This window comes from Schistocerca gregaria, chromosome 4 (assembly GCF_023897955.1).
Source record: "Schistocerca gregaria isolate iqSchGreg1 chromosome 4, iqSchGreg1.2, whole genome shotgun sequence".
Lineage (NCBI taxonomy): Eukaryota > Metazoa > Arthropoda > Insecta > Orthoptera > Acrididae > Schistocerca > Schistocerca gregaria.
In genome coordinates this window covers 518,155,298-518,227,386 of record NC_064923.1, presented here as the reverse complement: position 1 = coordinate 518,227,386, position 72,089 = coordinate 518,155,298, and positions in this window count along the sequence as shown.

Here is a 72,089-nt window from a genome sequence, read left to right as displayed (position 1 = left end):
TGGGAACGACTAGCCATTTAGACTTCTACTAATATATCTCAAACTTCATCTTCATAGCCACCGCATGAAGAGTAGGAGGGTGGATTAAAAAGTAACATAAAATCCTATATTTTAACAACAAGCGTTAACGTTCTTAGCAGTGTTTCAATAACGCCGTTATCGGTGATTCAGATGAAACCAACATCCACTACTTTTCTAGGACCACGTTACGTTTTCGGTTTCACAAGTTTAGTAGATAAAGATGAATATCTAGCAGTAATACGAGATTCTTATTTTTTTAACATTCAAGCTGAGATAAAAGGTATAGAAGGACGTTGGAACACCTCATTATTATTATTATTATTATTATTATTATTATTATTATTATTACTGGTAAAACAGCAAAATGTGGTTGTGGAATCAAGGCACATTCCGGAAACCGTTTCAATTTTCGTTAGAGTAAATGCTAGATCGAGTTTATAGTAAGAAATTTTGCCAACACGTTGCAACTTCAGGGATTTTTACTTGATGTAAGAAGAAGCAGTAACAGTGTAATAGCAATTTCTTTTACGTATACTTATCATGCAATTGTACAATTTCTGTGATGCCAATTTACGTGAAACACGTGTCAACTCAGATATTTACAATTATGTAATAGGTGTTACATGCACTGATGAGTTTAAAACGACGATCATATCGAATGTCCCTGTCTGGTGAGTATAACAGAGTGTGTGTGTGAGTTTTATAAGATTTGGAAAAGTGTGATATGAAAGTTCTTGTTAGTCCTGGAAGAATGCACGGATGGCCGAAGGGGTTAGGGAGGCCACTGGCGTAATGCAGGATATCCGGTATCGAGACCCGGTTTAGCTCACATATTTACGTATAATCAATAAAGAGTATTTGTGTATTAAACTTTGTTATTTTATTAATATTGATGGCAACCAGTTTCATGAGACTTACATTCTGCAAATGACAGTGATTATTCCATTGTGGGACGACTGGAAAGAAGTGCACTCTGCCTCTTGGTGCTAGTTGAGGAGCCACGTGACCGAGTAGTAGCGGCTGCTGGTCACGAAGACTGATAATTGCAGAGAGAACGGCGTGTTGATCACAAGTCCCCTTATAGCTCATCAAATGACGACATTGTGGACGATGACACGGCTGTCCTTTGGTGCCGGTGATTCCGCCAGGGCATATGAACGGAGTTTACGTTTACCCAAGTTACAAATTGAGCAGCTGTGTACTGTCGAAATCTAGCCGTTATGGCCTATTCGAAACCCCCGGTTTTATTTCATATTTCGTTTTTTATTTTTCATGACTTAAAAAAGAACCGTCCGGAACAAAGAACTTTTCTCCAGTGTACAGGTCATTCAGGTAAGAAAGCAGCTACTACGACGAACTACTCTGTTCGACAAATATAGTACTTACGGCGTTTTGCCAATGAGCAGATTTCATCCACGAAGGTCGTTTGTGAAGGTCTGTAAGACAACCATTTGTGGGCATCACACCTTTCTCGTTGACCTCAAAATGCTGACCATAATCTTTGCAGCTGATGATATGGTGTTTGGTTTACTGTGGGAACAGATGACAGCCAGAGGATGACAGATCCAGTATTCCAGGATGACAGATCCACTTTCCATAATTTGTGTGAAAACGTACATTGTTCTCAAACAAATGTTTTCTTTTCCTTGTAATTTAGCCGCTTACTCACATATTTTTCACTGAACTTATGCAGAGGATTCCCATAATATTATAAAATAATTACGTTAGCTTACACGAGGAAATGTGTAAGACATTCCGTTTGCTTCACAGAAAATGCTGTTCATAATCTTTGTGGCTGATGATATGGTGTTTGCTTTTTTTTGTACACAACGTAACCTACTTCCAAACACTGTTTTGGTGCCGTTTCGTTTCACGTGTAGGCTGTGTAGGACCTTCACACTGAACTATGACACTTCGAACTCTCATATATCGGGAGATGAAATCCTTGATGCAAACTGCATTCTTACATATGTAAAAAAGGTTACTACTTTGTTCTACAGGACAACATCGTTCAGTTACACAAATATCATGGAAAAATACACTTATGAGCCAAAACATCATTACCATTTGCTTAATAGAGTGTTGGCACACCTTTGGATAATAATACACTTGCGATTCGGCGTGAGATACATTGGACAGGTTATTGGTAGGTATCCAAACATAGATGCCAACAGATGTCTAAGCACAGGTCACGCAATTCCTGTAAATTACGGGCCGGTGATTTGTGGTGACAGAGTTGGTACTCGACATGGTCTCGGGTGTGTTCCTTCGCTTCAGATTATGCAAATTTAATTGCCGAAATATCAAATTGAATTCACCATCGTTAAACCACTGCAGCACGATTCTGGCTTTGTGACGCTGACTGCTGCACTCCTGGAAGATGCCATCTCCGTCGGGAAAGACGTCAAGCCTGAAAGGATGCATGTGGTCCAGAAAGTGTTCACATAGTATATGGTTGTTATGGTGCCTTTGATTACTACCAAAGGTGACATGGAGGTGCAGGCATATAATCCATAGGTTAGAACATAATAATGTAAAAGTATCGAACACCCACTTGATTGGATTACGCCGTTTCTGCACACGTCCTGGTGTAACAAGAAACGCGATTTACTCGACTAGGTGGCAAGTTTCTTTTGACCCATGGTTCAGCATCGATGGCCCTATGGCCATTGTAACTGTATTTGACGATGTCGTTGGTGGATATCAGAACCAGTAAGAGTCAGCTGCTGCAGCACCATTGTTCAATAATGTGCACTAAATGGTATTCAAGAAATACTTGCGTCTGCGGCAGCATTGTACCTTACCTTCGGATCTGCCACATACCACAGACTACCGTGCTTTTCAGAGCGGGTATCTTGTTCCTTGATGAAGCATAGACATCCAACACATTGTCAGCTCAAATTCCCTTTGTCCAAAGTTCTTCCGTTAACACTTCCGTAGACCTATGCAAAAGAGCACAATCTCAATCCAGATGTCTAAGTTACCATTTTTTTGTATATATCAGATATTTTAAGGTAGAAACACAATAGAAACGTACAGAAGTTAAAAGTTAAACATGGGAAAAAACTTTGAGAGGAGAGAATACGGTCAACTGAGTCGGTACCGCCAATGGCTATACTAACTACATGAGTGGATGCTGATCGCTTACTGTGATCCACACTGAACAAGGCAGCCATAGGCAATATGTAAAACATATAACCGTCGTTTAGCGCTGTAGTCATATGGTAAAACGTACCTTGCCGTGATAAAGGAGACAAGTGTCGACAGTGAAAACGCTATTCAAAGTAGTGCCATCTGGTCGATTTACAGGAAATAGAATGAATGTTACTACCTCACTTAACGGTTACAGTTTAACTGATGTAAAGCCAGAAACATATGTCATAAAATAAGTTAAACCGACTGGAACCAGTCATTTTATACATAGTTTTTATATCTGAAGTCAATGTTCAACCTGACATTTTGGCAAACGTTGCCAATAACGCTGGAGCTGCACGAGTAAACGTGTATCGTTTGTACAAAGGATAGTGTTGGACTTATTTTGGATGATGTTCCCATGTAGTATGAAGTTATGTGACGACAGTCCATATTGTGATTTTATATATAGTACTGAATTCCTTAATGTCGTATGCACGATTTTATCTTCATAAATTTGATTTCCTATCATGGTCAGGCTGGAGAAAAGCACTCTGTATAATTATTAAACATTAAAGACTTTTTATACACAAACCTTTTCCGTTGACACTTCTGTAGACATATGCAAAAGAGCACACTGTGAGTCCAGATGTTTAAGTTACCAATTTTTGTACATGTCAGATATTTAAAAGTGTTGTAAACTGGAATTCATACACTAGTGGTATGAGGCGTGTAGCCACCCTCATGCAGAGTTTTATATATTTTGAATATTTTAACACTGAAATTAACGTTTTAACCAATTATAAGTTATTATTATGGCTTAATATTATGAAATATAATTAATATACATTAATAACAGTACTATGCAATTTTATTTGTTAGTTATCAGTCACACACCAGCTACAAATATTGAGTCAAACAACACTAAAAATAAAGTTTTGTGTCCAAAGCTACTGTATTGAAATAATTGAGGTTAAAGTAATTTTTTTACAAAAGGTACCACAAAAGACTAATTATGCAAAAAATTATCATGTTCAAATCTAATTTCTCCTTACTGACACAATCATACGACATTACTACTACGTGGTCCTTACGTCTCTTGCAAATATATTTTGCTTAGGGGCCTTTTCTCGTTGAACGTGTCGAACAACGATTTGATTTTTCAGAACTTTGTTAGGAGGTTGTAGGTGTAACGGTTCTGTTGAGTGTTGTAGGACACTTGCAGCAATTTCTCCTGGGAGATTCATATGTCGTCCGTGGTTCACTTAATCCGTAATAGGCTCTTGAGGCAAATTCTTGAACACCTTCCGATGTATGCATTTGGCTTTAGTTTTAGAGCCATAAATTGTTTAGGCATAAATTTCTATCACATTCATTAGAGTAAAGTTTCCTAACACATCATTTATGGCAGAAAGTTCGTCTTGAACACCACTTCCATATTTTGTAATATCGTGGAAAGTATTTATGGCTACTTTAGCCGTATCGGCTGTGGAATCATCAATGTCAGCATCATGGTGCATTGTTGCCATCAGTAATATCACTTTACTCTTTTTGGGGGCATATGAAACCAAAGTTTTGTCCTCTTGAAATCCGAAAATGCTGGAGCGAACTCTTAGATCTCGTATTACAACTTCAATAATCAGTAATACCACCTCAGTCGTGTTAGGCACATATGAAACTAAAGTTTTCTCCTTATGAAATTCGAAAATACTGGAGTGAACTTTTCGGTGTTGTGTGTTTAGAAATGGTGGTAGAATTTCTGGCTTGTTTCTTTTCGTTGTACCAACCATTGCATGTTTATGTACCTTTAGAAGTTTGAGGCATGGCTGCAACTTGTGAACCACTTATTTGTCGTAATATTCCTAGCAGAATCCGAAATAGGTTTTATAATTCGTATACTTTATCGGTAACTTCGAAACTGCCATCTGGCTGCTGACCTACATGGACATCTCAATTCACGGTGTAATTCCTAATGCTATAAAATAAGACAACCACACTTTGCCAGATTTGTGGGTTGTACATACTGAAGGAGCAGTCCACGACACGCTCCTAATTTCTCGTCTAATTTAATGTATTGACTTCCAGAGAAATGCTTCTTACAGTTACTTACAAACTTGTCAAGATCACATCTAATTGGAATCATTTGCCTAGTTCTTCTCGGGTGATCTAGTACCTTGCTCATCAAATCGAAGCCATCGCTAGAGTAATCGGAATCCTTGGAGGGACGTAGTAGTCCGAAAATCTGTATCCATCAGATGCCCAAAAATCTTCCAAAGTCAGTATACATGCTTTGTGTGTACCTGCTAAATATAAAAGCGTTAGTACTGCTTTCTTGTAGGTTTTTGTATGTTTTTTGTGGATACTTCTCTCTCTGACCCTTTATGTGCTTATTTGTAAACATAATTTCTTTTTCAATAATGTCTTAGATATAAACATACTGAAACACTGTAACGGTGTAGAACATTGTTTGACATTACCAATGACGTCTGTTAGATTGTTAATAACAGTGTGTAACCGTGTTCTATAATTAGGTCTTTTCTCCATTTAGTTTTCCCATCGTCTCTCAGAAAATAACTGTCACTGACCTTATCTCCTCTACAATTTTCAGCTGATTCTCGCTCTGTTATCTCGTGATCGCTTACTATAACAGCTTCCTCTTCATCTCCATCATCGGAAACAATTGGCTCTCATCAAGTACGTCATCAATCAAACGCTCGTACTTGGTCCCTGCTGGCCCATATGTCTTTATCTGTAACAATATTTGCTATTAATTACGCAATCAAATGTCGTATCCTACACAAAATATGCCTTTCTATTGCTAGTTTGATAGTTTCAACCTTGTTTGTCACCGTTTCCTGTCTTCATCGCTGTCACATGTCTCTCGGATGGTTGCTAGTGGCTGATTTGTCCACAAAATGTACGTTAATCCTTCTCCACTAGATACAGGTTTCTTTTAAGTGTCCTTAAAACCTATGTTAAATGTTCTAATCCTTGTCCACTCTTACATATTGAGAATCCAAATATATATCCTTTATATCTGCTCATAAGTCAAAAGAAGGTCGTAATTAGGGGTATACAAAACCCCTATATATCAGTGCCGTGTTAATTGTCCAGATCGCAATATTTTAACAATCATCGATTAGGATCTGGGCTGTTAAAGGATTGTGTATAAAAATCTACAAAGCTTAGCCATCTCATGCTTATTTCACGTTTCATGCTTGTGCAGTATACTTTGCGGGTTTGCAGCAGTTTGTTCATTCCTTGGTTGGAGACCAAAATTGCCGCAACCCATCAACTACATTGACTAGAACCACTTCCTATTGCTAGTTTGATAGTTTCAACGATGTTTGTCAACGTTTACTGTCTTCGTCGCTGTTTTCCCGTCTTCGTCACACTGTTACGTCTCCATTTATCTTCTGCTGCTCGCCGCTGCCACCGTCGCCACCCCCATTTTTCTGCCGACGTCATCGCAGTCTGCTGCTACTGTCGCCGTTCTACTATCCTGTATGTCGCTGCTGTCATCCACCCTCTAACCCCTCGACGACACTTCGTACCTGGAAGCCGGTACCAGTGTGCTACCTCCGTCAAAGTGACATATCCCCATCTAGCTCCCACCCTGAAACGCAACCCCAAAAGTCGTCCTAGAACCTTGATGTAATTGGAAGTGACTAAGTACACATCCCATTCACCAGTCAGAAAGGCTGCCGTGAGTCTATAGACTCCGTATTAGAAGCCAGCCAAAGAAATTGCAAATCCCTGGTGAGATACCTCGTGCTGCTTCCTTCCTTCAGCAGACATTCTTAGTCGTCATATGTAAAACCCGTTTACCCCAGCCGCCACACTTCTTTTACAAGCTGTAATCCTCTTATGTAGCTCTTGTTACTTATACTACTCTTTACTGAAGGCTTGACGTCGATATCGTATAGTCACATACCACCGAAAGTTACAGATACATACCAGAAACTTACTCAACACCAAAGAACGCCGATAATAGACCTAAACATGCATTATATGTAACGCAATACTCCCCTTTAACTCACCCAGGTATTCAAAAGCTTTCTACCCACTCACAGATAGCAATTTCAATCCTCTTTACCTATTCCCTATCTATCCCTAACTAACGCCTTGAGCAAAGCTAATCACTTTGACTGTTATTTCTCACAATTCAGGATGAGAAACATTTCGACTACTCCCTGTTCCCTACAATATACGAAAGTGTAGACACCATTGTCGCACCATTTACCGCTAGCTTCCGTTACTTGGACAACATTCCACTTACAGATCTGAACACACACGTTACACGAGATAAAACTGCAGCCAAAGACTCTGTCCTCTCTTCTCTCCTTTATATTCTTTACGATGGTGATGTGGTGAGACTAACCTCTCCGGTCGACTACCTTCAGTATGCTGATGACACTGCATTCCTAGCCCTCTACCCAACACTACAGAAATTCCAGCGAGCCCTACATCTCGTCGAGTTTTGCTCCTTGTGCAACCACTAAAATATCTTGCATTAACCTTAGACCGGCAACTTACTTGGAAACCTCACCTACTAGTCATCCAGAATAAAGTCTACAGTGCGAGTGGCTCAAAACTACTAAAATACCTAACCGGCGTAAGATGGAGATTGCGGACCGCTACTACATGTCACACCTGTAACACGATACACCTTATCCTCATTTACGACAACGTTGTCTAGGTATCCGCTCCCCCTAAGGGGAGATTTACAATCTTTTGGTTCAAAAAACCGATTTTTTTTTAAACTGAATTTTTGGATCCATAAAAGTATTTAGAATCCATATGTGAAACGGTTTTTCCGAATACGGAACGGAAATGTTTGTTTTTCGCAGTTGAATAAAAAAATGCACCTGCCTGAAACCGGCCTTTTTCACGCACCATTTTTATTCTTTCAGAGGACGAGATATTGTACCGATGGGAGGAAGCACGCAAAATTAAAATGAATGTTTGAACGCGTGTGTTTGGAAGTTAGCCCCCAAACATTTGCATTCTGGTGCGAAGACTGTGGAGACTGCGACTTTCCTTGCAGTGAGTAGCTTCAACGAAGGGTATTCAGCAATTCTGAATACCATGACAACATTGGACGTCGCCCTGCGACTCTATTCGACGCAGTTCGCCAAGCATTCGGACGACCACCGGATTCAAGCGGCCGAAAACCGCTTGTCACCGGCCGTACGAGCGGCTCTGGAGCAGCGCAGGGTGGCTCAGATCGAGCAGAACGCCCTCTGTGAGGAAGAGGAAGGACTAGTTTATCGACCCGGAATAGCAAAATGGTTCAAATGGCTCTGAGCACTATGGGACTTAACTGCTAAGGTCATCAGTCTCCTAGAACTTAGAACTACTTAAACCTAACGAACCTAAGGACATCACACACATCCATACCCGACGCAGGATTCGAACCTGTGACCGTAACGGTCACGCGGTTCAGACTGTAGCGCCTAGAACCGCTCGTCCACTCCGGCCGGCCCGGGATAGCAGACTAAACGCAATTTTCATGATGTTGAGTTTATATGTAGTCAAAACTCCAAAGGAAATTTCTCGAAACGACTCTTTTTTTTATCGCGCGGTATGGTAACTTCAAATCTACTGAACCGATTGGCAGGATTCTTTGTTTCCGACGAAGGTAACTAAATTGTCAAGGAGTTGTACCACTTTTATTCCTATCCATCAACTATAAATATTTTTACTTGGCCGACGAAGTCGAAAATCAATGAAAGAAACCCTATTTTTTTTCGAATGGCCGCCATTTTGTTTCCTATGGTCCAAGTAACTTAAGCGAGGTACAACTCCTAAAGAATCTTATATAACTACGCTAACGTCCACTCAATTTTGATTTTAGATGAGTCGGCTGACCTGTGACATACCGCGCGTGAAGGTCTAGATCGAAATTTTGGTTCGCTCCGACGGCACTTCCGCCTTTGATCCTCGACATTTTCGGTCGAAAAAATTCCAGTTTTTAGAGAAAATATCAATAAACATTTTGACCAAATTTGACATTGATGTCTATAACAAATCCCAAGAAAAAATTCTAAAAGAATATGCTTTTTTCGTGCCAAAGATAGTAAACCTCCGCTTAAGTTCTATCATCGACTCCAAACCCTGAACACCAAACATTCCATCTTGCGTTCCACATCCTTTTACTTTCCACCACGTCCATCTTCTACCGTCTTATCAACTAGCCACTCTTCCCCAACCACAATGATTCATATATCCTACACCTTCTCAAACTAAACTCCAACAACCACATTACCTTCCTTCGAATCACAAATCCTGATGCGCTGCCGTAACGTTACCCACATGTCCCATCGTCCCTACATCTAAACCCCTTTCTAATGCAACTTCAATTGACTCCTCCTTCCACATTATAAAATCTGCACCGATGTTGACTCATCCTATCTATTATAATTCGTTCCCACACATCCCACTCCACGTTACGGTTCCCCGTCTCCTCTTTCCTCTCCATCTTTATCATACCTTTGTCTCACTGTACACTACAGGCTCGATAGCGATACCATACATGACCGTGGATTGCGAAAGTTCTTGTCTCATAGAGTTATTTATCATGATATCTTGACTCTGCTGTCTGTTGACCATTACATTGGTTACAAGCCACTGCCCTACCAAACCATTCAAAAATGTCCGAAGAAACTGGATTACTGTGAGGATGTATGTAGGTAGCTTAGTTGAACCCCTATTGACAACAGGGAGATAGGTCCCTATTGCTTCGGAGAGAGACAAGCTGTCAATTAGTCTCAACAATTATATATAGTATCCATTTGTCTCTTGAATGGTTTCTAGTAATTCATTCGTCCACAAATTGTACGTTAACCCTTCTCTATTCGATACAGGTTACTTTAAGTTCCCTTAAAACCTACCTTAAATTTTCAAGTACTTGTCCTTTCATGTATACTGGGAATCCTAATATATATCCTTTATATCTGGTCATAAGTCAAAACAAATTTACTTCACTACTGAAACGGTTTTACATTTACGAGTACACTACATTACTGATTTTTTCTGTTATTCTTCGTTTCATACTTTACCTACCTGCTTACTTTTTAACATGTTTTGAAACCTCACGCCTCGAAGACAGTTTTTTCCAATTCACATATAGTCACGTTGAACTTGCACACGTAAGATATGTAATTTCGTCCATTACCTACAAAAATTTGTGGCTAGTATGTCGCAACTGTTGAAAAAAAGATTTTTTCGCATGTAGCTGCCTTGTTTTAAAGATTTTGTTGTTTTGACTTCTAGGTAAGCAAAACTTTCTCTTCATTCAAGTACATCTCCGCCACCCCCTTCCCTGACAACCAACGGACTCCCGTTTTTCTTCTAAGTTCTTTTATCAGAGTTATGTAACTTTTAAAACGTGCTGAGCGTAATACACATAAAATGTGATAGTTTTAAGTTATGTCAGCTGCATATTTTTGAAACCGTTTTTCGATGATTCTGTATCAAAAAAGGGCAGCTCGTTTTGTATTATCACGTTATAGGGGAGAGAGTGTGGCAGATATGATACACGAGTTGGGATGGAAGTCATTACAGCATAGACGTTTTTCGTCGCGGCGAGACCTTTTTACGAAATTTCAGTCACCAACTTTCTCTTCCGAATGCGAAAATATTTTGTTGAGCCCAACCTACATAGGTAGGAATGATCATCAAAATAAAATAAGAGAAATCAGAGCTCGAACAGAAAGGTTTAGGTGTTCGTTTTTCCCGCTCGCTGTTCGGGAGTGGAATAGTAGAGAGATAGTATGATTGTGGTTCGATGAACCCTCTGCCAAAGCACTTAAATGTGAATTGCAGAGTAGTCATGTAGATGTAGATGTTCTTAAATGAACCATTAGATAATTTTTAGCAAACGCGAATAAAAGTCGTTTCGGTTTCTGTCTTCAACAAGAAAATACAATAATTTGTGGTAATAACAAGAGCCATTCTATTGAATTTTATGTAATATCAACTCTTTTTGAAAAGGTTACTAGTAAATTTGGGAGCAGTCAATCTCCAGAAAAACATACCTAACCTAACTGCCAAGGTCAATGAATGAAAAATCAGAAAATAAAAGAACAGAAATCTACAAGGAAAAGAATTAATTTGGAGAGATGGAAAATTTGATAAGAATATACTTAGTTAAAGAGACATCCATTGAAGAGGGAAGAACTAGTTTCATTGTTTACTGACAAAGGAGAAAACAAGTTTCATATACATAGGTGTAATATGCTAATACACTAATGGACACGAAAATATGAACAGCCTGAATCAATGGTCCTACATTAAAGAAGGTTCACTGACGCGTTATACCAGATGTACACACAAGCCTTACGATCATAATTAGAGGGTCCAAACGTATCGGTTTGGTCAACCATTTCAGGACCTTCCACAACTCTCCTACAGTAAAGAATGGAAAGCATCAGAGATATCACTTGCCATCGTGACAAGTTCTGTTCCACACAACTTCTATTCATCGGTGCAGACGATCGACGTTTACCACCCAGAATTGTCCAGTTGCCATCGTGTCGTGATCGACTCAAAATGAACAGATATCGCGTCTGGTGATCGTTCTAGCAATAGATATGATGGACAACTTGGAGATATCGTTGGGTAACGCGGAAGGTGTGGGCTCTGGTACAGTCCTGCTCGTAAAGCACGTCCCCCTGATTTTGAAAGAACGGTAACAATGTGACCATGTTCTGGAAGTTATATGTGACCAGAAGGTACTTGGACTGAAAATTATGATTAAATGAAAATGACTACATCGCTGCCACCTTACCTATAGAAGCCAAAGCCGCAAACGATCTTTACGAACAAGAAGAAGAAATTTATCCTCAACACGAAACACTACTTGGCCACCCCCTCGTTACTTCGTTTTGGTCTGTAAGGTAGGTTGGTTGGTTTATTTGGGGGAGAGGACCAAACAGCAAGGTTCAAAAAATGTTCAAAAGTGTGTGAATTCGTAAGGGACAAAACTGTTGACGTCATCGGTCCCTAGACATACACACTACTTAAACTAACGTACGCTAAGAACAACAAACACACCCGCGCCCAAGGCAGGACTCGAAGCTCCGGCGGGAGTGGCCGGGCAATCCGTAACATAGCGCCTCTAACCGCGCGGCCACTCCGCGCGACCACAGCAAGGCCATAGGTCCCATCGGATTAGGGAAGGGTGGGGGTGGAAGTCGGCCGAGCCCTTTCAAGGGAACCACCAAGGAATTTGCCTGGCGCGATTTAGGGAAATCACGGAAAACCTAAATCAGGATGGAGGGACGCGGATTTGAAGCGTCGTCAACCCAAATACGAGTCCAGTGTACTAACCACCGCTCCACCTCGCTCAGTGGGCTGTAAGATGAGGGTTGTACGAGGGTCAACCTGCTGAATGGTATCCTTATTCATCAGTTACCAGATGATTTGTGCACTTCTTTGTGCTGTGGTGTAGTAAACAGACAGATAAGATTAGAGTTTAATGTACATCGATGACGAGGTCATTAGATACGTGCAACAAGCCCATTTAGGGAAGAGATTAGAAAGAAAATCGACCGTTTGCTTTCCAAAAGAATATAACACACAAAAATGTTGGTAGATGTCAGCCTTCATGGTGCAGTTAATACGACGGGACGTCTAACTTTATCTTTGCTTTTCGATATTATAACTTAAAAACTGGTTCGTAAAACTGCCATCATGTGATAATAAACGATAGAAAATTTGGCATTTGCTGACCGTCCTCGTCCAACAGAACACGACCTGACCTCGTGCCAAGGCTGGAATCACTGTGCCTCCCCTGTTGCTCCGTCTTGCGCAGCATGGTACCTCTCCACACTCGGTACTGGAGGTAAATTCAGTTACGACTGATTTGCTAACGAATGTTGTTGTTGTGGTCTTCAGTCCTGAGACTGGTTTGATGCAGCTCTCCATGCTACTCTATCCTGTGCAAGCTTCTTCATCACCTACTGCAGCCTACATCCTTCTGAATCTGCTTAGTGTATTCATCTCTTGGTCTCCCTCTAAGATTTTTACCCTCCACGCTGCCCTCCAGTACTAAATTGGTGATCCCTTGATGCCTGAGAACATGTCCTACCAACCGATCCCTTCTTGTAGCCAAGTTTTGCCACAAACTCCTCTTCTCCCCAATTCTGTTTAATAACTCCTCATTAGTTATGTGATCTACCCATCTAATCTTCAGCATTCTTCTGTAGCAACACATTTCGATAGCTTCTATTCTCTTCTTGTCTACACTATTTTATTGAAAAACGCAACGATATGTATCGAGAAGTATGTGTGTGCTGCTCACTAGAATCACACGGCGCCAGAGTGAGAGTGAGTCCGGCAACGTTTATAGGAGTATTGTTCCAGTTCCTTCAATGATGGTGGCCACTTTGCAATGATCTAAATGTTCTGCCCTGTCTCCTTACATACTCCATTATCTAGGCTGTAACATTTGTGGTGGATATTTTTTGCGTGGTATAACACCTGAAATAGAGAATGAGATTTTCACTCTGCAGGGGAGCGTGCGCTGATATGAAACTTCCTGGCAGATTAAAACTGTGTGTCGGACCGAGACTTGAACTCGGAGGACGGGGTGTGAGTCGTGTTAGGGTAGCTCGGATGGTAGAGCACTTGCCCGCGAAAGGCATCATCCAGCAAATAATTCATTACGTAGGTTGCAAGTTCTCCTCTGAGATGAAGTGGTTGGCACAGGTGAGGAATTTGTGGCGGGCCGTATCCAATCAGTCTGATGACTCACGACTCAAAATGAATAGCAAGGTAGGGCAGAGAGCAGGATGCTGTGAACAGTAGGTGAAAGGACTTTTCTCGTCAGAATCCGATGCAAATGGACGCCAACGACATTAGTTCAGATGCATTTACCGACTTCGCAAGCAGAAGATGAAGAGAAAGATTAAGTGTATTATGTTACTAAACAAGTAAGCCAGGTATGTGAGGGGAGATGGTAATTAATAATTCGGGTGATTTGAATTTAGTAATAATACAAAGAATAGAAGACAGAGAGATACGGGAGAATCTGGGCTTGGTAGCAAGTGTGAGAGAGGAGAAAGATTAATTGTGTTCTGCAATACATTTTAATTAGTAACAGTGAATACAATGTTCTATAATCACAGAAGGAAGACATAAACTTGGAAAAGACAGGTTGAAACGGAAGATTCCAATTGGATTACAGCATGGTGAGAGATTATGAAGTCAGATATTAGATTGTAAGAGTTACCCAGGAGGAGGTACACACTCTGGTTACAACTTAGTGAAGATGAAGAGCAGATTAAAATTCAAAAGAACTGTCCGAAAGAATACCTTCTCTAAGGCTGTAGATAATGGTATAATGAGTACCACAGTAGGCATTTCACTAGAAGAGAGTAGTCACAGAAGTAGGAGAGACGAACTAGATTGAAGGAAGTTAACTGCGAAGTAACATTGAGAAATATAAGAAATACGTCATGTGATCGACTAAATAACAACGTACAACAATGTTCAATGAAGATAGGAACACAGCAATATAAGTTACTAAGGAATGAAATAAACAGCAATTGAATGAAAGCTAAGGTGAAATGTCTTCACAAAAACTGTGATGAAATGGAGAGAGAAATAGTTGTCGGAGAGACAGATTCAACAAAGGTGTCAACATTAAAACTGCAACGGAAATTCCATAGCTAAACGCAGAGAAGAGAGCCAATAGGTGAGAAAAGGCTACCGAAGACCTCTACTAGAGCAAGAGAATGCCTCATGACGTGATTGAAGAAGAAATGGGAGTCGAGATGGAAGACATGGGGACTCAGAATTAGAGCCATAATGCAATAGTGCGATCAAATAAAGTGAAAGGGATTGATAACGTTGCTTCGGAATTTCGAGAATGAGAGCGGAAGTGACAATCAAACGAATATTTGAACTGATGTGTAGAACATAGGAGTGTGGAGAAATCCAGTCATTGTTGTTGAAAAACATCTTCCACGCAATCTCGAAGACACTGAGGGCCAATCACTGTAGCACAACCAACATAGTGACTCAAGAATTCAAGTTACTGACGAAAACAACATTTATAAGAACGTGAAAGAAAGTGAAGACGCCGTTAGATGATGATCATTTGAGTTTAGAAAAGGTTAAATCATCGAAGAGACAGTTATGGCGTTATTCTTGATAATGGCAGCGAGATTTAAGGAACATGAGGTCGAGTTCAGGGTTAATTAACAGGGAAACAACGTTAGACAACTTAAAGTTGAGCAAGATGTTCTAAATGCCGAGAGAAAGAGGAGTAAGCCTTAGGAAAGGACTGATATTATACAATACGTAGAAGAGTCAAGAATAGTAAAAATGAAAGACCAAGGACGAAACACTCAATTAAAAAGGTCGTAGGACAGGGATCTATTTTTTTAGCCGCTACTGTTCAGCTGATACACCGAAGAAGCGATGAAAGAAATAAAATAAGGGTTGAAGAATGCGATTAAAATGCAGTGAGACACAATATCAGTGATAATATTCGTCGACGCCATAGCTATTCTCCGTGACGGTGAATAAGCTTTACATAACTCCTTGAATGGAATAAGCAGTCTACACAACACAGAATATGGACTGTGAGTACAAAGAAGGAAGAAGAAAATAATGAGAAATAATAGAAATGACTTTAGCCCTAAACTTTGAATAAAAAATGATGACTGCCTTGGAAAAAAATAGTACAGACGGACTAAGCAAGAAGGAAATATAAAGCAGATCAGTACACATAAAGAAGGCATACTTTGCGAAAAGGAATCTACCAAGCATAGACCTTAAATTGATAAAAAAATTTCTGAGAGCATACATTTAGAGCTCAGCATTGTATGGTAGTGCATCTTAGACTGTGGTAAAACAGGAAAAAAAGATATGCGAAAGGTGTTGATACTTAGATGCACTTGTAAGATACTGGTTGAGAAAATTTTCCCCAAAATAGGGAAGAAAGCAGTACACGGAAAACACTGACACGAAGACGGAACAGGATGATAGGACATGCGCTAAGACATCTGGGTATAATGTCAGTAGTGCCAGAGAAAGCTGTAGAGCATAAAATCTGCAGGGCAAGTCAGAGTTTGGAGTGCATACAACAAACAACTGAGGACTTAGGATGAAAGTGCTACTCTGAGATGAAGAATTTGACACAAGATGGGACTTTGTTGCGAGCCGCATCAGAGCAGTCAGGAAAAAAGGTACTTCCGGTCAGATTTCTTACAAATCTGTATGTGGGGTGTTTGCTGCCACAATATTCAAAATACTCTTGCTAATCTAAAGGCTGGTATGACGCTGGCTAGCTGCTGTATATTTGACATATTGCAGAGCTTATAGCGCCATAGAAATTTTATCCCGTTAAGTTGTGCCAGCATTATTATCTTCCGCAGCTTGTGTATAAGCTTATGTGGGTAAATCAGTCACTGTAACCAATCACTGTATGATACAAATCCCTGTATGATACTAATCCCCCTGTGTTAATATGAGCACCAATGCTGTTCAGTTCCGTTCTGTAGCAGTCAATAAATAGTCACTGACGTTCATAGCTGCTTTGCTAGCCTTACAAGTAATGCAAGGGTTCCTTATTCTATCAGTGTAGGTAATGACAGTTACGCGTCTTTAGGAAATATTCAAAACCGTTATTCAGACTTTAAGATACTTCCTTTCAGGATTCTTACAAATCTATATGTAGGATAAAGTCTATACTTCGTTTATCTGTGAGCTAAAATTTTCTCTTGCTTCCGTAATGCATCACATACGAAAGTGGCGTCAACGGTGGAGGTGCCTATCTCATAAATTCTAGCGGCGGAGGTCCATCATTTCAACCAAAATATAGTAGTTAATAATTTCTCATCATGAATCGGTTTAGTCCATGCTGATGGGAGTGACTTCATTTCGTAATTCGTTTCTTCCGTACTGAATCTTCGACTAGACGTCCCCACCCACTTTCTTCAAAGATGTAGGAGGTCTCATTTCTCCTAAGTGCCACTAAATGTTTTACGAGGCTGTTTCCAAAGAGCACTGGCTCAACTAGACCAAAGAAAAGAATATTTAGATATAACATAATGAATGGACAAACAATACGACACTAATATGTTTTGTAAACGTAATATCATCTCATCACACTTATAATCAAAGAAACGTGAGCACTAATTAGTGGCTGTCGACAGCGGCGAACTACAGCTAAAAGTGGATTACGACTCTAATAACGTCTTTCGGCGTATGAGAAAAACCCAGTTGATTTATTCCTGCTGCATTGATGAAGGTACGTAATCCAGTAGCGTACATAATCCAGTAGCTTTCTCGTACAGCTAACTGACTGACGCAGACAGAAATCTCTGAATTTTAGCGTGGCTGACATACTCTTTGGAATACACATAGTTTAGTGCAGAATCCCACTGTTAAAACCGATTCTCTCGATCTTTCCGAAGTTTTTAGTACAAAGGAGAGAACTTAATGGAGCTCCAGAGATAACTTCTAGAGTAAAAAGCCTGCTAACAACTGCCAGGTCGGAATGAATACAACGGAAGCTAAAGAAACTTCGGAGAGCTGGCAGAATCCGTGAGAGAAGTTCGACTTCTAACAATACGGCAAGAATCCCATCTTCTGCTTGATCAGAAAGAGAGCAGGTCAAATGTTCATGTAGGGCTGAAGTGTAAGTTACTTGAATTCTTTGAATACGGTGTATGACATTAGCGAAAATATCTTTATCCAGATTCACGCGATTATTGATGAATGTTTTATCCCTTCTGCTATATTCATTTACAAGTCAGTATTCAGACAGAAAACTTGTGAGTTTTAGGTGTAGGACTGAACACTGTTGTTAAAAAGATGTGTGAACTTTAAGGTAAAGTAGAAGATCGTCTGTGGGAATCTTTTCACTAAAGAACGCAAAAGAGAGGGACATATTTGCTGTATTTTTTGTTCAATACTGTTACCATGACCAAATTTCCTTTGTAATATTTAATTACTTGGTAGTTAAATCGTCAGCTGTAAGGTATAATTGGTAGTAACCAGGACATTTCTTGTCCTCGCTCTTCATCAATAGCTTTGACACTTTCTGTGAGAGAAATAATGACTACAAACTCATTCCCTTTAAATGACGTCGTTATTTATTTAGTGACAACAGGCGAATTTTTTAGAGAAACCATTATCCGTTAGTAACTAAGCTGGAGATATGGAAAGAAACTATTTTTCCCAATCGATTTGTTTTTTTTTTTTTTTCAAATGGAATATTTGAACGAACGGAAAAACTTCGATGGTTAGATGTATCATGGAATAAATGATTTTTCCGAGTTTTTCTATACTTTCTTGAATTGGTCAAAAGTGTCAACCGATTAAATTGTGAGTAGTTTGTTAATTTTGTGTCTTTTATTTTAAGCGCTTCACATATTGTGTAATATCAAGTGTTTCAGGCAGGTGTCACTCAGAAACAGCGCAGTGCCTAAGATTATCCATTGGACAACAAGTTTGGTCAAATAAAGTCTGATGTAGATTTCGGAAATTATAACAACATAGAGAGACTGACTTGTTGAGAATCTGAATCTCTCTTATTTCTCTGGTAACTATGTCATGCATCGACGATTAAGTGCTGTGATATTATTTTCACGGAAGATATTTAGAGTTATGGTTTTTCAATTGTTTGTGTACGTAATAGCTAAAAGAGCTTGAAGCAGATCAATCACTGCCGTTTCATAGACTTCTCATTTATGACGCCTCTTGCGTGCTTGCAGTGCCAATTTTACGCCGTACATTCCTCTGTCAAGTCTATAATCAGCCTCTGCAGGAGAGAGGAGTCAGTGTGTTCATTTATTTTCGTAGTATACATCCTTTGCGTTACTAATGTATCCCACAAAAGGCCTTGAATCAACAGGCGTATTTGTGCAAGTGGATTTCAAATCTTTTCGCTGGTAGTCATAGTTACCAAACGTAGCCTGTTGCCTTTGGCAACTTAATACTTTGGGAGATATAGCATAGAAAGAGAAGCAGTGGTCAAGTTGAAAGACACACGGTAGTTTCGGACGTTGTTGGCGTGTGTTCGGTCAGACGTAGAGGGATCTCTCCCACCCACTTGTTTGGAAAGAGGAACAGTTTCAATCAAGCTCCATACTTCATCACTTTTGCAACAGACTAATAAGTAAACTTTTTTTTTGCGGATCCAGGTGTTTCATTGTGATAGTGTAATCTGTATAAGTATTTAATTAATTCTATTTCCGTTTCGGTGCGTTAGGAGAACGTTTCGTGACACATTTTTCAATATCTATTATTTAATTTTGAGAGTTCAGAGTTCATTAATTAAAGCACACTTTGTTCAGTTCTGAGTTAACGCTATTTGTGTTCTGAGTTCGATGAATTAGGCAATGTGTACTCTTCCCTTTGGCTAGTTGGATTGTTTGTCAACCGATCTATCACACAGGGAATATTGTCATAACTCAGTTCTATTTCAATTAGTGAATCTTTGTGTCTTATGACACTTCTTTTGTCTATTTGAACCCAATATGTTTACAATTCCATAGTTTTCAGTTAACGAGACAATGCATCTTGTAGTACATGACATTCTGTCCCTAACGAGTACATGTGTGCTTGTAGAAGCATTACTCGTGGACTATTTTTTGGTTTAATTTTAAAGAAAACGCTTACAATCATAGGTCTTTGAGATGATAGCACTTGCTGTCGTCTCTGTTGATTGTTTCCCAGCCTTAATGGCAGTAGGTCATAGCACTGTCTGTCGCCCACATTCGCACAGTATGAATGTATGTAAATTTGAATGACTATATCAAGCTCTGGAACTTCGTTGTTTCGAAGACGAGGCCTCCTCCATTCACAATTAGCAATGTACCCTCATTGTTCCATCTTGATATATATGTCAAGGGCCTCCTAATGAATAAAGAATTATGAATCAGCGTCATAAGTTAAATTGTTCGCTACCATTTGAACCATGAAAATCTTGACTTAGGAATGTGGTTTTAAGTGTTGAAGCGTTGTTTTGGCTTCAGTAGATTGTAATCGTTCATAATAAAAGAATTTACCGCCTCTGTAAATGTTTTTGAAAAAAAAATGTCTCTGAGCACTATGAGACTTAACATCTAAGGTCATCAGTCCTCTAGAACTGAGAACTACTTAAACCTAACTAACATGAGGACAACACACACATCAATGCCCGAGGCAGGATTCGAACTTGAGACCGTAGTAGCAGCGTGGTTCCGGACTCAAGCGCCTAGAACCGTTTTTTTTTTGCTGAATGGTGTAACAATAACAAACATAAACTGCTTCTAGCATTTTTTTAAAATAGATAATACGATGACTTTATTAAATAACATCTTTCTGGGAAACGTAAATAAGTGGACTAATTTTTTTTACATAACAGTGAAAAATATCCTGCTTCATTCAGGACAAAACCATAAGGGTTTGCGTTCCTCTTTCAGGCGCGTACCTCACTAATCCCGTCATTCCTCGCGTTGGTGTCGGGTACGTCTTCATGTGTGTTTGTGGATCCTCTCCACTGTCCTGGTCCTTTCTTGTTCTGATACTTATAAACAATAATTACATTCTCCTACCCGGGACACCCCAACTGGGTGGGAGATCAAGCAAGGCACTTCCTAAAAAATTTGCGTAATATGTTCGATATCTCGGATGTCTCATAAGCTGTGAGTGATGTTCCTGTAATAAGGCCCAGAAGTCAAGCACATTCTCAGTGCCGTCTCGGAAAAGATAAAGCACAGTCAAACCTCGAATCCAAGTCACTGCGTTTGTCTTTGTTCGGGGATAATGTGTCCTATCTGGGAGTAGTGTGCGGGGTTCTATTGTTTTGCGGCCCCACCCGAAGGAGGAAGGCGATCATTTTTTTGACCAAACACCATACGTCCGCCGAAGGACCGCATATCAGGCGATGCTGCTCTGTGTCTATAACATTGCACTGCGGACACAGTGGCTCGTCCGCCATATGAATTGTATGCGACCTGGAACGAGTCACGTATTTCCCATTTACCACCTGATACCACAGTGCACGCGTTCCCGTATCAAGGTGTGGATGGTGCACTGTTCGCCATACCACTGACCACGTAACTGTAGGTTGGCGGCGCTCTACGGCATTATTCGGTCGTCGTCGAGTCAAGATGTGATATATATCACGTGCCGTTGCCGTCCTGGTAGTCGGTAGCTCCATATGTACATAACTGTGTTCCACGAAAAAGGTTCGCATATGGGCAAGCGATGGTGAGATGTGAGTCACCGCTACCGGAGCCGAACGAGAAGGTGGAGGGAGTTCGTCTATCAAGGTGCCCGTCAGACATGTCTGGTGTCGTGTCCACATCTTTATCATAGTGGTTACATAAATAGCCACTGCTCGGTCGCGTATGTGGACTAGTCCAAGACCTCCACGACTACGAGGAAGGGCGAGGTTTTCGTATTCTACCTTAAAAAGCAGACCTGTGCTCACAAAATATCCTAGTGCCGCCAGGATTCAGCGTGCCAAAACCACCGGCATAGGAAGAACTTGTGCCAGGTGGGGGATGCGAGAGGCTAGATAAGTGTTGGCAAAGGTGACCCGTTGTATCATATCCAGTGCCCTTAACCTATGACTTCGGACACTCGCACGAATTGTTTGCAGAAGATGTCTGTAACTCAGTGCCGCCGTGCGTCGAACGTCTGTAGTGAACATAATTCCTAGGCATTTCATCTTGTTGATCGGCTGTAATGGTGCTATACTTCCTGACGGGAGTCCTCTCCCGATGTTCATCGCTCCCGACTTTGCCATGTTCAGGCGACTTCCCGTAGCCATACAATACAAATTAATCCAATGCAAGGCCGCTCTTGCCTCGTCGCCTGACCGTGCTAAAAACACTAGGTCATCTGCGTATGTTCGGCATACAAACTTGTTGTGCCTTATCGTCATTCCTTGGAGTCGATTCCGGAGCCCGCAGAGCAGCGGCTCGACAGCGATGGCATAGAATATCGTTGACAGCGTACACCCTTGTCTGACCGATCGTGAGATGGTGATGGGCCCCACCAAGCGTCCATTGATGAGCACTTTGGATGCGGCTCCGTGGAGTAGTCTCATGACGGTGACAAAACTTTCGGGAAACTTCATATACGTCATCACGTCTGTGAGATAAGCATGACTGAGCCTGTCAAATGCGCGATCGAAGTCTATCGATACCAATACGCCCCGGGGAAGACATTTTGATGCCAGTACGATAACATCGCGGTAGTCGCTGAGTGCCGTTTGTATATTGCTATCTCCTCCTAGCTGGGTTTGGTCGAGTGAAATCACTTGGCGTAATACGCGTTTAAAGCGTACTGCAAGTATCCTGGCGTAGATCTTGTAGTCGCAATTAAGAAGGGTCAGTGGCCGGTAGGCCTGTATCCCAGTGCCGCTGGATGGTTTGTGGATGGGGATCATCATTCATTCCACGAAGGAGGGTGGAAGAGGCACGTTGGGACACATCAATTCGCAGTACATGGCAGTCCATCGTGGAATCATGAGATCTTTAAATTTACGATAGAACTCTAACGGAAACCCGTCGGGCGATTTGTGCGACGCTCCCTTATCAATCGCTTCCATTACGTCGTCAACGGTGATTTCACCTGTTAACTCCAGGTTGGCCGACTCTTCGAGACACGCAGAGAGCGTTCGTCGGACCTCATGAAAGGCTGCCTGATCGTGTTCCACTTCTTCATAGAGATGACCGTAGTGTTCCACGAAAGCATCACCGAGCGAGGTGGCGCAGTGGTTAGCACACATGACTCGCATTCGGGAGGACGACGGTTCAATCCCGTCTCCGGCCATCCTGATTTAGGTTTTCCGTGATTTCCCTAAATCGCTTCAGGCAAATGCCGGGATGGTTCCTTTGAAAGGGCACGGCCGATTTCCTTCCCCATCCTTCCCTCACCCGAGCTTGCGCTCCGTTTCTCATGACCTCGTTGTCGACGGGACGTTAAACACTAATCTCCTCCTCCTCCTGTTCCACGAAAGCGTTGGCAACATCTTTTTGCGTTGTCATGCGGCGACCATCTGGCAGTATGACCGTCTGTATTAAGGTTCTGCGGCTACGTTGTTTTTCTCTGATAACGTGATACATAGACGGTGAATCTCCACGGACTCGTTCAAAGGCCCTTGCACGGATTGCAACACCCTCCAGACGGCGCCGCGTTATGGAAATCATTTGGGCCTGTGCTCGTTTTATACCTTCACGACGCTCCTGTGAAGGTGCTTGTACAGAAAGTTCGCGGAGCATCGTGAAATAAAATTCCGTCGTGTGTCGCCTCCACATCATCTGCTCTTTTCCGTATGCAATTAACGCTCGGCGCAATGCAAGCTTAACGCATTCCATCCAACGTCGTCGGATATGTCGGGAGGTGTCGTTCACACACGTGCCAAGTGTCTTCGACTATGCGTCTGCACTCAGGTTCCATGAGGTGTGCTGTATTCAGTTTCCAAACACTGCGACTCCTCCACACTTTTTGACGACTCAGGGAGACCGTGCATATATATATATGCTATGTGATCTGAAAAGGCGACAGGCCACAATTCCGCATCGAGGATCGCAGGTTCGAGACGACGTGTTATGTAAATGCGATCGAGACGACTTGCAGAGTGACTCGTGACGTAGGTGTATACACGTCTGTCGCCATGTATCTTCTCCCATGTATCAATGAGATTCATGTCCAGTATGAATTGCCGCAACTCCGGGCATGAAGTATAACGTGGGTGTTGATCTTTTGGTGCGAGCACGCAGTTGAAGTCGAATCCAAATAAGACATGTTCATACCGACCTAAGAATAGTGTTACAATCTCCTCTGCGTAAAATCGGGATCGGTCGCGCCGTCTGTCGGACCCCGACGGTGCGTAAATGTTAACGACCCGTACTCCCAGCACTGTGAGCGCCAGTCCTCGCGCTGACGGCAGGTACACCACGGCCTCTGCTACTATGCCGCTACGTAGAAGTATCGCTGTTCCGCTGCCGCCGTCGGTAGTAGGTGTAATGTGCGTATCGTACTCATAGAGGTCGGGGAAGCTCTCAACACATATTTCCTGCAGCAGAACGATGTCGACGTCTGACGCATGCAACATGTCTCGTAATAATTACAATTTGACAGGCGTTCTGATCGTATTAATATTAATAGAGGCTGTTCGATATGCCTGCCTCTGTTCCTCAGTGCGTAAAGCGCACATGAACGCTTATGTTAGTTTGTGTGCTGCTGCCCGGTGACATGCTGTCTGTGCGTCAGTCTGCATCTTCTGCGCGGTTAACATCCGGTGGACGCAGCACTCGCCATTGCGGGCGTGTCGTCGGCGTGTGGGTCAGTATCGGATTCGTCGGCCCAGTTCCTGTGCTGGAGGTCCAGCTCCCGTCGTGTCTCTCCGGCCGGGCTGACCGAAGGCGGTGGCGTTGCTGCCGTGCTTGGAGGGACTCCTTCCGTCGGCTTCCCGTCCGGTGTGTCTGTATTCAACCCCTGTCTAGCATGATTCGCGTCGTACTGCTGTGTGGGGGCTATAACCTCCCGTTGCGCATCCGGACGCACTGTATCGACGTTACACCCCACTGACGTGGACTGCAGTAAGCAGGTTTCTTGTGGCCCTTCGGCGATCGTTGTTTGCGCGTGTGCGCCTCCGTATCCGAGTGCGGAAGTGACTCCCGGTGCTCAGGGACGAAAGCAGCTGTCGACACAACCGCAGGATCATTTTCCATACCTCCTACCGATCCTTTCCGCTCGGCTAAGGGCGTCGTCGGCACCGGAGCGGCAGAGGTGTGCGTCGTTTCGTCACTGGAGGCGGTCTCTGCCGCAGTCGGTTGCCGTAAACTGTCAGGATTCTGTAGCTGGTCATTCTTCGGGATGCGATCTGTTCGAAATGCGTCCGCATACGTTAGTGGCAGCGGCGTCAACGGTGACGGAGGTACGGTTTCGCCGTTTGGAACTTGCAGTATCCTCCGCTGCATACATTAGGAACGTACGTGGCCCTCTTTCCCGCAGCCTGAGCATGTTTCGGGTTGTGCATCGTAGATGACTATAGCTCTGCAACGCCGATGAACAAGTACGAGGGTACATGTTGGTGGGATTTCCGTAAAATAATCCCCTTGACATGCTTGTTTAAACCTGCATTATTCCGTCTTGCAAAAAAATTAGTAATAGTCTCATTTGTTGGGACGTATTGGAATATTTATAATTCTGTGATGCAATTTGAACTGAACGTAACGGGAAGAGCACGTTATTAGACAGTATATGTACAAAAATTAACCCCCTTTAGGTAGCGTCCTTGGTCAGGACGTCATTCCATCATACAGCAGTAAAAAATTTTATACGTGCTCCTTTCATGTGTGTCGCCGGCCTTTGTGGCTGAGCGGTTCGACGCGCTTCAGTCTGGAACGGCGAGACCGCTACGGTCACAGGTTCGAATCTTGCCAGGCGCATGGATATCTGTGATGTCCTTAGATGAGTTAGGTTTAAGTAGTTCTAAGTTCTAGGGGACTGATGACCTCACATGTTAACTCCCATAGTGCTCAGAGCCATTTTCCTTTCATGTGGCTACCTAACCGCAAAATACAAAATTTTATGCATCCCTCTTTCATGTGGCCATCTTGCGCAGGATATTTGTGTATTGGATACGAAAAATTAAATACTTCTCTCTTTCAAGATTAACTGGTCATCGAAGCCAAACTTGTCCTCTCTTTAATTTTCTGGTTCGTTGAGTTAATTAGCTTTCTATTTTCCTATTGCGTAGGTAGGCTTATTTCGTTGAAATTATTTAATCTTTTTCAGCAGTTCTTGTTCTCCTGATTAATACTGATGACCTCTTATGATGCATCTGGCTCGATTCCCGGCCGAGTCAGATGGGGTCTCTCGGTCAATAATACCATACGCACAGCAAGTCACGTGACGCAGTGGTTAAGAGCCATCTTACCTAAACGAAAATGCCCTAGTCATGTCAAATATAGAAGTACAATGGACAAATAAATCATTGAACATTCACGTATGAAGTTCACCATTGATGAGACTGAAATGTGCGCTACGCGAAACCTGGAGAAGAAGGAAATAGAAACATTTCGTGCTATTAAACACTTTTAATAATTGCGTGCAAAAGTAAGGTACTAAATGAAGAAAACTAATATGACATGTCTACGGAAAACCTTGCCAGATATGTGCGGCATCTTTCACGACTCCAGATACTGGAAGGACCGTAAGAGCGGAAATAATGTAAAAGCAGAAAAATGCTAGAATACTATTACAGTTCTTATTGGGCCCTGTGCGCGCCTGTTGTGTGGAGTTGGAAAGATTAGAAAAAGACAGGAAATAATGACGAATGACATCAGATCTTCTGAAGTAATGATTGTAATAGACTTCACTGTACCATTGTCTGCCCTTGATAAAATGACCACTTGCGTTACAGCTCTTTCGTTACAGCTTCTTGTGTGGACTCTGTGAGCAACTTCTTCTTGTATTTACAGGCGGTATTGAAACTGGCCTGTCACTTAATCTCTGTAATTATGATAAAGGCACAAACAGAAATTAAGGACTTTTGGGAAGGTAACAAACCTACATATTAAGTGAAGCCCTCACATACAGATACGAGATACTGACCTAAGCTTCAATGAGATAACATTGAAAACTTTCCAACTCTTACAAGTTATTGAACAAGCATTCACTTCTCGGTCAACTACAGAAAATCACACACAATAATAATTGCAGTATACGAGAAAACGAATGAGCGCGGGAGAAAGAAATTCTACTGGATCACGCAACGGCTGCTTAAGATCATCTAACATTACCCGAGAGGCACAATGGATGACTCAGAGGTGCAGATGCAGTTATGATATCCAGTTATTATTGCAATATTTACTAACAAAATTGTCGAGACGGGAGAGCAACAATGTACTCAAGCGGCTTAGTTTTCAAAAACCGTCAGCCCTACATAATGTTCTCACCTTTCAGAAGGAGCACAGCTACACCACTGCCCATTATGCTGTTAGTCCCTACGACCTGGAGGCTGGTCATATCTATCATAAAAAGACACCTTGACTTCTTAGTGGCAGTTAGAAAATAAGAGCCATTACTCGCTCTGGGTTTTACGTAAATCCTTAACCTCAAAGAAAACATTCAAGAGATGTAAGTAGCAAAACTTTCTGTGGCCAACATGACTGTGTCTTTTCGGAACTTCTGTAGAGAACACACTGACACGTTAAGTTACCAGGAAACTTCGCCTTACAGGTGTAAACCTGCATGTGAAAAAAAAGTTCCCACGATGACTTGGTTGTAACTAACACCTTGGCATTAATTAGCAACATTTTAATGCAGGCAGGTAATGACTCACAGAAATCAGGGTTAAATACCTCTCCTCACTATCTATTAATTCCCTCGCCTGTTCCCACGTCACGTCTTAGCAAATTTACCCACTAACTGAGTAGCAAGGTTTTAAATTAATTTTTGCCCATAAGTGGATAATATTACTGTGCCTAAATAATGAAGAAGTCTAATTTGCAACTGCTTGAGGATGTGGCGTAACGTAATGACTTACAAAATGTTGGTTCTTCTAACAATTAGTACAATTTTGTCTTACTCCCTTTTCTAGAAAATGTGGTATGTGTAATAAACTAAGTGGTTTCTAGTGAAGAGTGGAAATCCCCCGAGCCTCCTTAGCAAAAAATTTTGTTAAGAAGTAATACATGACAGTAAATCAAACTGAAAAAAAATTATATGCACGGTTATACTTATACACTTATAAACGCTGCTGTGATGACCACTATGTATCATACACAGAGCACTGAACAATGAGTTTCCAAAACTTGGAAATCCATTTCCGTAATTCCTTGTTACTTACGCACACACTTGTCACTATACAGAAAACGTGAACTGAGAATCTTCCAGTCTACGGTTAAATGCAAAGTTTAGCAACTGGTAATTTATTTATAGACATGGAAACGAAAAAATATTTAATAGCTATTGTTAACTCTGTGATATTACGCAAACATTATTCAACATTACAACTGAAATTGGACTGAGTCACCATAATACAGTGAGTTATTTCTTGTTTAGGAGCCCGAAATGAAGCTGATTTTCAATGTGTCTTCAAGCTATTCACTAGCCACTGTTATACACCGTTTTTGTGCGTTGTAGATTGATCCTGTTTACACTAAATTATGTCGTTAATAAATAATTATGAGATACACATCACGTGAAGTGAAGCGATTTCCTGATGCTGACTGAGAAAGATTATATTGCTTAATGTCATTTATTTATACGCAGTAAGGTTCGTTTTTGTCATGTCAGTCGTTTCACATTTACAGGTTGCTACAGTCGTGTACTAGTCTGATACATATCTGGCAAAGGTTCACTTAAATTTTGTTGCTGTTAAGCTTTACACCCAATACCTCGATACAGGTTTTAGAGTAACCTCTTCCTCTACTGTGTATTTACCTTGTAGTGATTAAAATTTCGTACATGTATGTGTGAAAAGGGCAGGCAGGGAAAGAGGGTCGGGGGGGGGGGGGGGGGGGGGGGGGAAATGGAGAAATGAGAAATGGAGAAATCAATGTCTAATCTCTATATCTCTATCCATGCAGACTGAACATCTCAAGGATTTCCCTTTACATGTGAATGACAGAGATAAGTTTCATATACCGTTAAAGGACCACTTTACCCTTCAAGTGAATACTTTTGATCAAGATTAATCAAGTGCTATCTATTTAGTGTAGATTTAAAAATAGCCGTGAACAAATTCAGAACCTAGAACAATGTACTCATTCCAGTTTATTGGCGTAGAACTGTATACGCTGTTGTTGGTACTGCACTTGATTACGGTCTGTTGAAACCTGTAATGCATAATAACGTCTCGACCAATTTATCGATTACCCTAAACCACTTCAAGAGGGAGCTTGATTGCGCCGGTAGGCAAAATAATAATCGCCGGTTTATTCGTCATATATTGTCCAACTAAGATTACGTTAACGTCGACCAGAAGCTAAAGTCGAACCTTCATGTGCTTCAGTATATATACACTGACAAAATCTTCCGCCATTTAGACCAGTGATCCTTAAACGGTGGTTGCGGCCCGAATCATTTGTTCGTGCGGCTCGCAATTCTCAGCTTTATTTTATAATAATATTTCTCTAGTAATTAATAGCAGAATCCAAAAACATCAACTAGTGTTAAGAGCTTCTAAAGAGTGTATTTTTCCTGCTCAGTGACAGACAAAAATACTTACGAAGACAGTAATACTTTAAGACAGGCTAATTGTAATTGACTTTGGTGAATACGAGCATGACCTAATTAAAGTTTTCGGCTTACGTCAGGTGTAGAGTCTTATGTAACGCGACCACTGCTAACTTAATAGAAGTGGGAGGTGGAATATTTTATTCTTTGTTTTCCAATGATGACTACTCACGAGGATGCGCCACTACCACTGATCAGCTGCTATGATATAAATGTCAAACGGAAGTATCATGGACTCGTGGTTACCTATTGCAGGGAAGGTCATCTTCAAATGGAGTACATGCTTGTAAGAAGCAATATGAAATCAGATAAAGGCTGTTGTATCATAATGGGATAAGTAGAATGACTTTCTAATCATTCAGTAAACATTTGTGATCGTGTCTCATATTGTAATTACTGTTATCAATTTATATAACATACTAATTGGGTAGCTTACTAGTTAACCCTAAGATCGATAGCGGAATGTATGGTATAAACTGCCCTGAACAGCGCTACTGCCTGCTGATAATTGGTAAGAGTATTTCTAATACACGTCACCATTGCTGTTTGTGAGATTTCCACAGGAAAAATGTTCCGCCATGTTTTAGTAAGACCGTTTTTGTTTTTTGAGGCATCTGATGTTCAAATGGTTCAAATGGCTCTGAGCACTATGGGACTTAACATCTGTGGTCATTAGTCCCTTTGAACTTAGAACTACTTAAACCTAACTAACCTAAGGACATCACACACACCCATGCCTGAGGCATGATTCGAACCTGCGACCGTAGCCGTCACGCGGTTCCAGACTGAAGGGCCTAGAACCGCTTGGCCACCACGGCCAACTGAGTGACATACAAAATCTTCATTGAAATTGCGTGGGATAACGAAATTGTACCCAAGACCATAACTCCAATTGTTGGTCCAATGTAACTAACACTCATAAAATTGGTTGTAGGCACTGATGTGGCCAACAGTAGCACGGAGACAGAACCGGCATTCATCAGAAAACACAGAAGACCTCCACTCTGCCCTCCTAACATCTCTCGCTTGACACCACTGAAATCGCCAACAGTGGTGGTCTGAGGTCCCTGGAATGCACGCTACAGGGCATCTGTCTCGAAAGTGTCCTTGAAATAACCGATTTATAACGGTTGGTAGTATCAATGTGGTGCCAACCTGCACAAATTGCTGCTGCAGATACAGTACGATGCCCCAGAGCCATACGCCAAACACGATGGTCTTTAGTCTCGGTAGTGACCCTTGACCGTCGGGAATCCGGTCTCCTTGCGATCCCACATTCCTGTGACCAGCGCTGCCAGTAGTCATGTAGAGTGGATGCATTCGTACCAGATCTTCCTGCGGTATCGCGAAAGGAACATTCAGCTTCTTGTAGCCCTATTACACAACCTCGTTCAAAGTCAGTAAGCCACTGATAATAGCGTCGTCGTCTTAAAAGCAGTCTTAACTAACATCAACTCACTACGTTCTATCTCAAAGATTTTACAACACCAATGTTTGAACAACGTCTTTTGGGCTACAAATGTAGTTCCTTGTTATTTATTTCAGTTTGATGGTTTCTCCTGTGGACTACTAATGCAGACATGGTAACCGACTGGGAAATGTCGATACACTACTCGTTGCGAAAATGGGCCTAAGTGTTCACCCCAATTTGAGTTAGTTACTTCCTAGAACCACACATAATAGAAGATAAAACTGAATTCAGCACCCTTTTTATGTAATAATGTTACTTAAAAACCGTCTTGATTGCAATTTTTTTTTATTCATATGACTGGTTTCGGTTTATTCAGAACCATCTTCAGATCTGATATTTCAGTTACAGGAGTAACCCGTCCAAATCCAGTGACATAGCATGTGAAAATTTCTAGATTTGGACGGGTTACTCCTGTAACTGAAATATCAGATCTGTAGATGGTTCTGAATGAACCGAAACCGGTCATATGAATAAAAAAAATTTGCAATCAAGGCGGTTTTTAAGTAACATTATAAAATCGCTGATTGCTGTTATCCCATAAGACATTATGTCTGTTTTTGCAAACTTTTTATGTAAAGCTGTCAACAGCCGTTCTATCCCTTTGTGACAATTTTGTATGAATTAAGTTTATTTCGAAGCAAATTGAGGGCCAAGGATGTCTTCTTTCTGGGCTCTATATCGAAATCGCTTGGAGAGACCTCAGGACTGTATGGAGGATGTGCGAGGGCATCCTAGCGAAACTTCTGTAGCGTTGTCGGAACAGCTTTGGCAGCACGTGGGCCGGTAAACATTTTACGTACTTTCTTCGTTGTGACTCGTTTTCATTTGGGTGCCACTTATACTTACACTATCCTTTCATGATGGTACTAGTGACAGCACATCAGAGCTGTGGTCTTGCCAGTTTCCTTTATGCAAGGGATATATATTGTTCAATTTAAGTCATCGTTCTCTGATGTATTTTTGACGTTTAAAGTATCCTGCTATATGATGCGCTATTTGGTATAGTCTCGTTTTGTACATTGTAATTCTTGGAAAATCTTTATAGAGCTTCGGATACCTAGAGTAATTCTATTTAAGAGTATACAGTGTGTTTCAAAAATGACCGGTATATTTGAAACGGCAATACAAACTAAACGAGCAGCCATAGAAATACACCGTTTGTTGCAATATGATTGGGACAACAGAACATTTTCAGGCAGACAAACTTTCGAAATTACAGTAGTTACAATTGTCAACAACAGATGGCGCTGCGGTCTGGGAAACTCTATAGTACGATATTTTCCACATATCCACCATGCGTAGCAATAATATGGCGTAGTCTCTGAATGAAATTACCCGAAACCTTTGACAATGTGTCTGGCGGAATGGTTTCACATGCAGATGAGATGTACTGCTTCAGCTGTTCAATTGTTTCTGGATTCTGGCGGTACACCTGGTCTTTCAAGTGTCCCCACAGACAGAAGTCACAGGGGTCCATGTCTGGCGAATAGGGAGGCCAATCCACGCCGCCTCCTGTATGTTTCGGATAGCCCAAAGCAATCACACGATCATCGAAATATTCATTCAGGAAATTAAAGACGTCGGCCATGCGATGTAGCCAGGCACCATCTTGCATAAACCACGAGGTGTTTGCAGTGTCGTCTAAGGCAGTTTGTACCGCCACAAATTCACTAAGAATGTCCAGATAGCGTGATGCAGTAATCGTTTCGGATCTGAAAAATGGGCCAATGATTCCTTTGTAAGAAATGCCGGCCCAGACCAGTACTTTTTGAGGATGCAGGGACGATGGGACTGCAACATGGGGCTTTTCGGTTCCCCATATGCGCCAGTTCTGTTTATTGACGAAGCCGTCCAGGTAAAAATAAGCTTCGTCAGTAAACCAAATGCTGCCCACATGCATATCACCGTCATCAATCCTGTACACTATATCGTTAGCGAATGTCTCTCGTGCAGAAATGGTAGCGGCGCTGAGGGGTTGCCGCATTTGAATTTTGTATGGATAGAGGTGTAAACTCTGGTGCATGAGACGATACGTGGACGTTGGCATCATTTGGACCGCAGCTGCAACACGGCGAACGGAAACCCGAGGCCGCTGTTGGATCACCTGCTGCACTAGCTGTGCGTTGCCCTCTGTGGTTGCCGTACGCGGTCGCCCTACCTTTCCAGCACGTTCATCCGTCACGTTCCCAGTCTGTTGAAATATTTCAAACAGATCCTTTATTGTATCGCTTTTCGGTCCTTTGGTTACATTAAACCTCCGTTGAAAACTTCGTCTTGTTGCAACAACACTATGTTCTAGGCGGTGGAATTCCAACACCAGAAAAATCCTCTGTTCTAAGGAATAAACCATGTTGTCCACAGCACACTTGCAGGTTGTGAACAGCACACGCTTACAGCAGAAAGACGACGTACAGAATGGCGCACCCACAGACTGCGTTGTCTTCTATATCTTTCACATCACTTGCAGCACCATCTGTTGTTGAAAATTGTAACTACTGTAATTTCGAAAGTTTGTCCGCCTGAAAATGTACTGTTGTCCCAAGCATATTGCAACAAACGGTGTATTTCTGTGGCTGCTCGTTTAGTTTTTATTGCCTTTTCAAATATACTGGTCATTTTTGAAACACCCTGTAAAATGAACGACAGTAACATTTTAATGTGCGAAGAAACAAGGCAGAGCGTAAAATAAATACGCAAACTAAAAAAAAAAATATAGTTCAAATGGCTCTGAGCACTATGGGATTCAACTGCTGTGGTCATTAGTCCCCTAGAACTTATAACTACTTAAACCTAACTAACCTAAGAACATCACACACATCCATGCCCGAGGCAGGATTCGAACCTGCGACCGTAGCAGTCGCACGGTTCCGGACTGCGCGCCTAGAACCGCGAGACACGCAAACTAAGTTTGGCATGGATATATCTGCAGAAATATCTCTCCTGTATAGATTGCTATTATGGCGTATTCTGTTAGAGGTAACAATTCCTTGTGCAAGGACAGAAGTCTCAAAATTGTTGGCTGAAATCATATCCGTATATATATTCTTGAGCTGTCCACAGGATTACGATCAAGGTGTTTGTATTAGATACACCAGTGCACTTTCAGTATCATGTAAGATTTCTGGTTCTAGACACAACTGCTGCTTACCACCCTTGCAACGAAATTAAATCATTTTCCTGCTGTAAGTCGCAGTATTGAACTGCCACTGGACCACCATATCAATTCATAAGAACTTATTTGCTATTCATAAGAACGGTGTCGCATCGACAGTGGTATTTTCCTGACTTTTTAGCGACGTTTACAACAGTTCTCCTCCACAGAACTGGCTGATTTTGACAGTCGTCGTCAATAATAGAAGCTCGGGCGTAGCCTCCAAGCGCGTCCAAGCTGCGGTCTTGCACCCCCTATTTCTGGCTCGCCATTTGCGTGTTCTCTTGGGAGGGCCGAGCTGCATACTGTCGAAGCACCACCGAGTTCTGTCTGTTTAAAGTGAGGGCCGCCTGCGCTTTTCCGGTGTAAACAGTGCCGCAATTCCTGATTGATTGTTGTCCCACAGACAACAGCGCCAACGCGGGCGACGCTGGACGCTGAATCACTGGCATGGGTGGGTGAGGGCGGGGGGGGGGGGGGGGGGGGGAGAAGAACAGGAGAGCGCAGGTGGCGGATATCCTGCCGGCCGGCGCTTGCTTCCGTTGCCCCTGCTCTCGTGTTGCGCAGTCCCATCGCACTTAAGATTGATCTGTCCCACAACAAAAATTATTTCTACTTTTCCATCTACACCTCTATTAGTAAGCCAGTTATGGTGTGTAGCCCACTCCGATAACACAATCATTTCACATCTTCCGTATTCCATTTGCAGAGTGGTGAGCAGGAAGAACGACTGTCTATAAAACTCATTAAGATCTCTAGTTGTCGAAATTTCGCGAAATACACGTGAGAGGAAGTAATATACAGCGTGGGTCTTGCAAAGGCGAAACTAACCACTGCTGATAACGCTACTGACACTTGTGGCCAAAATTAAAGCAACAAACAAAAATTCGGTAAAGTTGGGTTTATTTTGCCATAAAACAGTATAAACAGGTAACAGTAAAGTAGAAACAATGTAAAGAATGCAGAATGTAAACAACTGCAACGTGTATAACGCTAGACAAATATGTTCTTCATTTTTTCCAACTTAACGGATTTAGACACATATTACGACAACTGGTTAATGAGCTCAGTATGGGGTGTGACCGTCTCTGGCAGCAACACAAACCTGACAATGAGAGAGGCATACTGTAAATGATTTCCTAACCTCATACTGAGGCAATGACGCCCATTCTTCCTGCAGAGCTGCTAGCAATACTTTGATAGTGGTTGGTGGATGCTGATGTGATGCAAACCGACTGCCTAGTGCATCCCAGAATTGCTCTATAATTCAAATCGGGAGAACGAGGAAATACCAACCAACCGTGCTGAGTGAGGCTGAGCATTATCTTCCATCAATACGCAGCCTTGGCCCAAAGCACTTCGCAAACAATCCCACATGAGGTGCGAAGATATCATGAGACCTAACAGCATCTAAACCTTGCCAATTCAACCATACAGGTTCATGAAGAGATGTTCGAGTGGTGAATATAATTCCCCCTCACACCATTAGGGGCCCTCCTCGATATCGGTCCCTAAATAATGCCCCACGTTCCCTTCAGATGCGAATCCGTCGAGAATCACCAACTTCGTATGGTTTGCAGGTTGTACGTGTGGATTTACGACCCGTGTTGGATTTACTGTCGACAACAGGTCGGTAATACTGTGCATGTGTGATTTCGCTTTGGGCGGCGAGAGTTGGTTGTTCACCGCGGGTTCGGTTCTTTATGCCTGCAGGGTCGAGGCAGCAGATTTCACTGTGTGGTCTGTCGGTTGCGGTTACAACACAGTCGGGAGGTTGGCCCTTACTTGGTGCGCATGATCCTCGAAATTCTGAGAAAAAAAGGGGGTAAGTTACAGGGGGAGATGGGGAATATACAATATGTACAAAAAACTAGGGGGAACAGTAAGATTACATCATGGTCAGCCAGAGATCTCGATATCAGATTCTGGATTGTAAGGTGTGCCCAGGAGCAGTTGTGGACTCAGATCACAATGTAGTAGTGATGAAGAGTAGGCTGACGTTTAAGAGATTCGTCAGGTAGAATCAATACGTAAAGTGGAATACGGAAGTACTAATGAATGATGAGATACGTTTAAAGTTTTCTAAGGCTGTAGATACAGGAAATAAAAGAAAAGTATTATAGATACAAGAATGAAGAATAGTGCAGTAGGCATTTCAGTTGAAGAGGAATCGACATCTCAAGAACGGGAAATCACAGAAGCTGGAAAGAAAAATATAGGTAGAAAGAAAATAACTGCAAAGAAACCATGGGTAACAGAATACGTTGAAAGATGGAAGTACAGAAATGTTCTGGGAAATACAGGAATTCGGAAATACAAGTGGGTAATGAACGAAATGAATAGGAAGTGCAGGAAAGTTAACATGAAATGAAATAAATAGGAAGGGCAGGAAAGTTAACATGAAATGGCTGTATGAAAAATGTGAAGTAATTGAAAAAGAAATGATAGTCGGAAGGACTGACTCAGCGTCTAGGCAAGTCAAGACAGACTTCGATGAAATTAAAGCAAAGGAGATAACATCAAGAGTGCAATCGGAATTCCATTATTAAATGCAGAGGAGAGAGCGGATTGCTTGAAAAGGTTCAGGAGTGGAATTAAGAGTCAGGGTGAAAGATTATCAGTTATACAATTCGCTGAGGACATTGCTAACCTGAGTGAAAGTGAATTAGAATTACATGATCTGCTGAATGGAATGGACAGTCTAATGGGTACTGAATATGGACTGAGAGTAAATTGAAGAAAGACGAAAGTTATGCGAAGTAGCAGAAACGAGAACAGTGAGAGATTGGAATACTCATAGATTCAGCAGATAATCGAGGACGTAGGTTGCGAGTGCTACTCAAAGATGAAGAGGTAACAAGAGACTGATGACTGAAAAATATTAGAAAATACGACAATTTTCGGGAATGGCTCTGCCGAAATGATAGGGGCACGTATGACAGGGTGGACACCCTGTCAATAACTTAGGGGCACACAGTGGTGACAAGAAGTGATCGGTCTTGAATACTATGTTTTCAAAGTTGCAAAATGAGCCATACTGCGGCTCGCGCTGGTGCTGTTTCTAGGTTTCCGCATTTGGTTGGAGGCCAGACGGTATCGTTTAATTGTCATGGTTGCGGTTGTTTGTATTCTTCTTGTGTTGACTGGCGCCACTCGGTTTCGCCAGCGTTGCCTGTCGGCAAGTGGCAGCAACGGCGGTTATCGATATGTAATAACTGTTGCCCTGTCTTTGGGGCGATGTCGTTGATTTTTCAGATCGTGTGAGTGCTCAAGTTTGGTTCGGGGTTAAGGAGGAGCCAGGTCTTCGCAGTGCCATGGCGTTCCAGGACTGCTGGCGGCACACATGGACTGTCGGATGGAAGGGCTGTGTACACCCTCGACGTAAACCGGATCCAGCAAGCTTTAAGATGTGTGCATTTCAATCCAAGTAGAGAAACCTCCACCTTTATGATATCTCCAGTGACTTTGGTTCGTGTTGCTCCTCATAGTGTCACCGAGGCGAAGAGCAGCGAGTGGAGTGCTTGGAGAAGGTGGATCTGATTAGCTTTCCTCGAATTCTTATTGCTGTTTACTGCGATCGACTTATTACAGTTTGTTAAGTTTAGCCAATGGTAATTTTTCTTGCCTGGTGGCCGCTAGCACCACAGTTACCTGCGCTGGTGGTTAGTGTATGTAACGGCAGTGTACGTTTCCTCGCCTTGCCGCTGCTGTTCGATAAGGAGTGTAGTTTGGACAGCTTTCTTGATTGTAGGCCGCTTGGTGATTCTTCTACACTAGTGGCGGTGATTCCTTTCTTGTTCTGGGTGCTCTAAACACAGTATTTTGGGGACGTAGTGCAGACTGCCGGTTCCAGCTTGGCGTATTGTTCCATCGTAGCATTTGGTTTATTGAACGTCAGGCAGCATCAGCAAGATTATCATTAGTCATTCGTTAGACTGCCACTAGTCTAAGTTGCCATCTTGTGAAGTGAATGCAACTCTTGGCTGCCTATCTCATGGCTCGCTAAAGTGTTTGTTGCTGGACCTTGTCAGAGGTCGATTCCTGTAGCACCGTCTGTGACCCCCTGGTTCTTTTAAGAGGTGTGTGTTCTAAAAGGAGGTCTGATGGCCAGTAGTTCAGTGTAACGCTCATTCAGTCCACGCCTTCTGCCGGTACATTCTGCCTCAGTAAGGGACTTATGTACTGGTCCTTGTGTTTTATTTTTGTATTATTTATTACAATAGCAATGCCTACATTAAAGGTTGTAGTTCTGGAATAAATGCAGTAGTGTAGCGTTCTGTGGATGTTAAGTATTGTGTTATAAAGTTTACCATAATCCTATTTCACCCGTTTGGTGATCAGTTGCTTTATTTTGTGTTTTTTTAATTAACCTTTGCTATTGTATTTGCTGTTTTACAGGTTTCTAATTTTTTTATATTATTGCCGTTCCTGGCTCTTAAGGCCTTCAGCTGTTATTGTGGTCATCGGCCTTAAAATTCTAATTTGGTATTTGTATTTCAGCAGTAAGCCTTCAAACCTTATTTACTCCCATTCCTGGTGTCTGATGCCTTCTGCTGTGTTTGTGGCGACTTGCCTTTAATATTTCAATACCTGTAATTGGTCAGTTGCAGCGGGTTTCAAACAATTCTATATTGCCATTCCTGGCGTGTAAGGCCTTCTGCACAGATCACAGAGGCTTGCTTTTAAAACATTATCTCCTGTATCTGTATTTAATGATGATTTTCTAAACTGTAACTCAATGAAAACACTCTTATTTACACAGATGTTTATTCCTTCATTAATAATGTTTGGTATTTTTTATTTATTGTTGTGCCTGGAATTACTGGTTTGAAATAAATTGTATGTAATTGTTAAAAGGAACCAGTACTAACTGATTACGGCTCTGTCCACATTCGTAACAGAATCCTGCCTTCCCTTGACTACCAGGATTCACAAAATCCGCTGCAAGACATTTTAAAGCAATGCACTAGTATGTCGCTTGAGTCGGTGGCTTCAGTTGTGTCGCTTTTGTGATTTTCATTAATTTTGATCATGGAAATCAGTGAAATCGATGTTTTAACATTAATTTCCACAACAGTGAAAGATATGACGTAGACTTTTGCAAGCCATACAACATGAGGAGACTTGGCAAGAATGTAGGCGCCCAATAATTACTCATTCCTCTCAGAAATTTGAGGCAAATAGTTTACTGACAGTATAAAATGGAGCAGAGAGGTTGTAATAAACTGTTAGTGGAATAAGTGGCGCGAGTTAAGAGAAGCGTATTGATGTTCGTTCTGGATCATAAAGAGGAACTGGTTGTAACACACTTATCAGGGAGGTTGAATCCTGAAAGTAGGCAAAGGGTTGTGTTCTGTCAGGTATCTAGGACATTTTTACAACTAGATCATCTGACCAGATTCAAGCTAGGGAGTACCTTGACCACCGCAGGGAGAAATGGTAGATGAGGAATTTTGTGCGCGAGAGAATGAATGCAGAGTGAAATACTGTCCAGGTCAGAATACGGGAAGTAGTACTGCGAAACAAGATTTCATGAGAGGGGAAAACTCGAAAGTGTAATGATGGAAATATAACAGACTGGGCCATAAGAAGGAAACTGTTACAACCTAAGTTACAACAATTATTCTATCACTGACAGGATAATCTAATACTTGCTACTTGGGATACCCCGAATAAACAACTGCCCTTTGCATGTATTGCTGTAAATAACGATCCAATTCGTGTGCTTTTGGATTTAGAGAGCACCTTCACGGCAATTAATTATGGCTTTCCCCCAAAGTCAAGGTAAAAAACGTTTTTTTTATCACAGTAGATAAATTTAACGGTTCAAGGGTTTGCTAGTTAAGGTGACCTTAGGGGATTTTTTTTGGATTATAAAAAGTGTCCCCACATCTTGCGTAATTGGTTTTGACTTTGTTTGGGGTTCTGGATTGGACTGGGAGGATCTTTTATTTCAAATTGAAACCGGGAACTCTTTCCAAATTCTGCCTGCATGGTGAAGATGTGGCCACAGTAGTCTGGAAGGAGCAATCCCGGGGAAGCAGGACGCATGTATTGATCGATTCAACCATGTAAGAGTGTTTGTTAAGAATAAAGTCGAAGCACTTTGTCTCCAACTTCCAAATGTGATAACAGAGAAAATGGAAGTCACCCACTTCCTCAATTATGGCACTGAGCTAGTGGAAGAGTTTCCAGTTATGACCATTCTGTATAGGTTATTGCTGCCTATGATGAAGACATTTAGAGAAAAAGTAAATGAATTATTGGATCAAGGAGTCATTTACCTCCTGGTCACCCTACGTTGCGCCAATATTTCTGTTGCTTAAATGAAGTGTGGAATACCAACTGGTAATGGATTATTAGGAATTAAATAAAAAAGTGGTGTTATGGTCTGTACGTTTGACTGACCTTCACTGATGCTTAGGTGGCTCCAAGAGACCACTGGCTGGAGTTTGTTTGAAGTTAGTAGAGTTCCTTTTGGGCTGGCGATGGGGGTTGCAGTCCTGTCACAACTGATGGATGCTACATTTTCTGGTTTGAAGTTCGACGACCTAGTGGTACAATAACTAGGTACAAGAGGTCCTTGAACATTTGGAGGAAGAATTTGGATGGTTACAGAAGGTGGGCTCCACTATAAATTCTGAGGACGTGGTTTTTGTTTCTCCTTTGATGAAATTAGTGCACCATATTGAGTGCAGAGAGGGAATACACATTGTTCCTGATCTTTATTGAGGTTATAAATAAAGTGCATCGTCCATGTAATGTCACACAGGTTGCTCGGTTGGGGATGAGAAATTTATTCCATAGATGATTGAGGAGTCCGCTAAAACAGTGGGTGCTATGAATGAATTGCTCCGAAAGGGGTGTAAATTTACTTGGGAGATTGAATTCGTAGCATTCAAAGTGGCATAATAGTTTGAGCGTCTGTTAGCCCTAACAGATTTTTGTGGGGAATTTTTTTACAAACCAGTGACTCGAAACAAGGATTTGGTGGCATTCTCTAACAAGACAAACAAAGGTAGCAGAGGGCAGTTGCTTATGCCTCTAGGAGGTTAAATGACTTGAAAGAGAAATGCTCCATATTGAACTTGAAGCCCTTTCTGTTACCTACTACATAGAACACCAGACATTTATCCTAGAAGCAATCAAGCCGTGAGCTGTGTAATTACGAGACCCTGTACAGCAGGACTCATTGTGAGGTGGGCTACCAGTATTCTCACATTATTATTTGAGGTCTGCAGCAATAAGGGGTTTAGCAACGTGTTGAATCATGGATTAAGCCACGTGTGTGAGTAGTATGTGTAAAAGAGTTCTGGCTCTGAGAGTATATCTGAGTCGAATTTCCAGGATGCCAAGCAAGAATTCAATTTCGCAGTTCCCCCAAACAAAAAGTCTCATTTGCCTATATCGAAAAAACCCGAACTCTCATTTTATCATTTACAAATTTCAAATGTAATAAATTTTATTTTTTTATGAATAAGAACCGAAAAATCTCATTTGCCCATATTGAAAAAAACAAATTTTCATTTTCTCGTTCTAAAATTATGAGACATCTGATGGAAGTCACTCTCTTTTACTTTCAGTTACTCAGTTTCAGGTGCATTATATTTTTTCTATTTTTTAACCCCTCTAAATTCTAGCTAATGCTAGACAAATCAAATAAAAAAATGGTTCGAATGGCTCTGATCACTATGGGACTTAACTTCCGAGGTCATCAGTCCACTAGAACTTAGAACTACTTAAACCTAACTAACCTAAGGACATCACACACATCCATGCCCAAGGCAGGACCCAAATCGGCGACCATAGCGGTCGTGCGGTTCCAGACTGTAGTGCCCATAACTGCTCGGCCACTCCGGCCGGCAAATCCAATACATTTTTTATTCTATATATGGAAGATGAAAATAAAATTTGTCGTATGTACAAAAAATTCTGTAACAGAACTTTCGGGAAATAAAGTAAAACCAACCAACAGAAGATCTGGATTACAGATACACGCCAGAAAATGTAAATAATAATAATCTTGTCACAAATCTTGGTAATATTATCTAAACAAGAGGAGGACAAAAATTAGAGGCATTTAAGTCTGTTACAGAAACATTTTGCGATAATATTATGGCAGTTACAAATAACAGATTTTGCAGATTGCAAAGGGGAATGAAAAATGGGAAATTTTTTGTAAGTAAACAAGGTTGATGAAATCTGAACTTTTTTAAGCTCTAGATTTTCTAAATTTAATCTGTCAAAATATAGAGTTGATGCAAAAATTCCATGTTTATTAGATTCCAATACACTAACAATTAAAGGTACTAAACCAACTATTAGTAAAGATATAAAAATATAAAACATAAATATTAAAACCTGTTCTTATTCCATACAAAACAGAATTAGAATCTGATAAATTAAACACCCTTTTAAGAGAGTGGCCAGAGATTGTAGAAGAACTTAAAAAGAACAATATTATTTATTAGATTTAGACAAAACACAAGATTTTGCAAGAATTTTTAACGAAGAAGAAATGTGAAAATATTTTAAAAAATTAATTTTTAATGCCAGGTGAATGTAAAGAAGAATGTAATGTGATAATAAATAACAATCTTTTAGTTCGAAAAGACTGTGTAAGTTTGATTAATTGTAATTCTGGAGTAAAAGTACACGATAAATTTATTTGCTGGTTAATAAGTCCAGGAGTTAATAAATAACTAGTGAACAACACCATGGACTTTTTCATTGTTCAGACACTACATTATAGGAATTATTTGCTTCAAAACTAGCTAAGGAAAACGGAATTAAAATATTGAAAGCCAAAATTTATAATTAAATTAACACCGATTTACAAAGAGAACTGAATTTGATCCATTAACAGGTTGTATGGAATTAAAATTAAATAACAGTAAATAATTCGAGAAAGCTCCATTTCATTCTGTTACATTACCCAAAATGCGGGAATAATTAACAGACTCATTACAACACCACTGCTGTATTATTTGTAATGAAATTCTACAATATGTGCATTGGGATCAAAAAATACTGAAAAATGAAGAGGAATAAAAATAAAAATCAAAACAAGGAGGAAAGAGGAAAGTTAGTTCAATTTGCTTTATCTGCTTTTAGCTTTAACTTATTACCTATTTATTCTATAGAAATCCTCAAAGAGACAGAAAATGTTTTTACCGTAAAACAAACATGCTTTATAAAATCTGGAGCCACATATTTTCTGAGTCCAATAGCTTGTTTCCTACATTACAGAAAGAAATATTTATTGAAGAAAAGGGCCTAGGAAAAGCAAGTATTGTTTTAATGTTTTACCATTTGTGTCTAGTAAAATATTTCAGATAAAATTTATCCATATTCCATTTAACAAATTAAACCAATTAATGTAGTTAAAATGACAGAAGAAGAATTAAACAATTTAAATTTATAAGAGAGAAAACTAGAATATGTGGTTAAAACAAAATCTTTAATGGAGGGTTGCAAAAATATTTTGGAGAGGGAAAAAAATGAGAGAAAAGAGGAAGAAATAAGAAACTATTTCCTACATGTGGAGTTTTTAAAATTTATTCTTTTGTTATATTTTTGTTATATTTTCGGTTGATTATTTATATTTTTCTTTGCACAATAAACTGTCTTTATATTTGAAAATTGGGTTGCTTGTTATCAAATTATTTGCCATTATCTAGTAGCAAATTTTTCGATGTTCTCATGACAGCAAAAACAGTCTTGACACTGTGTCTCGACTGGAATATGTTTTCAGAAGGCTCGACAATATTTTTGCCTTATTTTTACCTGGAATTTACCAAGGAAATTTTGAAACAACAATTATAACTCATAGTATAAATTTATATCCTTTATTTGTTTTCGAAATTCCTTTAAAATTTCTAGAGTCCATTTTGACTAAATCAGTTATCCTTAATTCATCAAATCCAAAAGAAATTACATTTTTCTTTTAAAATTTTTTCTACTTGGTTCATGTAATTCATTACTAATTTCGCCATGAATGTTGAAATGGGGTGTCTCAGAGACAACTCCTGAATCTACAAAACGTTTTTGACAAATTATATAAACAATGACCTTGTATTCTTTGTTTTTCGATTTTTGTTTCTGATCTTTGAGGGTGAAGGGTTTCAGTAAAGTTTTGTATTTCAACAGTAAATGTGATTATCGTTCGTCTATTTCTATAGAATGAAAACAGCTACATTATTTCACGTAATACTATTACCTTTACATATACTGGTACTGTTATAACAGAATCTTTTAATCTCAGAATTAGAAAATTTGATTTGTGAGCTATTTTCATTCCTTATATTTCTGGAGTTAATTTGTGAAGTCTGTTTTCCACAATTATTGAAATACCAAAATCATCGAATGTTAAATCTCTGTTTATGTTTTCACCAAAAACACGAAATTTTTAAGGATAAAATACTACTTATTGAAATTTTGCAGCTTTTGTTGACCTGGATATATGAAATGAATTCAATTATTTGTTTATCACATACTTTGTAATTAAGTTTTTTAAACTCATTTGAGTATGTAGTTAAATCTATTCCTGAAAAAGTCTTTTCCATCATCATCATAGGTATCTAAATCAGCTATAAAAAATTAACGAAAACTATTAAATTACTATTTAACGAATTATTTGAACATTAGTAAAAAATGTTTCAATTATATTTAATTGTTCCTTATTTAGTTTAAGTTTAGTTGATTTTTGTAAAGTCTTGCCACTTGGTAGCAAAGTTTAATCAATTGAAAGTAATTCATTTATATAGATTAAAAGATGGTAAAGAATTTTTATAAACCTCTATCAATTTTTATCAAGCTGCATTCCTAATTTTCGTTTTCCATACGTAGTTCCTCGAACTACAGTTGTAACAATTCTTTCTCCTAATGAAGCATCACTTGCATACATCCTTTGATTTTCAACTAATTGAAGTTTTTTATCAGTTTCATGTCTTTTTTTTCTAATACCTTATTATCTCTATTAGGTATATCATGTCATCTACATGCTACATCTAATGGATTAAGTCCTCGATCACCATGTGCTAGTCTTTCTTCTAGTTTAGTAAAAGGTCCAGAGAATGAATATCATGGTAGATGCATCTCAGGCATTGGTAAACTTAATTTTCTAATCGTTTACAATGCTCTTCCCTTTTGCACAATGTGTTTGGGGTAGCTACTAAACATCTAATTAAAACTGAAATTCCTGTGGGATTGTTATTAATAAAATCGCAAAACTTATTAGTTAACATTTGTGTCATTCCAATTGTATCGTTTTGATAATTTTTTCTTTCCAACTAATTCTTCATCATGAAATACTTGTAATATTTCAATGAAATCTCTAACATCATTCATCCAAATATAACGAACTAGGTTTTTTAAACATTTTTGATAAATAACTTCTAAGATATCCTTCTGAAAAGCAAGGAAAATACTTTTCAAAAATTGTTTTGATTTAATATACGTATGTATATCTTCTACTTCATTTTATTTTATTTTGATTAGTTTCACTATGTAGCGCATTTGAATGAATAAAATGCTTGCTGGTTTTGTATATCAAGAGAATCAAATTCTGTTCATAAATCATCCAGAGTTATTCATCTGCAATTAAACACTTTATTAATCCATCAGTTTCTTCATATTCTTTTCCAACAATTTTTGTAACAGTTGAATTCTACTGGTAATTTAGCAATATATTTATAAGAAATAACATGTTTTTATCCAAAAATAGAATCTCCATTGTCACTAATAAATCTAAAACTCTTTCACTTACAGTTATTTTTTAACATATTTTCCTTTTAATTGTATATCTTGTGTCATAATTCTCTGATTATTTCTGGCTAAATCACTTACTTTATGGTCATAAACAATGTATAGTATACAGAATTATCATCGGTTCATTCATGCAATGGAATATCATTAAATTCTTGTAAATAATGTTGATTATAAGTGTCCATATTTTTCAACTACCATATTTTCTTCAATTGGATTAAAAAAAATTCTCCTAGTCTTTCAGTTCTTCAGTGAACTTCCTCTATTGTGTCGATAACTGGCTCATCTTCTTTTTGAAATTTTCCATCTTCTGTTCTTGCTTGTTTTTTTCCATTTATTAACTCTTCTTTTATTTGTTCTTTTACTTTCCTATTTCGTTCGTTTTTTACTGGGTTTATACTGTATTTTGGAAATATTTATTAAGAATTAAAAAATACAATGATCTTTATTTATTGTACACTCAATGTTAGTGTTTATCTTTTATATTCGACAATTTTGTTTAACATTTATGTTCAATATTTAAGTACTATTATTATGTTTTATGTTTGTATATTAATTTTTATGTTTAACTTTTATGTTTTCATTTTCATTTAACATTTACATTTAATAGTTATGTTTACATTTAATAATTGTGTTCAATGTTTAAGAAATTCTTGATCTTTTCTCTATATTTAACTTCATTATTTTTTCTTGTCCTGTCTGTTGTTATGAAACCAAATTTATTTTCTTCCAATATTAACTACACATTACTTTAAACTCTCAAAACTTTAATTCTTCAACAACAAATTCATGTTAAATATAATTTACATTTGCATCAAAATTTCTTTTTGTATTTTTGAATAAGTTTAACTTAAATATTAATGACCTCTTCCTTTATGCCTACCTCCAGTAGAATGTTCTCTAACTGTATCTTGATTTTCAAGAATGGCATAATCAAAGTGGAACTGAATTCTCTTCACATTCATAATGGGGTAATTTCATCATTATTTTCACTGAAGCTAACACTTTTACTTCAATTTTATCTTCAATTTTTTCAGATATTTTTATAAATTCTTGATAGTTTGGTTGACCTATTGTCTTTGAATAAATATACAAATGATTAATCTTTCTTCCAATTTAACCATTTAAGTGCTAAATATAATAATCAACCATTGATGTTGATTTTTGCATGCACATAGACATCAAACTGAATTTGGTGAAAGTTTATCATGTTTGGTTATTGGTTTCTTTCCTGGAATACTTATGTTTGGTTCCCATCTGTCATTTATTTGCATAATTTTTGCTAATATAAATAAGGAGGTAATTTAAACTAAGTGATAATTCTTCTATTCTGAAAAAAAAAACGATTATCTGTTCCAATAAGAGGAACCTTTTAAAATATTTTGAGTAGTTGGTTTTTAAACAACTTTTTTGGATTAATAAAATTTTCTGTGATGGAGACACAATAGAAATTGCTGTTGGTGAATACATATGGAAAAATTTAGAAAATTTGTTTTAAATTTGAAGAATCCAAATGTTCATACTAAAGAAGAAGCAATTTTAAGTAGAATTGTTACTTGAAGTGCTAAACTTTATACATGAATATAAAAGAAAATAATATTGCAAGTGTTTTAAGATTTGATATTCAAATTATTGAACTTAATAAAAATTTACTGCTAAAGATGATCCTAAATTCATTCCATTTGAATCATTTTACGTAAATTTTAATATTTTTCATACAATGTTTGTTAAATATAATGACTGGTTTTATGAAGAAACTAATATTTTTGTTTCTAATTCTGAAATTGGTGGCCCAGTAATTTATGAACCAAATCGTCATAATACACTCCAATTTTCGATGATATGTGGAATTTAGAAATAGCTATAACTGATGAAAATGGTAATTTAATTGGCTTAATTGGTGCTAATGTAACAGAATTTTTAAAAATAAAGTATTAAATTTTTCTCTCAATAAATCATGAGACATAATTAAAGTTATGCATTTTAGTGATTTCCTGTTCATGAGAAAAAATATTAAATTTCCCTAACAAGGAAAAAGAAATTAATATTAATATGAGTGATGGTTGGTTTACCCTAATTTTTCACAACTATGTATGACTCTTAATGTCATTTATACATACATAATGATAAAAAATTTAAATCTTCCTAACAAGGAAAAAGAAATTAATATGGTGATGGTTTGATTCATGCTAATTTTCCACAACTGCATATGACCTTTAATGTTATTTATGCATATGGAACTAATTTTTCTGCATTTGATCAGAAATAAAATATGAAACTAATTTATAATATATATTTATAATTGTTTGATGTAATTACAATTAAAAAATGAAATATTATTTTGTCTAGAAACAAACATCCTTTTATTCCTTCTTCAGCTCATATTTATTAAACTTCTCCCCTTTTGAATGTATTAAATATGCAAGGATATATTCTTAACAATGGAAGAATTAAAACCAAACAATATGAAATTCATTATCCATTACAAAATTTTCGTCGATTTTTAAAGATTGTAAGGGAATTACATTTGAAGGTGATTTGACTGCTACTTTTACTTGGAGTTCGAGATAAAATGAAGAAGATTCTATTCTTCATTGGCCTACAGAAAATGATAATTTCACACTTCCAAACGAAGGTTACATTGTTGTAAAAAGTATGGAAATTCGTGTCGCTGTTGTTTACTATAAACCAGAATATTCATATGAATTAGAACAAGAAAGACTTAAAGATTTACAAATTGAAAGCCTTTTTATGGCTGATAATGGACGCAAAGATTAGGAAGATGGTAGCCAACTGAGACATCCTGCTCAGAATACCAATTTTGTGTACTTGGCTTCAAAACCAACTAATAAAGCAATTCATCGCATATGTATGGATTTCGTCAAGAGCCTGCCGAGTTCTAAAGATGGGACAAGTATATTTTGGTTTGGACTGATGTCTAATGGAGATTCAAATAGACGTTACCTAACAAAGTGGTAACGACCTGGGTAGATATTTTAGGGACCTTTAGACCACAGAAATCAATCATTACTTATAGTTCGCACTGTTTCATTGCCAAGGTGTTTATAAATTTTTTCGTGACAGGGGTGCCACACATGACCAGGACCCCATACTATCCTGAACCATCTTTTAGTGAGCGCTTTGAACACAAACATAGATATGCACTTGTCGCCTATCATCATTAAATGGTCAAAGCAATTGGGACTGTTTCTGCGCAGTTTGACTATTATATTTAATGTTACATATAGCAAGGCTCATCAATCAACACTGGCAAAGTTACTTCTGGGTTATCAGGTGGCAACCCATTCTGCAAATTGCGAGCAAACAAGGATCTATTGCTTGAAGAGAACAGTCACCAACAGGTTGCTGTCCAGTGAAGATTGGCCAGGATAAATGTCAGGGAGACCCACACAAAGGAAGTTATGTTTCACAACTAGCAGAGCCATCCAAATGCTTACGAGGATGGCAATGTCGTCAACAACAAAAATTGACCGCGAGTCAGTAAAGTGATGGAAGAAATATCTAAAAAATTATTACAAATTCTTCTGAGTCTCTAGTCTTCTAACTGGTATGGTACAGCCTGCCACTAATTCCTCCCCTGTGGCAACATCTTCATCTCAGAGTAGCACCTGAAACCTACATTGTGAATTGTTTGCTGGAAGTATTCCAATTTCTGTCTTCCCCTACGTCTTTGCCCCTACACCTCCCACTAGTACCATTAAGTGATTCTCTGTTGTCTTAAGAGATGTCTTATGATCCTGTCCCTTCCCACTGCAAGTGTTATCACACACATTCCTTTCCACTCAGATTCCGCGCCAATCCACCTCATTGTTTACCTTATCAGTCCACGTAATTTTCAACAATCGTCTGTAGGACCACATCTCAAATGCTTACAATATCTTCTGTTCCGGATTTCCCACGGTCCATGTTTCACTACTGTACAATACTATACTCCTAACATAGATTATCAGAAATACATTACTCAAATTAAGGCTTATGTTTCGTATTGGCTTACTTCTCTTGGCCAGGAATGTACTTTTTGCCAGTGATGGTCTACTTTTGACATCCCCCTTCCTCATGTCTTCATAGGATATTTTGCTTCCTAGATAATAGAATTCTTAACTTTACCTACTTCGTGACCATCAATGCTGATGCTAGGTTTCTCGCTGTTCTCATTTCTGCAGCATCTCATTACTTTCGTCTTTCTCCGATATACTTTCAATCCATATTCTGTACTCATTAGATTGTTCATTGCATTCAGTGATAATATAATTCTTCTTCACTTTCATTCACAATAGCAATGTCATCAGCGAATCATATAATTGATATCTTTTCACCTAGAATATTAATTCCACTCCTGAACCATTGCTTCTTCTGTGTATAGATTGAACAGTAGGGGTGAGAGACTACAGCCCTGCCTTAAATCCTTTTTAATCTGAACACTTGGTTCTTGGTCTCCATTCTAATTATGCCTTTTTGGCTCTTACATGCTGTACATTACTCGTATTTTTCTCAGAATTTCTAAAATCTTGCACATTTTACACTATCTAACGCTTTCTTCAGGTTGACAAATACTATGAAAGTGTCTTGACATTTCTTTGGTCTTGCTTCCATTATTAACTGACACGCCAGAATTACCTCTCTCGTGCCTTTACCTTTCCTAAAGCCAAACTGATAGCCATCTAACAGATCCTCCATTTTATTTTCCGTTCTTCTGTATATTATTCTTGTAAGCAACTTGGATGCTTGAGCTGTTGAACAGATTGTGAAATAATTCTCGCACTTACCAGCTCTTGCACTCTTCGAAATTGTATGGACGAAATTTGCCGAAAGTCAGACGGTATGTCGCCAGGTTCATAGATTCTATATACTAATGTGGATAGTCATTTTGTTGCCACTGTCCCTAGTGAGTTTAGAAATTCTGATGGAACGTTATCTATCCCTTCTCCCTTATTTGATCTTAAGTCCTCCGCAGTTCTCTTAAATACTGATTCTAATGCTCAATCCCCTACCTTTGTAACTCGACTCCTCTTTCTTCTTCTATCACACCAAACAAATCATCCCCCTTAGACAGGCCTTCAATGTACTCTATTCACTTATCCATTCTTTCCTCTCCACTTAACAGTGGACGTCCCATTACACTTTTAATATTACGACTTTTGGCTTTAATTCCACTTAAGGGTGTTTTGTCTTCCCTATAAACTGAGCCAGTACTTCCAACAATTATTTCTCTATCTATTTCTTCACTTTTGTCATGGAGCCATTTCGTCTTAGCTTCCCGGCGCTTCCTATTTATTTCATTCTTCAGATACCTGTCTTTCTGTATTCCTTAATTTCGCTATACATTTCTGTACTTCGTTCTGTCTGCGATCAAGTGAAGTATTTATTCTATTAGTCATGGTTTCCTCAGAGCTAACTTCTTTGTGCCTGTGTATCACTTTCCAACTTCTGTGATTGCCGATTTTAGAGATAGCCATTCCCCTTCAACTGCTGTATTTACAGCTGTAGAGAACTTCAAGCGTATATCGTCATTTCTTTGTTATTCCATATCCCACTTGTTTTCGTACTGATTCTGAGTGACTAATATCTTCATCACTACTACTTTGTGATCTGAGTCTGCGTCTGCTTGTGTATATGCCTTACAATCTAGTATCCGATTTTGGAATCTCTGGCTGAAAATGATACAATCTAAGTGCACTCTTCCCATATCACCCGACCTTTTCTAGGTATATCCACTCTTCTTATTATTCTCGAACAGAGTATTCGCTATTAACATAGGAAACTTATTACGAAACTCCATTAGTCTCTCTCCTATCTCTTTCCTTATCCCAAGAATTTTTCCGCTACGCCGGTATAAAGGGCCGTTGTGCACACATCAAAAATATTTTAGCATCACATCGGTTCCGAGAGTTCCGGAACCTGTACAGAGAATTGGAATAGAGATCACCATAAGCATCATTTTCATCCTTTCTATTGCTCATGGAAACCACACGTTGCATGTTTTACCACCATATAGCGGGAGCTTCAGAGGTGGTGGTCCAGATTGCTGTACACACCGGTACCTCTGATACCCACTATCCCATCCTCTTGCATTTATACATCCCTGTATTCGTCATGGCATCCTATCCAAAAGTTCAGCAAGGCACTGTTGGTCCAGAATCTCTCACTGTTCAACGGCGATTCGATGTAGATCCCTTAGAGTAGTTGGTGGGCCGTGTTGTCCGTAAACAACCCTTTTCAATCTATACCAGGCACGTCAATAGGGTTCATGTCTGGATAACATGTTGGCCACTCTAGTCGAGCGATGTCGTTATCCTGCAGTAGTAGGCCTCTGGCCGCCTGAGCGAGTCATGTCATTGACAGTTTGTATCTCTCTGGATCTTCTCCAAGTCCAAACAAAATCGCTTTGGTTCACTCCGAGATGCCTGGACACTGTTGAGAGCTCTTGCTGCCACAGAGTAAAAGTGCGGACGCGATCCAACCACGGTATTGACCATCTCGCCGTTATTGAACTACAGAAAACAAGAGCCATGTACCTCATTACTGGTGGAATGTTTGGAACTGATTGGATGTTGGACACCTTCCCTCTAAGAGGCGCTGCTCATGCGTAGTTGTTTACATCTTTGTGCGGGTTTAGTGAGATCTGTGCACAATCAAAGGGGCTGTGTCTGTGATACAATATAGTCAGTTTCTATATTCAGGAGTTCTGTGAATTGGGGTGATGCAAAACATTTTCTTGATCTGCGTATATTAGAAAATTTCGTATCTCTACCGTGGTGCTGTTAGAAAATCGGTGCTCTGATAGTGAGGTTACAGAACACCTCACTCAGATTGAGTCGTTTGCTAAGAGTTAACGAAAGGAGCTCTCGGCCCCAGTCGAGAATTTTTTCTTTTGTGTGGGCGGGAGTGGGGGGAAACAAGTGTGTGCAGTGTCGTCACAGGTGCCGGCTATTTTCTGCTTTCTTCCTTTTGTGAGTATGAGTTCGTGCTCTGCACCGACCAGATGGCGCGACAAGGACGCGTGCCGGTGGCGCGCATTAGAGGGCGCTGTGGAGGTTAGTGGAGCGGTCTCTGATAGCGAGGGCGCAGGTGGAGAGTTGCGATGTGAGAGCGAACTCGGCCGGACTGAGGACTGTGCGCTGTGCCCGTACTGCTGGCCTCTGGAATTACGTGCCCAAGCTGGCTGTAAGTCCTGGTTGTTTGGCGGAACAGCTCTGAGTACTTTGTGTACGGTGGTTCATTAGCCCTGGCTGAATTCATATTTTTTATCTGGTGGGGCACTCTATCGCTCTTCGGACTTGTAAATGGTGGACGTAAGTCATAATGGAAAAGTAAGAAATGTTGGAAGGTAAGTAGCTTCCTTGATACTTGACTGGCGTGGTATATTGTAATTGTGAGAGAAACTTGGCTTCTTCTCAAACAGAGAATAAACCTTAGGTTACTGTCTTAGAGCACTGTTGTTCTTGAATGCCGAATTCATGAAGTACCGAAGGTGGCGACGTATCTAGCACAAACATTTTAATGCACCTATGTTATTTGCCTGGTGTGGATTCTGGAGGGCACCACATTTAGAAGTGTTCGGCATAACGTGTGATTATTTCCTGAAGACTGATTTTCTGAGCCCCTGACATGGTGGTTTTTCTAATATTCTGTCCAATGCATTTATGCTAATTATTAGTTTTCTATTTTGAGAACTGCTACATTTCAAAGGGATCGTTAAATCCAATTCTCACACTTATGAGATTAATGCTGATATGAGGAGTGAGTAATTTTGTGGCCTGTTGGCTAGTTTCTTGTTAATTTCAGTTAGTTCTAAATTTTCCGTTGCATACTGCTTTTTTCATTTCTGTGCTTTACTAATAAGGCTTATGATTAATACATTGACGTACCGTTTGGATGTGCTATATCTATAGGTATCAGTTTATGTATTTTAGTTTCGATTCGGTACTCATTCTGATGCATCAGTCTGTTCGAGTCTAGTCTGTTTGTTTGCTAAATTTGATATTCTATTGATGTTTTATTGCATCAGTCTTGCTGTTGCAATGGCTGGAATGTTTGAGGTCAGGCGACAAGTCCATTCTCGTGGCCAGGCCTTCAGGGAGAAAGCAGAAAAGCGGCGTGTGTTAAACATAGCTTGTATAACGGGCTATCAGAAAGTTTCTGTTCGAAGGCTGTATAGTGCTGAATCCTTAAATTAACCAGGAAAAATAGCCTTGAACACGGAGGCAATCATCCCACCGACACACCAGGTTGAACATATCCTTTAGGTAAAACATCAACATACCAGACCGTAACTGCCCGCTACACATCGTCATCTGGTAGGAAACGTCGACCCCTCGAGGTCTTTTTAATGTGTCAATGTCGTGACAATCGCATGGGGAGAGATCAGGACTATAGGGCTTACGCTCGAGTGCCTCCCACTTGGTGTAACTTGCATGTTACGACATTTGCCATTGGGGAGATGCGTTATCATGAAGCAACAGCACCCTTTGTCTCACCGTTCCACAACGGCATCTTCCCATAGGCATGCTGCCTCATACAAATCCTTCATTCTCATATGGATGTCTACTGGTGTTTGTTCTTCGGCGGCCAAGAAACCAGTATCAGAACGTTGGTCCTGTTTGGCGCATTTCGTAATAACCCTGGCACAGTTCACGTTTCTGTGTTTACCACGTGCTCTCCGGAAAGACACGAATGCCACACTAAGCCCTTCCCTACTTGACAGTGCTTGTATACCCTCATTTTAGACGCCCTATGTTGCATGTACTCTGTAGCAAATGCCCTCAAGCGGAAACGTTTTGATCGCTCCTTCCTTCTACAGTTCCCTGCCGTTTGCTAGACACTTTTCGTCTTACTTTGATCTCCAAAAGGTAGCTGTGAATTCTGTAAATTCATGTATGTTTAAATATAAACGCTTCTACTAAGAGGCCCCCTTGAGTTGCGACTGATATTTAAAATTGCCGTTACAGAATGTTGGGACTTTCCCATTTCCTCAGTACATAGCGTTCGAATCCATATTGAACAATCTTTTGGATTCTGTTTTGGATTCTGTCTATTTTTGCTTCACATCTATGTCCTCAGTGCTAACTGTTTGATGTTGAATACTCACAGAGTTTGCACTTTATTATCTTTCCCTCTCCCTGTGAAAAATATTTTCCTACCTACCTTAACATTATTTTTAGCAACCATAGTCATTGATTCTGTAGCAGCCTTATAATCACTGAGGCCCTCCTTTATTCTAATCGAGTAGAAAAGTTTGTGACTGCTGTCTGCTAAAACGTCTAATCCACATTCCTTACTCTGTCTTCTCGAAGAAATTTCGAGACAAGACAATCGGAATAATCAGAAACGAATCCTTTTCTCTAGCACCAGTTTTCATTGAATAACTTTCCAATTATATAGCTGTTTCTTCTTTAAGTCTCTGGTGGAGTTCACCGTGCAACTGGAGGTAAATATCCCCAAAACATACAGCACATTACTAATGTCATTATTGTCCAACCAGGATTGAGTCATATCTGTTGCCTGTAACCCCAAGGGCTTATTGACCCAGAAAACGGTCGTCGCATAGGAATTGTGTAGTTTCTGCATTAAGCCTAGGACATTAAGACGGCTACGAATAACCATCAGTGTCCCAAGGGTGTATCTGGTCAGCGAGGCCGATAATAATTTCATGATCTCAGGCCTTCACTTGTATAGAGAAAGTTCGTTGCTGGGCCTTGTTCTGTAACGTAATACAGGCACACGATTCTCAGACAGAACTCAGGGGCGATCATTACCATGTGAAATGTATGTGAGAATCAGATGGGATTTGCTGATACCGTTTATGTGAAATACATTTCTTTTATAGTTCTGCCAGTATTATTATGCCATTGGTTCTATATACCCGCTTAATATATTTGGTTACTAATAAAAACCCTTTGTGTTCATTTGTATGTTGTGATCGTATATCCTCCTTGCACCAAGAAGCTGGACAAAGTACGGCCCATAGCTACCTATAAAAATGGTTATAATTCACAGTAATACCGCCCAGTATCATAGACAACCATTTCTAGTGTAATAATAGAATATATTGAGCTCAAACGTTATAAGGTATGGGAAACGGAGATATCTCCTCAATGGCAACCGAAATTATCCCTCCTTCGAAATCGAGCACTCTCTTTTCTTACGAGACATCCTCGAAGCCACTGTTCAAAGCAGGCTGGTAGATTCAGTAAGTTTTGACTTCCAAAAAGCGTCTGACATGATGGCACATCAACAATTATTAACGATTCTACGATCGTATGTGGTATCAAAGAAAATTTGTGACGGGTTTGGAAATTTCTTGGCAGGGAGGACCCAACATGTTGTTTTGGAAGGAAAGTCATGAACAGATGCAGAAGCAACTTCAGTGCTGTGTGTTAGGACCCTTGTTTGGTGTTAATGTTTTGTATTAATAATCTGGAAAACAATATTAGGCCTAATATTAATCCGGACTTTTTCCAGGTGATGCCGTTATCAATAAATAATGCCATCTGAAAATGTTTCACAAATATTAAGTCAAAACTTGATAACATTTGGAAGTCGTATGAAGATTGGTAACTTAATCTGAATGTCCAGAAATGTTTCAGCACTATGAACTCTGTGGTTGTCATCTTGAAAAATAGGAGCATAAAAAGCATACTCGAAAAGCAGATGTTGACTGAAAGGCAACACCTCATCATTCAGAATCTTTAAACAAAAATTCTGGTTCATGTTAGTGATCACCTCTGGAAGCGGCCACAATTCAGGATAATAAAAACACCCTGAAAACATCAGACAGCTGTCTCCAGGTTGAACCTCACCTTGCGCCCTTTCAGGACGAAATCCTTCATTTGCCCTTCGGAGCACTCAACGACGTGCTACATTAGAAGATGAGCAAAAACTGAGTCATCAGACCACATTACTTTCCACCAGTCGACTATTGTCGACATTCGATGATTTCTAGCTCACCGAGAATGTGAAGAATATGCCTGTGTGAAAAATGGCGAGGTGACGGACTCCGAATGTTCATTGCATGCTGTTTCCGTCGTAATGTTCTTTCACTAACTGGTTGGGATGGACTACATTCACTAGGCAGTGTCATATTTGGAAGCGATTTGATTCACAAGCCGTGAAGTACGTCCCCGGTCGTTGTCACTCAGGGTGGTTTCCAGAGCACAGTTCTGACATCGTATTTCGTGGCCATGTGTGTTACACCACTATATTTACTCACAGCGAGCATTGCGCCGCCAAACATCAACAATTCCAGCAACATCACAAACCGTGTTACCAGGGGTACGGCCAAACAAGACTGTCCCGTCCTTCACTTTATCCACATTTACGTAGAATGTCAGCTTGAAAAATGAGTTTCGCTGATCGCTATTTCCTTACACTCACGTGGAGAGGGTGCGCACGGGTGGAACACGTGATTACATTTCTGCGTCATCTGTAAATGCTTAGGGAATCATCTGTGCGTGGGCACTAGGGTGACTAATGTTCTGTCCAGTGAACTTAACAGGGGATTGCAATTGATCAATTCCCGCAGTTACCGGAGTATAATCATTTGTAGGATACGAAGTGGAATGATCACACAGATCGAGGCGTAGATACAGGTGGCAGAGTTAGGATCACTGTTATCGATCTAGGAAAATGCAGTAACTCTACAAAGGAGATTTCTTACAAGTGCCTTGTGCGATCCATTCTTGAGTATTGTTCAAGTGTATGATACCCACACACCCACACCAAATAAGACTGACAGAGGATGTTGAGCCACAGATTTGTATGACAAGCCAAAGAGTTCCAATTAAATACCGAAAAATATGAACCGATACAAACATGGAAGCGTAACAGAAAAGTGTGTGAATACATTGCAGTGTCGCCTCCGTAGAGACAGCGAAGAAAATATTAGACTAATTACAGTTGTCATAGATCCATTTAACGAATGATTCATACCTTGATCTGTAAGCCAATGGAACGAGAAGTAATCCTTACAGGTGACAGAACAGAAATTACCCTTTTGCGAGCATTCAGTGATTTGCAGAGTATGGATGCTGATGCGCACCTGGCAAAAGCCTGAATAGCCGTTTTTTGAAGAGCATGCCGATGCGAGACGTACAGGTAGAAAATGACTGAAGCTCTGGAAGATACCCTTAATAATTTGGAGCCATGCTCACTCTAGTGCCGAAACCATCTGCGTTAGGTTTCTCGGTTGAGAATCCTTGGCCCGAACAGCCCAAAAGAGATGATCCCACAGATTTTCAATTCGGTTTATATCAGTGAAGTTTGGTAACCTAGGGAGTATGGCAAACTTGTCCTGGTGTTCGTCGAACAACGGACGTATTCTGTTGGCTGTGAGACACGTTGCATTGTCCTGCTGGTAGATGACATTTTGTCGAGGAAAAACAAAGAGCATGTAGAAGTAGACATACTTGTGTTGATCCATGGTATCTTTCAAAATGATGAGATCACCCACGGAATGCTACGAAACGTTCCCCAGATCATAACGCTCCGACAGGTTTCACACCATGTCCGCCAACGGCCATCTGTCCGACGGAGCATAAAACATGATTCATCTGGAAATGCCATAAGTCGACACTTAGTGGACATCTAGTTTTTGTATAGGCGTGGAAATTCCAGTTTTCGTCGCCCACAACAGTCAGAAGGGAGGAATGAACCACTGCTCAAATGGAAAACCAGTTCTAAGCAAAGAAAGGAAAGTAGAAAGGTGGAAGGAGTATATAGAGGGTCTATAAAAAGGCGATGTACTTGAGGGCAATATTATGGAGATGGAAGAAGATTCAAATGAAGATAAAATGGGGGATACGATACTGCGCGAAAAGTTTGTCACAGCACTGAAAGACCTAAGACCTAAGTCGAAACAAGGCCCAAGGAGTAGACAACATTCCATTAGAGCTTCTGATAGATTTGGGAAACCCGGTCATGACAAAATTCTACCACTCGGTGAGCAAGATGTATGATACAGGTGATATATCCTTAGACTTCAAGAAGAATATAATAATTCCAATCCCAAAGAAAGCAGGTGTTGAGAGGTGTGAAAACTGCTGAAATATCAGTTTAATAAGTCACGGCTGCAAAATACTAACACAAATTCTTTGCGGACGAATGGTAAAAGTGGCACAAGCCGACCTCGGGGATGATCAGTTTGGATTCCGTTGAAATGTTGGAACATGTGAGGCAGTACTGATCGTACGCCTTATCTTAGAAGATAGATTAAGGAAAGGCAAACCTATGTTTCTGGCATTTGTAGACTTAGAGAAAGCTCTTGACAATGTTGACTGGAGAACTCTTTTTCAAATTCTGAAGATGATAGGGGTAAAATACAGGGAACGAAAGGCTATTTACAATTTGTACAGAAACCAGATGGCATCTATAAGAGTCTAGGGGCATGGAAGGGAAGCAGTGGATTGGAAGGGAGTGAGACAGGTTTGTCACCTATCCCCGATGTTATTCAATCTATATATTGAGCAAGCAGTAAAGGAAACAAAAGAAAAATTCGGAGCAGGAATTAAATCCATATAGAAGAAATGAAAACTTTGAGGTTTGCCGATAACATTGTAATTCTGTCAGAGACAGCAAAAGACCTGGAAGAGCAGTTCAACGGAATGGATAGTGTCTGGAAAGAAGGATATAAGATGAACATCAACAAAAGCAAAACGAGGATAATGGAGTGCAGTAGAATTCAATCGGGTGATACCGGGGGCATTAGGTTAGGAAATGAGACACTTACAGTAGTAGATGAGTTTTGTTATTTGGGGAGCAAAATAACTGATGATGGTCAAAGTAAATATGATATAAAATATAGACTGGCAATGGCAAGGAAACCGCTTCTGAAGAAGACAAGTTTGGTAACATCGATTATAGATTTAAGTGTCAGGAAATCGTTTCTGAAAGTATTTGTATGGAGTGTAGCCATGTATGGAAGTGGAACATGGACGATATATAGTTAGGACAAGAAGAGAACAGAAGCTTTGGAAATGTGGTCCTACAGAAGAATGCTGGAGATTAGATGGGTAGATCATATGACTAATGAGAAGGTATTGAATAGGATTGGGGAGAAGAGGAGTTTGTGGCACAACTTGACTAGAAGAAGGGATCGGTTGGTAGGACATGTTCTGAGGCATCAAGGGATCATCAATTTAATATTGAAGGGCAGCGTGGAGGGTAAAAATCGTAGAGGGAGACAAAGAAATAAATATACTGAGCAGATTCAGAAGGATGTAGGCTGCAGTAGGTACTGGGAGATGAAGAAGCTTGCACAGCATAGAGTAGGATGGAGAGCTGCATCAAACCAGTCTCACGACTGAAGACCACAACAACAACAACGATAAATGGCATGTTACAGATAAGAACGCATTGCATTCCTGTAACAAGCCGTATTAGTATGCAGGACACCTGTCTGTGGGATGAAATGGCGTATACAGGGGGGTGATAACAACAGCTTCATTCACAATTAAATCAAACCGAACGCTTTATGTAATAAAACACGCAAGATATGTAACAAGACAGTAAAGATCTTCAGCCTAGTGTTTCAGTGAGAGAACAGTGGCGAAGTATTGGAAGAAAATCTGACTATAAGTGGCTGCATTATTTCTCATAAATGATAGAAGGTTCTATCAGAAATTTAAAATTATGTACAGCCGTTATGTTAAAGATTTTAACAAACGTAAACTAGACAAAATTCGAAATCTTAGAAACTTTGGTTTCAATCAGTTGCTAGCTGCATCTCACAAACGAATAGTTAAACTCTTTTGAAACAACACCCCCCATAAGTCAACTAGTTCTACTTCCTGCTGATCATGGCTATCGCTATCACCTCCTCAAAAATTAGGCTCAAGGCATCGGCTATCGGATTCTCAGTTCCTCGTATATGTTTCACCGCGAAGCAAAATGGCGAAATACGAACCGCCCAACGCGTAATACATCCTGACTTTCCGGGGCAAGTGAGCACCCAACTCAACGCCTGGTTATCGGTTTCGTGTGTAACTTACTGGGGCTCAATATAAAATTAAAACTTGTCTAGGGCGAACATTATCACCAGAGCCTCCGTACATAAACGGAATATTTCAACTCAGCAAGAGAGAGGGTCCCCCAGACGTAAGCAATAGTCGGCATTCGCCCTGATATTCTTGGAGGAGCACGAAAGCAAGCCCTGAATTCAGGGGCGCGTCTGTAAGACAAAAGGTCACTGAAAAGTCTGGGATCAGAGGAGGGGAGGATTTGCTAAGACTGTCTTAACAGCTTTGAAAGCTGATTATTGGGTTTCTCAGAACTGAAACTTATCACCCCACCCCACCACCCCCCTTGCATAACTTATTCAAGGAGGCCGCCAATTGGGCCAAATTAGTGAAGATGTATTTAAAAAAATTCGCCTTGCTCAGAAGCCGAGCCTATCCCTTCTTAGTCTTGGGCGGTGGAAACTTCTGCAACTCCCTGAACATAGTTTAGATGTGCCACTTTATGACAAGTGCCTCCTTTTGCGGGGGGAGCTGATATAGGAAGATGATTTAAGATATACAGGGTAAGTCACTGTCTCTTGCCACCTAGAACAACTCCGAATGTATGATAATAGTTGTAACGTTTGTGGGACGAACACTGGATGGGACAACGGGTGCCATAATATGACGTTGGTTTTTTGTTGAAAGGTGGGTTCGCATCAGAGATATGAAGACCATTTTTTGTTAATGGGATGGTATAGCTTGGTATTTATTATCTAATAGCAGCTATCTTTGAAGGACAACGAAGGTCAAAAAGGTGACATGAACGTCCATTTACAGAAGATTTTCGAAGTGATGACCATTGGTATCAATGGAGTGCTGCAATCTGGTTATCATGCATTCAATGGTATTCCTTATTACATCGGCACTTATCGAAGCACATGCTTTGCCAATTCTCCCTCATATATCGTGCTAATAATAAATATTCCTCGAATACGGCGTATCCATCTAACGTGCCATTGACATGTAAACACCACTCAGCGGTTTCGCAATACGACACTAATAGCAACGGGAAGCCTAGTATCGTCGAATCAAGCGAATGTGAACGAAGTATTCCTTTGAAGGACAAGTCGATACGCTTCTCATTTACGGAGAATTCCAAATAAATTCAGTCAGAGCCAGGGACTTACAGGCTGAAGGATATCCTTAACGTACTCACCCTTAAGACATGTTAGAGAGAACTGTCAGAGCATGCGCCCCATAAGTGCCGAAGTGATACGGAATACCACTCAGTCCATGATAAGAAGATTGCTGCACTGCATTGATACCAATAGTCATCACTTCTATCACCTTCTCATGTCACCTTTGTGTCCTTCGTTCACCTTCAACGACCTTATTATTACACTGTATTCGTCTCGATAGCCGCTATCAGGAAAAAAGTACCAAACTATAACATCCCATTAAAAAAAAAGTTTCCTTTAATATCTCTGAAGCGACCCCACCTAGCAACAAAACACAAGCGTCATATTATTGCCCCCGTTGTCCCGTGCAACTTTTGTCCCACAAACGTTTCAGCTCCTATCATACTTTCGGAGTTATTGTTGGTGGCAATTTTTAGTGAGTCACCCTGTATAGTTTCCTCCAATTAATAGTTTTTTCTGCATCAGAACTTGTGTTTATTATCAAACTGAGCTTCTTTAAGTGAGAGGACGTCGTAAATGGACAGCATTTCATTAGAATACAACCAGTTTGAGTGAAAACTGATCTGAGGGTATGGATTTCAGATCATGACGTCAGACGAAGCTTCCGGCCTTGTATCTATTGTAGTACGGCGCTGCCTACACGGCTCCAGCTGGTGGGAGCGGGCGACATTTAATGACCTCCAGGCGGCAGCGCGAGTGCGTTGCTCCAGCCAAGAACAACCCTGCGGGCGGTTACGCCATAGCCGCAGCCGCGCCCGCAGGCTTCCTCTCAGAGGAAGAGGAAGAGCAACAGCAAGAGCAAACCGCGCTGTCAATACCGAGGGGAGGCGGCGCGGCCCAAGCACCGCTTGTCAAACACCACGGCTGCCTGCCTGCGAAACGCCAACAACTTTGCAAACGCCGAAGCACTGATTAAACAGCGCGACTCGGCGCTACATTCGCTTGAGTATAGCCTGTGGCCATTCTTTCCACCAAATAAGAACATGATAAAAAAAAAGAAAACGGTATGTGAAGAGCAAGCTCAAGCCATTCATTCATATATCCTGTGTATTAGATTGTGTAATTTTTAAACATTATTTATTTACACTACTTGCCATTAAAATTGCTACACCACGAAGATGAAGTGCTACAGAGGCGAAATGTAATCGACAGGAAGAACATTCTGAGATATTCAAATTGTTAGCTTTTCAGAGCATTCACACAAGGTTGCCGCCGGTGGCGACACCTACAACGTGCTAACATGAGAAAAGTTTCCAACCGATTCCTCATACACAAACAGCAGGTGACCGGCGTTGCCTGGTGAAACGTTGTTGTGATGCCTCGTGTAAGGAGGAGAAATGCGTACCATCACATTTCCGACTTTGATAAAGGTCGGATTGCAGCCTATCGCGATTGCGGTTCATCGTATCGCGACATTGCTGCTCGCGTTCGTCGAGATCCAATCACTGTTAGCAGAATATGGAATCGGTGGGTTCAGGAAGGTAATGCGGAATGCCGTGCTGTATCCCAACGGCCTCGTATCATTACCAGTCGAGATGACAGGCATCTTATCCGCATGCCTGTAACGGATCGTGCAGACACGTCTCGATCCCTGAGTCAACAGATGGGATCGTTTGCAAGACAACAACCATCTGTACGAACAGTTCGACGATGTTTGCTGCAGCTTGGACTATCATCTCTGAGACCATGGGTGCGGTTACCCTTGACGCTGCATCACAGACAGGAGCGCCTTCGATGGTGTACTCAACGACGAACCTGAGTGCACGAACGTCATTTTTTCGGAGGAATCCAGGTTCTATTAATTGCATCATGATGGTTGCATCCGTGTTTGGCGACATTGCGGTGAACGCACAATGGAAGCGTATATTTGTCATCGCCATTCTGGCGTATCACCCGGCGTGATGGTATGGGGTGCATTGGTTACACATTTCAGATGTGTTAGGAGCCCTGGATCTACCCTTCATTCGATCCCTTTAACACCCTACATTTCTGCAGGATAATGCACGACCGTCTGTTGCAGGTCCTGTACGGGCGTTTCTGGATACAGAAAATGTTCGACTGGTGCCCTGGCCAGCACATTCTCCAGGTCTCTCACTAATTGAAAACGTCTGGTCAATGGTGGCCGAGCAACTGGCTCGTGACACTACGCCAGTCACTACTCTTGATAAACTGTGGTATCGTGTTGAAGTTGCATGGTCAGCTGTACCTGTACGCCCCATCCAAGCTCTGTTTGACTCAATGCCCAGGCGTATCAAGGCCGTTATTACGGCCAGACGTAGTTGTTATGGCCACCGATTTCTCAGTATCTATGCACCCAAATTGCGTGAACATATAATCACATGTCAGCTTTAATATAATATATTTGTCCAATGAATACCCGTGTAGCATCTGCGTTTCTTCGTCGTGTAGCAATTTTAATGGCCAGTAATGTATTATGCTATTGGTATCTTACGAAGTGAAATATTAGAGAGGTTACTGATGTTGGCTATACACACAAAAAATATGAACATTTCGGAACACATGAGCCGTCATCAGATCTACCTGGAAAGGAAACGACTACTGCAGAAAGATGCGGTTATCAAGTTTGCAGATCATCCACATATAGTTCCACGCGTTTTGAAGAAAAAGTTTAATCGAAGCCAGAAGTGTTCTGTTATAAGTACAACGAACATACAATATTCTGCCCATCACTCCTGTTTTACGATCCGCACCCTGATAAATGTGAGCTTTCTGACTACATAAATAATCCATTGTATTCCTCAGTAGAAAAAGAGAGGTGATTCAGTAATCCAGAATAACATACACTGAGCCACTGAGGGAACAAAATTCGTTAGATTACACTTCTGCATGAACTCTCCAGAAAAGAAGTAGCATCGTCACGAAATAAGCTAATGAAATACTTAAAAAATGCCTTGACTTCTGAAACTGAACAGAAAGCAAGTTGCACAAAATGGAATATGTTTTGCATACAATTTACGAAATAGTTTATCAGTTTACTGTGAGTGAAGCACATGGAAAGTATCGGGCTTCCAGTTGTTGCAAATGTTGCGTTGTATAAATATTGTAAACAGCAGTTTTTGATAAAAACTTGAGCATTTTCAGTTATCTTTGTTTTTTGTTAATCCAGGCAGTCTCGGGTCCATATTTATGCAGATAATATGGAATTTGATGAGTATTAATTGCATAAAATATTTATAAAAGGCTAAGCATGAAAAACCCCTCTCTTGCCGTACCAGTTCACAATGTCGGTTTAATCCGATCAAGTTAGGAGGAAAATTATTTACGTAATATATAAGGAGTGACAATGCAATGGGGTTTCTGGATCAAATTTTCCCTTTGATCTTGATCAGGAATTTCGTTCTCCTCAATGACTCCATTTCCAAACCTCACTCTCCCATAAATTCTCTCCCTTCACTACTACCTCCCTATCCTACCACCACCATTCTCAAGCTACGTTCCTAACCCTCCCCTCCCTCTCCTATTTCATGCATCTTTCTGGGATACAGGCCAGTCAGAGAACTTCTAAGTCAGTTGTGTTATTCATTTCCCTATCACAGTTCATTATTTTGCTGTCATCAAAAACGTCCAATCAGCGATCTTCCAGTAGTAAAGATGGTTGTGGTATGACGTCATTCAGTTGCACTGGTGATGAGAATTTCATAATTGTCATACTTGAAGGTCGTTGCCGTCATATACTTCGTTTCTATGCACACAGTCAGATTGTATATCTTTTAATGTAGGCCATTGAGAAACTTTGATTCACAACTCTGATGGAACGTGCTTAATTATGTTACTAGGACGTCGCAGCTTCTTGGAGTTTATGGAAAACATAAGTTTTATGTCACATTTCACGGATAATCAGATATTTCTTTTCCCTTAAAAAACCTGTATCCATTGCAAAGCAGCCCATCTATCCATTCTGAAGAAACGATATATGCTGCGTCTTGATATATGTAGATGAAATGACGAAGTTCATCAAGCAGGAACCTTTCCTTCATTTGATAATTTAGGGCAAATGAAGCTTTTTTTAAAATGGTGTCACCGGCATTCTTTAATGTCAATCAGACTATGTCTTGTCATATCACTCTCTTTATTATGGCCAAATCCTTGTGTCATGGGAGGAAAGAATGACTGTGTACAGGAAAATAATTCTGAATTATTTCAAACTTGCCACTCATTGCTAGATACACCAGACACCTTAAAACAGAGTTGTTTCGATATTTTCCACCACAATAATCACTAAACCTGTAGTTCCTTGAATCAGTCATACAGTCTATGTACAGTCTTTGAGAAAAGTATACACATCTTTGGGACCTCATATACCTTATCCTTCATTGTCTCAATAAACCTGTGCTGTATTGTTTTTCAGGTTATGGATACTAAATACATACAAAAAAGCGACAGCTTTCGTAAGTAGATTATTTCCTCTACAGAAAGACAAAGAAGAGGAACATTACCATGAAATTAAAATATAGGCTGGTAAAAACATTCCTTTTAGCATACACTTTCATAACCTCTTTTTTTTTAAATAAAACTTTGAAGCTCGTTGTTTGCAAATCGTAAGTTCTGCGACACCCACTCGTTTTGCATTTTCATTCATGTGTAGGAGTAAGACATGAAACATAAACAAAACTTACTTGCACCAGAGTACCAGAGCATTTTTCTGGCATAACTACTCCTTTTGAATTGATCTACTCCTCTCTTAGTGATCACTCTGCGTCTTTCTGTGACGTATTCATCGATGATTCTTACTCCGTTATAGTCTGGTGCACTTGTATTATCACTGTCACTTTCACTCATTATGCTATGGATTTATAGACAGCAAAATTTATAGCCACACTGATTATAATGCAGGAGAGTATAATTTAAATAGTTTGTTTAACTGCTAATTAATAACATCGTTGTAATGTTTACTGCCCAGCATTTGTTGGCTCTGCTTGGACTAGCCATTGTAAAACAGAAGAATACGGGGATATTCTTCACTATTCCACTCATTAAAAACTTTAACAGGCTACTCATTCATCACTTTTACACTGCTCGATGGATATACACCTCAAAAAGAAAAGTATATTTTATCTTATTTTCGATAGTATTGCACTTTCTTCCTTTTTCCAATGAGTGATTCTTTTTTCCCTTTTTAATATGCTCTGTGTTTATTACCATTGTGTAACATATTATCACAGAAATGGAATTCTAGCTATTGTATAAACCATCTATACTCATTTTCTATTATCTTTTAAAAATATCCATAGGAGTATTAGTACCTGCTGCATTACACTATTTGCAATACTAATTAATGTTTGTGTTTCCTTTAAGCTCTAGTACGAAATATTCTTGAGATCAACAAACATATAGCTCTGTACTTTTCATCATTATCATATGTAGGTTACAATTCCAGTTTATTTCTTTTCTATGTCCACAAGAAGTGGGTAAATTGTATATACATAACGTTCACAACAAGTACAATTTCAGTTTCATTCAAAACCAGTATTTTTCTTGTCACTAGCGCTGCCTTCTCGAAAATGACCCCAGTCTGTAGTGCTCATCTTCACTTGCCGATAATACTAATTAATATAGATTTACAGTGGAAAATATAGTGCCATGGATCGAGTTATTTAGTAAAAAGTCGTTTTATCAAAATTATTTGTTACACATTGTCTATCAAAAACAGCCATTTCTATGCATATAGGTTTGTGAAAAACAATGTTAAATCTATGTACCTCAATAGCAACCAAAATTTCCTTAAATAAGACATTGCATATGAAATTTAGTCTTGCAATCGAGACACTAACTCTGTGTCTACCTTCCCAACTTTCTACCAGCTTCAAATCAGTAATTTTTTGCCTATTACGCAAAAACACACTCATGAGGTTGAAAAGATCTTTTCGAACTCGTTCTTTGGATTCATACGTTACTCAGTATTAATGTCGATATTCTTTCAAGCAGGGAGCTTAAGGGTCTGATAATAACCAGCGAGATTTGACTCATACCCAAGAACTGCTTATCTATTTTGAAAGCGTAATCTATGTCTCACTCATTTGGTATGCAGGTTACATAATACTCTCCACAGACACCAACCCAACGTCATAGAATGCTAGCTACTGCATCCCTGAAAAGCTGTAGAGACTATTAACATAGTGGTGTATATTATGACTTCATCGTTGTTTTCATTATAATCAGATATGAAGCCACTGATTGCAATAGCATGTCGTTGCACACAGTGAACTACGCCACCACTGAAAGCAGACTCAAGAAATTGTAATCGTTCTCTGTTCACAATACCTTGCAATTATACATTAGCAATTTTCAGCGAAGACTCCGACACTAACCCAGATGAATGATGTATAGTTGTTGAGAGAGAATGGGTGGAAATTATCAAGGACATCCGGTTTTAAATACAAGTCGGAGCAATCTGCTAATGCCTTCTATTCAGATAAACATCAAATTTCACAAGCTCTTTGGTACTCATATTATTTCATAGTTGTTTCACTGGTCAGCAAGCTTTTGAATTCATCAGTTGATGGAAACTGTTTATCCAACAAAACGGATTCTTCAAACGTCGTCATATATAAAAGAAACACAAATCTTATTAATGAAATTAATGTGCCACTGTTTGGAAATATTTTCCTGTTATTTTGAACTCATCAGATTTTAAGTATGAAAGAATAAATTAAGTATGAAAGAATCAATAAAATGAAATTTTAAGACACGTGATGGTTAACTGCTATAATTTTTGTAAATGATTTACCCTTTTCCAGATTCACATAAACATGGCCTCGATTTATTTTCACCATTTCATCATGCTCAGTTTGTGCCACTTGTTTGCATAGGTACATAATTATGAAAAGGCATTATAAATCATCAGATTGTAAAAAACTGTAGGCACCATAAATTCAGCTCGGTAATTTAAAATAAATATGGTATGTACAGCTCCCAGAAATCTGCTTGTAAAATGACTGTGATCCTTTTGTTTCACGTCATTTTGCGTGAAGATTTCTTGGAGATGCAAGTATCTACGTTCTCTTCGAGGCTAAATTTCATCTTCTTGTTTCATAAGGAATTCTTTGAGCCAGATACAACTGTTTGCTAAACCAATCCATGCATTCAGCATCTCGGTTCAATTAAAACTCTGAATATTCCTCATTGTAACTGCAGTTCACATTAAAAGCAGTACTACACAGCTCTAAAGCACCTTAAATTTCAGTCCCATTCTTGAATCCTACTTTCATTTCCGTCACTGCTTTTTCGATGTACTGATTCTATTCGTGCACTTTGTTCTTGGTCTTCCAGTCTTATTGTTCCCTCTTGGTTCATGCATATATTGTATATTATTCTTCCTTCCCCACTGTTTCACCCCTCCCCCCATCTTTTCTCATATTTTCGAACGTGTTGTACCACTTTACACTGTCGATGCTGTTTCAGTGTCGACATATCCTATGAACGTTTCTTGACATGTTTTCAGTCTTGCTTCCATTATCAACCGCAACGTGAGAACTACCCCTCTCGTGCCGTTACCTTTTCTAATGCCAAACTAATCGTCATGCTACAGATTCAAACTTTTTATCCCTTCTTCTATATATTATTTTTGTTTTCAACACGCATACGTGAGCTGTCAAGCTGGGTGTGTGATAACTCTCGCAGTTGTTGCCTCTTGCTATTTTCGTAATTGTGTGGATGGTGTTTTTCCGAAAGTCTGATGGCATGTTGCCAATCTTAAACACTCAGCTCACCAACGTCAACAGCCGTTTTGTCGCCATTCCCCCCAGTTATTTTTAGAAAGGTGGAATGCATTTTTTTCCTGGTGGATTATTTGATCTGAAGTTGTCCAAAGGTCTTTCCAATTCTGATTTGAGTACTGAATACCCTATCTCTCCCCTGTCGGCTCCTGTCTCTTCTTCTACTACGCCATCATGAAATCCTTCCCCTGCAGAGGCTCTCAATTATCATTTCCATCTGTCCACTCTCTACCCGGTATTTAACAGCGGAATTCCAGTTGCACTCTTAACTTTACGACCCTTGTTTTTAATTACATAGAAGGCTGTTTTGACATTTCTGTATACCGAGACAGTCTTATGGACAATCATTTCTTTTTTGATTTTTCCACATTTTTCAAGGGGCCATTTCGCTGTAGCTTCCATATACTTCTTAGTTACTTGATTCGTAAGTGTCTCGTATTTCTGTATTCCTAAATTTCCCTGAACCTTTTTGAACTTCCTTCTTTCGTCCATCAACTGAGGTTTTTCTTCTGTTACTCATGGATTCCTCCCAATTACCTTCCTTCTGCCTATGTTTCTCTTTTCATACTATGTGAATACCCTTATTAGAGTGTCCATTCCTCTTCAAGTGAACTGCCTACAGAGCCATTCATTATTGCAGTATCTGTAGCCAAACAGAACTTTAAGCGTGTCTCTTCATTCGATAGAACGTCAATATCCCAATTCTTTGTGCATTGATTCCTTCTGATTAGTCTCTTGAACTTCAGCCTACTCTTCGACATTACTAAATTGTGATATGAGTTTACGTCTGCCCCTGGGTACGTCTTACGATCCAGTATCTGGTTTCAGATTCTCTGCCTGACCATGACGTAATCTAACTACAATCTACCCTTATCTACTGACCATTATTAGGTGCCGGCCACTGTGACAGAGCAGTTCTAGGCGATTCAGTCCGCGACCACGCTGCTGCTACGGTCGCAGGTTCTAATCCTGCCTCGGGCATGTATGTGTGTGATGTCCTTAGGTTAGTTAGGTCTACGTAGTTCTAAGTCTAGGGGACTGATGACCTCAGATGTTAAATACCATAGTGCTTAGAGCCATTTGAACCATTACTAGGCATGTTACCTCCTCTTGTGACTATGAAACGGAATATTTATTACTTTCTGAAATTTATTACATAACTTAATTTGTGTTTCTTCTCTCTTATTCTTACTATCGAAGTCATATTCTTCAGCAACCGTTTCTTCTGTTGCTTCCCCTACATCGGCTTTCCCGTCTCTCCATGACAATTAGATTTTCATCTCCCTTTATGTACTTTTAGAAACCGCACTTTAAACATCATCAGCACGGTTGCAGAAGACTTCCGTTATAAGAAGTCACCTTCATTCGGCCAAACGCTTTGTCAGTTAGTGGTGTGGAGCTGACCAACGTTCAGGACACTCTCTTGCCCTTGTGTTGGGAAACTGACATTAAAAGAAGGAAATACAACAGTAACTAGAAGCATGAGGATGCAAAAGGCAGTAGAAGATATTGGATTAAGGACACATATTGTGTATCCACAAGACATGTGGCCTACAATTGAAGTGTCTTGACGATCTTTCCATTGGCAAAAGACACCGGACTAGTCTTCCATTAGTATCTCCGGGAGACTGCCAGGGGAAAGTACCACGAAAGAGCCATGTATAGATAAAATGTAAATGAGCTGGCCGGTACAGCTACAATCCTTTTTGGAAACATTCCAGGGGAAACCCATCGATTTTAATAGAATAGTTGAAACTATGAAACAGTCTAGATCGCAAAGGCTCGTTTATTAGAAATCGTTGAACAACATACTTCACACCTTGGTTTCCTTAAACGTCTCCCTTTTTCCAACTGCATCGCGTATCGGTTAACGAATTCCCCATTTGTCAAACACCGGGTTTACATTTATTGTATCCTCGCCATCTTAGAGAACGCAGGTTTGCTGCCGCATATATTGCAGCACATATCGTCTTCCTCGTCACATCCCTTCTTCCCGTGATTTCCGGTCATCTACCGGAAACCAAAAAAAGTATTTCTTCTAGGAGATAATATGAATATTTCAAATTCTTCAATTAAACTTAAGCCAAAAATTTAAGTCTTAGTATTAGATGCTACTTCCCCCAGTGACTGTCATATTCAATAATTTCACTTTCAGGATCCTACTTAACAATTAGTATTTAAGTTGTAAGTAAAAGTCAACAAAAAGCAATTGTATTTATTAATTCTGTTGTGTTACTCATACTACACATTACTGAAAGTGCATGGGCACTGCAAAGAGTGTGCTAAAGGATGTTATCATGCTCTGGACTCTACCTACACAGCAGTACATCTTCAAAATGTATGTTTTTATCATAAGTCAACAACTAAGTTCGTTTTGTTTTCAGTTTGTTGTACTGTGTACCAGCCCCTCACCCCCCCCCCCCCCTTCCCCAAAACACACACAACTCATGTTCT